The sequence below is a fragment of the Dermacentor silvarum genome, chromosome 8 (assembly GCF_013339745.2).
Source record: "Dermacentor silvarum isolate Dsil-2018 chromosome 8, BIME_Dsil_1.4, whole genome shotgun sequence".
Classification (NCBI taxonomy): Eukaryota; Metazoa; Arthropoda; class Arachnida; order Ixodida; family Ixodidae; genus Dermacentor; species Dermacentor silvarum.
In genome coordinates, this window is record NC_051161.1 from 145,865,476 (window position 1) to 145,937,564 (window position 72,089).

A 72,089-nucleotide genomic window follows, 5' to 3' on the forward strand; every position below is an offset into this window, starting at 1 on the left:
TTGTAGGGTAGCCTGGATAGGCGCCAACTGAAAGGTGATGTGTTGCTGCGGTTCTTGTGATACGTTCTTTCCACAAGCGATCATGGCCTCCTGTATCTCTTTTCGAATCTCCATTGTTACTATTTCATTGATTCATGCTTTCATAAGGGGCGGTAGGATGTTTTGAAATTGCCTGAGGTTTTGAGGTTTGATTGGCGGTGCCTTGTTCTTTGCACCTTTGTATGAGCTTGTCAATGAGGGCTTGCTGCTTTTCGAGTTCTGCTCGCAGATCTCGTTCGTTTTTTGTGCGTTGTTATACACGTGTGTTTCCTCCTGCAGCGTCTGCATAGTCACGTATGCAGACTTTTGTAGGTTGGGGGCACGGGCTCCACACGGTGATCGTGACCGGGGTATGACGTTTGCTTTTCCGTCTCTTGATTCGGAGTCACTTCTGGGTCTTCGTGTATTGGGCAGTGAGGTACTGCTTGATTCGGATAGTTCCGGGCGGTCGTGAGTATGAATTTCAGTTCCATCTGCACTGCTGCTCTTGCATCTTATTTTCGCATTGCAGTCTGATCTTGTACGGTGATGGATTTAGTTTGAGTTTATGTCGGCTCGGCATCCCCGCTGTCTCATGGGGTTGTTGGCAGATTTTACATCTATATTGGCAGTCAGGGTGCTCTGGTTGATTTTCATCCAGCATTTATAGCAGAAGTTGATAACGGTCTCCCGGCAGGCATCTTGGCGGTGCCCGGGTTTACCGCAGGTTCGACAGTGTCGCACGGATTTCCTGTATGGTTTGCAGCGGTATTCACAGCAATGATATATACGATGTTGTGTGGGACGTGCTTTCCATCGAAGTAGATAACTGCCGTTGAAGATCTTCCCAGCATGCGCACTGCGAAGTCCGCGTAGCTTGCGAATGAGCATAGCATTTGTAATAGTTCGTCGCTCGTGCCCGGTGGGATGTCGCAGATTGAGCCTTTGCTGATGCCCTCCGGTGTCCTGACATTTGCTTTACCTTCGTAAATAGAACCTCCAAGCTAGATATTGGTTATCTTGAAGAGCCTCATGTACGGTATGTTCTTGTTTGGTGAATTTGTAACTATTATGTTCTCGACATGTTGAACTTGGATCCGGATGTTGTCATAGAAGTCTATTTAGGACCACTTACTTGGAAAGTTGCAATACCGCCTTCGGTCTGGAAAATATCTGTGTGTCGTCCATTGGCAAAGGCGGAAATCTCGGTTTTCTATAAAGTTCCACGTTTTCCGGGGTAGGTATTGTTGCTCCGTCTTGCTGCGTACGTTGTTTGTCTGCTTCCACGGCTGTGGATTTTGTATGCGGCTGAGTCTTCTTTCCTCTCCTCTCGCACGTGTGCCATTTTTCTATGTTGTTTATTGTCTTCCCGCTGGTGTCGTCATACCTCCATTCCGCTTGCAGTTGTTGCTGCTCTTGTGGCGCCTCGAGGCGACTTGCATCTCGACGCGGTTGTTTTCCTGGGCCTCTATTTTGTAGCGATGCTTTATGCTTTATTCTATACTTGTCTTATCATCCACCACTCAAGGCCCGCTGATCCCGTTGACAACATGAGCGGAACAACGCTCTGACCACTAATCAAGCGCGAAAAGGCATTAGCATCGGAAAGGTATCGCAACAAAATACAGGCCCGGCTCAATTCTCGGGCTCTTTTAAACAAGGAATGCTTCTAGCTCCCGTTTTCGCCGACCTTCAAGTCACCTTCAGCCAAAAGCCAGAGCCGTGATCTGGGCACTAAAACGAGAACATTCGGGCATTGTTGCGAGAACAAAATGAAATCGTCGGGGCAACCAGTCAAAAGTTAAGAACATCCAGTCTCTGGCCCCCAACCCTAAGCTTGTACAGGAACGCATTAAAAACACTAGTTACTGCTCAAACAAGTGGCCAAAAAACATTGCTTCCGTTTTCTTCCTAAGGTTTGGTCACAATATAACGTAAGCGGTAGCTTCTGGTACGCTGAACATTTATTTGTCATTTCCAATAGCGACGTCAAAAGGCAGATACAGTGCATTATACACTTGATTGTCATCTTTTGGTGCGGAGACAAGGTTTCCTGCGTTCTTTTCAACGCCAGCACCCGCGCGGCGTGGACGGCTGTTCGGCCGAGACAAGACTTGCTACGAGGTTCTGTTCAAAACAGCTTCATTTCGGCCTAGTAAGCTTTCAGGCCTGCGTCCGGCACTAATCTACTTTGCCAGTAGCCCATTCACGCTTACATGTACTCTCGGTTATGGGAGAACTAGCATGTTTGCTTTGTCGGATGCGTCAGTCAGTGATAGTAAGCGATGGCGCCGAGTCGCCCTCAAAAAGAGCGAGTGGCGGCTCACGAGTGCTGGCGAGCCACGGGTCACGGATCACCCGCGTTCGGCCGGCCTCTCACCCCCTAAGGATTAGCTCCGTAAGCGTGGCGTGAAACCTTCAAACGGCAAAAAAATAATGGTATTTCCACGTACCTGCTCATAAACGTGGACTTACCATATGAGGCAAAACAAAACAAAAATGTATCACATTGGTTAAAAAATACTATCTTCAGCAAATGTCCGCGGAACCTGTCTGAATATGTTCATCCCATGTACGCGACAAATAGTATGTACTAGTTTACAAATATGTTTTGCATTATAAGTCGGCTGTGTGGAGGAAGACGACGCTGCTTGTTCGCTGGCCGCTTCGCTCCTGCGTGTTTCCGAAAAAGGTCAGGTCCTGCCTTTTCTGCTGCCTTGTCCTGGTTGGTAGGCCTCCCTGAGCGTCTCAGGCTTCTCGCCGTGCCTGCGGTTTGCGTGCGGAGCCTGTTATTTCTCTTCCGGCCGGTTTTGGTGGCTGACCTTCGGTCGGCTGCCTCGCTGATGGGTGATACCCACTAGCGGGGCATGGCTGACACCCCCGCTGTTCTGCCGCTGCCCGGGGATGGCTCCCCTTCTGCGGGGGCTTCGACGCGATCGGACGAGTCGGCCTTCTCGTCCGATGGTTTCCGCGTGTTAAGAGCCGTGGATCTGGCCTCCCGCGGCGCGGGACCACCTGCTGCCTCTGCCGATCAGGTTGTCGAACCGGGCCGTGCTGCTGCCCCTTCCCCCGTACGGAGTCAAGTCGACGCCACCTTGACTGCATTATTTCACCGTGCTGTGGATCTGCAAAAGCAGATCACGGACATCCTCTTCGATACCAACTGCAAGGTGACCAATCATCACCGGTCCCTGATTTTGGGCCATCTGCGTGCGCTGATCCAGGAGTGTGCTGACTTGCGGGCTGTGGCGGCGCGGCAGTGTGGCCGTGCTGATGAGCTGTGCGACCAGCTCGAGCGGACCCGGCCGACAGGCGCTGGGGTTTCCCCTGGTGTTGCTCCGACGACTTCGCCGCCTGCCTCGTACGCTGCGGTGGTCCGTGGTGGCGTGCCTGCGCGTGGGGCACCTGGTGCGGCGGGCCCGAGCCCTGGTACTGTCGTGCCTCCTGGCGGTGCTACCGACTCTGCTATCAGGCGAGATCATGCCCACATCATGTTCTTGACCCCACTCGTACCCACTTCCACCGCGGCGGACGATTTATCGGCTGCCATGAAAAACAATGTCGACCTTGTTAAGGAGCGCATAGGTGACATTAGCGTCCGCAAGACTCCGCGCGGCCTCACCATTCTCTCCGATGACAAAGAGTCTATGGACAGGCTTAGAGCCGCACTTGAATCCAACGTGGTGACCAACACCACTATGTCTATTCGGTTTGCGCAGAAACGCAAGCCTCATGTTAAGTTAACTGGCGTCGATCCCGACGTACCCGCGGTCAACCTCATCGCGCAGCTGAACGCCAGAAACCCCACTTTAACTGTCGACCCTTCCACGTGTTCTGTGCGTACGTCTTTCAAGGAGCGGTCTGGCAATTTCACTCACGTGCTCGAGGTTGAACCGCCGACGTTCCGGTCACTCATGGCCCGCGGTCGCGTTGCCGTGGGGTGGACGTCAGCTGCCGTGGTGGAGGATGTTCATGTCCCTACGTGCACCTTCTGTGCGACATATGGTCATCCCCGCAGCGCTTGCCCTGTGCGACAGCAGGCGGACAGGGCCGTGTGCATGCGCTGCGCGGGTGACCACCTCGCAACTCAATGTACGGTCCGTGTGGGTGGCGCAGCTGTGTGCTGCAATGAATGCCGCAATGCGGGCACTCACGGCGCGCACCCCACGGGCGACAAATCCTGCCCTATCCTGGTCGGCAGAGTTGCTCGTCTGCGAGCGCGAACCGACTATGGATGACGCTCCGAGCTTTTCAACGGGGGCGACGCGCGGCGGTCTCGGTGCGTTTGGGGCGGGGAGCCCGGTTCGCGGTTGCGCGGGCTGGCACGCTCTCTCGCCGTGGTCGAGCACGCACTCGGGACCGCCGCGCTTATCCCTTCACTTTGGCGAGCCGCGTTACCTTCTTCGCCTTTCACTTTATTCTTGCTTCACACGTTCTGCCTACATCTGGATCTCCTTATCGATGCCCCCTCCTTTTCGGGGTGTGGGTATATGCAGTACTACGAGCGGGCGGTCACGAGAGTGGGTCCCTGCTTTAGGCATTCTTTTCTGGCCTCGCCGGATAGCATTCCACCATGGCTAATGTTACAGGGATTAAATTTTTACAGGCCAATATGGACCACACTCGTGACGCGACGAAACTCCTTGTGGCGCATATGACACGCGGAGGCTTTGCTTCGCCTTCGTGTCTGACCCCTACACGTGCGCAGACAGGATCCCGAACGTGCCTCCCACTATTACCATCTTCCATGCGCCGGCGCGCCCACGGGTGATGTTGCTGGCTCGCGCTCCCGGGTTTGATTTCTTTCCCCTGTACCTCTCGCAGCTGGTGGTTGTCGTCAGTTGCGAGGGCCCGGGGCAATCTTTCATACTTGTAGCGACGTACGCTCCACCTCATCGCCCACTGGACCCGATTCTCGATGAACTAGCCCAGTGCTTCTCACGTTTCCCGTCGCGAGCTTTCATTCTTGCGGGTGATTTTAACGCGAAGCATCCACTTTGGGGTCCTGCTCCCAGTGATGCACGTGGGTTCAGCTTGTCCAGTTTGCCTGCGCTAACGAATTGCGAGTTCTTAATAGTCCCGACTCTCCTCCGACTTTTGATACACCCTACGCGAGCTCCTGGATAGACGTGTCGTTGGCGTCTATTTCATTGACGCGTGCGGGGTTTGCCTGGTCAGTGTCTGATTCCGACACCCTATCCGACCACAGGTACCTCGAATTTTCCTTCTCGGGCATGCCCGGTGTGAGGAAGAAACGTTTAACTAACTTCGCGCGTGCCCAGATCCTGGACTCGTTAGACCGCTCCGTGTGGTTTGACCGCGTCGTTGGGTGTCGGTTCTCTTCGTGCATGGCCCTTGAACTCGTCTTGGCGCAATTTTATCGCCTTTACGATGCCCTTCACACACGCAACCTACGCGCGGTCAAGCCGCATGCTACTTCAGGCAACGCCTGGTGGACGCCACAACTGGCCGCTGAGCGGTCGAGGGTGCGCGCTATGCGACGAAGGCTCCAACGGACGCGTGATCCTGACCTGCGCACTGTGTTCAGGGCACAATACGCTCGCACCTTTGCCTCTTATAAAAGAAATATTCGGCACGCCAAAGACACGTTTGACAGGTCCCTGTGCCAGGAGCTTACGACTCGCAACCTTTTCGGTGACCCTTTTAAGCTGGCGTTTGCCAAGCTGTCGCCACCGACGCATCTGCCTCCACTTTTTCAAACGGATGGCAATCTGACCTCTTCGGTTCTCAGCTCTGCCGCATTGCTCTTACGAGTGCATGTTGGTGCCGATGATCCTGCTGAGGACACCGAATTTCATCGTCGCGTGCGATGTGTCGTCGACGCTCCTTATCCTCGCACTGCTGACGATTTTCCCTTCACGCTCACGGAGGTGGAGCACGCTGTTTCTTTGGGCAACCCTCGCGCGGCGCCGGGGCTGGACGGGCTTACCGCCGCATTCATTAGGAACCTGTTCCGCCTTAAACCCCAATTTTTTATTCGTATCTTTAACGCTGCACTCACTTTGGGGCATTTTCCCTCCTGTTGGAAGGCGGGCAGGATTATCTTCATTACAAAACCTGGCCGTCCCCTTGACCAACCTTCGGCCTACCGCCCCATTGTGATGAACTCCCTATTTGGCAAAATTCTTGAACGTCTCCTCAATTCCCGGCTCTACTACTTTCTCTGCTCCCGCAATCTCATTCATCCCCGCCAATTTGGCTTCACTCATGCGCGGAGCGCCCCTCTAGCCCTGTATGCCTTGCGGCAACGCCTGTTTTCGCTTAAAACAGCGAAGACCCCGGCGGTGTTGATTTCACTGGACTTCACCGGCGCTTTCGACAGCGTTTGGCATGCCGCGGTGTTGTCCTTTTTGGGTAAGCACCACTGCCCCGCCAATCTCTACCATTTGCTTCGTTCCTTTCTGTCGGGCCGGAGGGTGGTTTATCGGTCCAGTGCAGGCGAGGTTTCGGCATGCCCTTCCATAGGCAGCCCACAGGGTTCGCCTATTAGTCCTCTCCTGTGGAACACTATCATCCACTCCCTCCTGGACCTCGACTTCCCTCCTGGCGTTCATGTTCAGGCGTACGCCGACGACACAATTATTTTACTATCTGGCACTTCGCGTCTGCAGCTGCAGGCATTAGCAGAATCTGTTCTCACCTTGATCTGTAATTGGGCCGCACAGAACAAGGTCAAAATTAGTTCTCAAAAATCATTTTTTGTTTTCTTCAATAATGGGCACATTGGAACGTCGAAACGACGTCCGTCTATTCGTTTGGACGGTGTCTTTCTTCAACACAAGGATCACATTAAACTGCTCGGCGTGGTCTTTGACGATCGGCTTAACTTCTTTGCCCATGTTGAGTACATTAAAACTAAAGCCGAGCTATTGGTATCCCGATTGCTAAATTTCTTCCGTCTGCACTACTCCCTTGCTCCCGCTACTATTCGGCGGTTGTATCGCCAGGTTCTGTTGCCTGCAGTTGCATATGCGTCGCCCGTCTGGTGGCCCCCTTTTCCGTCGGTCCACCTCGTTGCTCGGGTGAATTCCGTGCAACGATCGATCCTGGTCGCGATCACTGGTGCCTATCACACCACCCGTACGTCGGCCCTTCACATCCTGGCTAACTGTTCCCTCTTACCGTGGAGTTAGACCGCCTCGCTGCGGAGTTCTCCATTTTCACCCTGCGGCAAGTTACTCATTACGGCCCCACAACCATCTACCCGGCCCAGGTGAAATATCCTTGTCCTCAATGGACCGATCACCCGCGTGAGAGGTACCGCTTTCCATTCACGCGGTTAACACCTCCTCAGGCGGCGCAGCTGACTCGTGCGCGGGCGTATCACGTTTTTACGGATGGCTCCTTCTGCAATAATGCGGCCGGCGCCGCTTTTGTTGCGTTTGAGCCCACCGGTCGCCTGACTGCGGTTCGGAAGTTCAGCTTATTGGGGGCCTCTAGTGCGTATGCCGCTGAGGTGTGTGCCATGTCGGAGGCGCTCGCATACGCGGCGTCTGTGCGTGGCAGGGCTCCGGTGTACCTGTACACCGACTGCTTGTCCCTCCTCGCCTCGCTCTCCGGTCTCCATGCTACGGACGCGCGCGTGCGACACATGAAGCGTGCGCTGCATGCCTTGCACGCCGGTGGTCGCCGCATTCTTCTGTTTCATGTCCCGGGGCACCGGGGAGTGGCGGGTAATGAGCTTGCAGACTTGGCTGCGTCGTCTGCTCGTTCGACAGGGATGGTTCGGCCTTGTGCCGCTTCCTTTCGAACTATCCGCCACCGTTTTTTCACTATTGCCAAAAACCAGTGGCATGCCTATTGGTCTCGAGAGGGGGTCGATACGTCCCTTTATCGCTGGGTGCGTAGTGTGCACGCCGTCCCTCCTTGGTTCCCCCCGCACCGCCATCTCGCACGACTCATGACGGAACATGGGCATTTCCCTCATTATCTGCATCGGTTTAATCTGAGTTCCTCGAGTCTGTGCGTGTGTGCTCCACTACTTTACTGTGTGCCCGCGCACTGCGGACATTGCCGCTCAGTTGCGGACAGAGTGCAATATCCGTGACATTATCACGCCTGACGTTTTCCCGCGGTTGCTTCATCGTAAGCGATCGCGGGCGTTACTCCTACGCCTGACTCACACCATTACTTCACTCGTGCCGGCTGTTCCCCGTCTGTCTGCTCTACCTGACGCTTCTTAACTTTTACTCCTCTTTTACCTGCCCTTTTTTCATCCCCTTTTCGCCTCATATCCGCTTACATATCCCTCATGTTACTCTTGCATGCTCGGTTTCATGCCAGTTGCACAGTTTACGCCAACCATGGTGGGGTTCGCCCCGTGTCATCTGGCTTGCATGCATCATCCTCATATCGCTTGCCTTGTCCATCTCTTTCCTTGCTTTCCCATCCCCCTTCCTCTTTCCCTTTCCCAGTTTCTTGTAGCACTTAGCCTTGCGCAGGTCCCGGATGGACACGGTCTTCCTGCGTTCAAGTGGTGATACCATCCTGGTCCCACGAGTCGGCCCTACCACCTACACCTGCCAGCTGCTCAAGCCTTTGCCGTGCTTTTCATTTTCTCTTATGCAATAAACATGCAGAATCGTTGTGGATCACTGCCGAAGACCACCACATATTCTCCCTCTTTCCCCCCGGAGCGCATTACTGGGTTTTTCGGTTGTTCTACAGGGACTACCAGCCTTATTGTTTATCGCTGCTTCCGCTTCCGCTCGCTGCATTTGCCTCCGAAACATTTTTTTTCTTTAAGATTGGTTTTTTCTCGGAATTTGTCTTTGGGTTGTCAGCCTTGACGTCCCCTCCTTTTTTTTAAATTTCTGATTGGTTTAATGCCCGTTATACCTTTCGGTGGTGCGGGCTTTCCCCCACTTTCTTTTTGATTCTTTTTTCTGCGGGGGACAAACTAAGCCATGGACTGTGGCATAATATACGGCAAGCTATATGGAGGGAACGCCGTAGGCTCGGTCTGGTATCACTCACCAATATGGAGTCCTTGGATAGGTCGTTAAAGATTGCTACACTTAACGTCCGCGGGCTTAATGCCAAGAGGCGGCAAAATCAACTTTACCGCCTAGTAACGGAGCACGACCTCGATATTGTAGCCATTAAGGAGACCGAAGTGGAAGCAGAGGACCAGACTACAGTGTACTAGACTATTCTAGTACACTGTAACCAGACGGAGCGTATGGTGCGTCCTTTTGCGAGACGCTATGGAGTTTGTGTTGCCCGTGCGGTAGGCTTGTCTTCGGGGTGCATTTTGTTAATTCGGCAGAGCCTTGGTGCTGTAGTGCAGTCGGTGAATACCTGTGAGTCAGGCCGTTTCATTGTATGTGACTTTTCCCTGTTATCAGAAAATTGGCGTGTAATTTGTCTGTACGCACCAACTTAGGCTCAAGAGCGAAGGCAATTTTTTGAAGAAATTGAGCATACTTGAAGTGTGACCGCAGAATAATTTTAGCGGGAGATTTCGATTGTGTCTGTGCGGGTCGTGACAAAAACAGTAGGAAGAAACACAATGATGCGAGTACTGACGTTTTGAGAGATATGACCACCGAATTTCATCTAGAAGATGTGGGTGAATGTCTTTGCGGCGGAAAATCTGTCATTTTTACTCACTTTCAGCGTACGAGCCATGCTAGACTTGACAGAGTGTACGTGTCAGCTGAGTTTATTCCTTCGTGTCGGGATTACAGAGTCACACTTGTTGCGTTTAGTGATCATTGTTTGGTTTCTTTCTGTGTTGGAAGACGAAGAAGGAATAATAAAGTATTTTTGGGGATCTCTGGAAATTTAATGCAAGCTTGCTGAAAGATGACGAGTTCTGTAAGCAGTTTCTCGAGGCTATATATAAAATAACAACTCAAAACTTAGATAGCTGGGAACATAAATGGGAAGTTTGTAAGCAAACAATTAAATTAAAAGCACTTGAAAGGGCCAGTGTTTTGAGACACGCGGAAAAAGAAATTGAGTCCCGTCTTAGATGGAATCTGCAGCAATTATTGGAAGCGGAAAGTACACAACTCGGTTACTTCTCAGAAGACATAAAAAGCATAAAGCAAAAACTTGAGTTGATAGACCAAGAGCGATACAAGGGAGCATTGATTCGTGCCGGAGCTAAGTACTTGTGCACAGGTGAAATGCCAACAAAACGTGCCTTGGGAGTCGAAAGGAAATATGCTTCACAAAATGAAATAACAGAAATAGAACATAATAGGTCATTGCTTACCAACACGGAAAAAATAGCAAGTTCTTTTTTCGAATATTACAAATTACTGTTTTCTCGGTCTCAAGTCGACGCTGATCGATTAAAAAATGACTTCGTTTCATTGATGCCAACATTAGACGAAGAAACCAAGGAAATATTAGACGTACCCATAACAGTAGAGGAGGTTAAGGAGGCGATTTATCGTTTAAATAATGGCAAGTCACTGGGGCCGGATGGCTTAGGCGCTGCATTGTACAAGGCGTTTAAGGGGGTTATCGCACCAGTTTTGACTGAAGTATACAATGAGGCTTATGAGAAAAAACACCTTCCGCCGTCCTTTCTCTCAGCACACACGGTCTTAATATAAAAAAAACTGAAGACCCAATCAAAGTGCGTGATGTTACATCGTATAGACTAATTAGTCTGACAAACATAGATTATAATGTAATAATGAAAGTATTGGCTAACAGGTTGCAGACAGTAATGAAAGATTTAGTCAGTCCGCACCAAACGTGCGGAATAAAAGGAAGGACAATTATGACAAACATACACATAGCACGATCAATCCTTGAATGCTGTGACGCAATGCACCGCAGTGTCGCCATGCCGCAGGTTGACCTTGAGAAGGCATTCGACCGCGTGCCGCATGACTTGCTTCTATCTATACTTGATTATGTGAATGTAGGCAATGTGATCAGCGAAGGTGTGCGGATGGCTTACGCCGGATGTACAACAATGCTGATAATAAACAAATCAGTAGGAGAGCGCATACTGGTACGTCGCTCAGTAAGACAAGGGTGCCCGTTATCACCGCTTCTCTTTTGTATATATATTGAACCTTTTTGTCTAAGCGTAATTAAGAACGAAGCGATACGAGGATTCAACTTATATAAAGCCAAGGTCAGCTTTCTTACTTACGCTGATGACATTGCAGTTTTCTGTGTTGATCGTGAAAGTGTAATGCACACTGTCATTGGTGTAAAAAGATTTTGTCACGCAAGGGGTGGTGCTGTAAACTGGGACAAGTGCCTTGGGTTTTGGCATGGGGAATGGGACGTTGCTCCCAGGGTGTTTATGAACATTAAATGGCAAGAAACACCGACAAAATACTTAGGTGTGCCCTTGCAGTACTACTGTGACAGCGAGCCTTATTGGAAAAAACAAACAGAAGTGTTGCGTGGAAAAGCACAGAAATGGAAAGGCTGGGATAAGTCCATTTTCGCACGGGCCACGACTTGCAACATATTTCTCGTAAGCAAGCTATGGTATGTAATGCAGGTCTTACATTGCAGCAGGTTACGTGTTTTCTTGTTTTGTTTTGTTCTCTTTTTTTTTGTGCACGAGCTTTCCAACGTATTCAACAATTTCTTATGCGCCAACTGCTGCGCGAGCGTGGCACGCAAAAAGGTGAGCAACTGATGATTGCACAATTTCGCGATGATATCATCCCCCACAGACTGCCTTGGTCTAGAAAACACGAAGTCAAAGACCGAGTAAAGTGGCGCCAAGGTGTCTAGAGGCAGGGGTATTAGTCATTTTGAACATAAGTGAACATAAGCTCGTGACTTCAACCATTCAGTGCTCAGTGCGTTGCAGTGACGATCGCCAAACCCACAACTTCTTTTTCCAAGGAATATCCAAGATCTGTGAAGTAGCAGCCGTATTCGGAATATGTCAAGAGCAGTGAGGACGTGGTGCACGCGCACGTTCAACGATCGATGACGCGGTCAGATTTTGAACGGCCAGCAGTGAAGCGAGGCTCATATTTTTGCTACATTGTTTCTTATCAGCCATACTGCCACGATGTTGCCGAACTAAAAGTGGGCACACTCACTTTGCGTTAAGCTTTTGTGAGTGTTTAACAAAACGGACATTTGGACGGGTTGGTGTATATATAGCTACGGAGGGAAGAACTAAAGAAGCAATGGGACAGGCTCTGAACTGCTGCTTTCGAGAATTTATCGCAAATTTCTTTGCGAAGGTTAATGCGCGTGGATCAAATGCAGCCTTAAAAAATTCATTCGCATGTGCTAAAAAGAGAAACATCGTCATTTTACGTTATGGTCAGTTTACGCTTTATATGTACTACTCTATACTACACAAAGTTTCTGTTTGGAAAAAAATAGCGCACGCATTACGGGTTATGAGCGGCCAAATTTCAATGTGTTTTGGTTAATTGCAACCTGCGCAATACGAGTAAGTTGAATATTCAAGCGCTCCGGAGCGTTATGGTTGCCTTTTATGAGCGGCGCTAAATTAAACACGCCGCACCCTGACAACTACGAATGCCACCAAAGTCAACCTTAAAAGAAGGCCGGGGAAGGGTTCCTGTCAGCAATTTACTACATTTTTTTCGGAAAATGGTAGGATGAACACTACTATTTCTAATTTAGTTGTAGAAAGGCACGGAAATAGAAGGCGACCTTGGCTAGGCGTCCTGTTTTCCTGGATATTTTCAGACTGTTCTTCCTATTCCTTTTTAGGGTGCTCTTCCAGAAATTAGTGCGATTATCACGGCAAGCATGCCTCATTCGCTGTCACCTACATTAACGCGATAGCGTTAAGGGCCTCATGTCGCAGAAAATCGGGTGTTGGCGTCTGCCTTCCCGTGTCCGGTGCCGTAGTAGGTTGGCGTCTACTGAACGAAAAATATTCTACGTGGCACTAAATACGTCTTCTACCACTAAAGTTACTCGCACTTTCGACTTACATTCCTTACATAGTTATTCCTCGGAATTTTGAGAATGAACGCCATCAAACAATTGTCATGAAACAAAAAACACCGAGAGCGCATGCCTTTCATGTTAAATCTTAGATTGAAATATGAAATGTGCGAAACAATAACAAGATCGGCCCTTGCAAGAGGCCGCGTGTCTATCAGAAAGCTCGCCTTCGTGCTTAGCGCTCGCGGTCCAGCGTTTCCCGGTAAACATTACGGTGACATAAACGGCGTTTTTCGGGAAGCGTGCGAAGCCGACAGGGATGTTCGGATGCTATCGCGTCCCACTCCAAAAGGCGAATCTTAAACCTCTTCAAGATTTTTCGTGTTCTCAAGTTGCTTGAGAGCCTTAATGTTAAAAATACAGGCGTCGCAGGTGATAGTCCTCATTATGTGTCGCATTGATGCTCCGAAACAACGGCGCATTATCTTGTTCTCTTTTTTTTACTCTAAATTACTTTTAACTAGCTTATTGAACCGCTAGGGGACTGATCAATGCGGACGCGCTTCGCATGGGCTTCGGCATTTTCTGGCAATTTTCCAGATGCCTGCTTTTTGAACAGCGAAGCTGTTGAAGCCAGCCGTAATTTGTGCGTGTGCCACGAAGTTATCATTATCACCATTGGCTCGAGCGTCGTTGTCTTCCGCAGTTTAAGCCTGCCGTAATTTGGGCGTGTGGCACGAAACTGCCGCGCCGTAGCCGTAGCAAAGGAAGTTGTTGGTTTGGCGATCGTCACTGCAACGCACTGAGCACTGAATGGTTGAAGTCACGAGCTTATGTTCACTTATGTTCAAAATGACTAATACCCCTGCCTCTAGACACCTTGGCGCCACTTTACTCGGTCTTTGACTTCGTGTTTTCTAGACCAAGGCAGTCTGTGGGGGATGATATCATCGCGAAATTGTGCAATCATCAGTTGCTCACCTTTTTGCGTGCCACGCTCGGCGCAGCAGTTGGCGCATAAGAAATAGTTGAATACGTTGGAAAGCTCGTGCACAAAACAAAAAAAAAGAGAACAAAACAAAACAAGAAAACACGTTGCCGCACAGCTTGTTTTTGCTCCGCGTCGTAAGCGCACAAGCAGGAAAGTTAAACCGGCACGACGGTGTCGCTGGCACAAGAAGGATACACTTGACTAACGCGCCAGGGCGGTGCGGAGCATCGAACGTCCCCGCCGCTGTCGGTTACGCAACGGCGTTCTTCGAAGGTTGCTGCCGCGAAACCGCGTTCGCTCGTTTTAACTCACAAACTAGGCTGCGCTCTAATGGGCGCTGGCTCAAGGCCAGGTGTCGATAAGGTTTCCTGATAGACGTAGTCGTCTTTTTCTTTTTTCAGGGGAAGGAGGGTAGTGACGATGTGGACGGGGAAGGGGACAATGCCACCGCGGCCCATTTTCGCTGTAGCTTGTCTAGTGAAAAAGGTTACATTGCACATGAACATGCATTGCCTTGCGGTTTTTGTTTCAAGCGAGGCAGTGGAATGAGCGGTAGATTTCCATCTGATACGCGTTGCAATAAAGGATGAGAGTGGGAATGGAGAGCGATTACAGGTACTGCAAAATGTGATTGAGATTAAGTGTAAGAATAAAATTTCGCCATCTAATCCCCCTATTGTTTCTCAATGTACGTGTCAGCGCGCTCGCGTGGTCTCATCATGCACTTCAAGGCAAACAAAGAAAAAAATTAAACCGAACACTTCCCTTCGAATTTCTTTGTCTCCCGTTATTATTGTATTATAATTTGTTGTCCGTCCACGTGCACTGTGGCATCGATTACGAATGTTCATGTTGCAATTGTCTCGCAAGTAATTTATACCAAGCTAATATTGCAATATACTACAGCGATGCTGCATACCTCTAGCAGCCAAAGAAATTTTCGTGTCGTTGGTGTACGCAAAAAACGCTTACAAAATTGAATAGAGGCAGCATATCTCCTTTGAAATCAGGCACACAGCATACAGCTCAGCACACGTTTTCAAAAAAAAAAAAAAAAACCGGACAAGCATCAAAACCACATGATGGATGTTAAAGCGCATGTGAGCAATGCATGAGAACGCCCTCTGACGCATTCCGGTAAACGTTAGGTTTTCAGGGGTTGACGTCATTCAAAACCCCCGTGTGCAGTGCAAACCGTTTAATCTATGCTGATGACCTCTGCGAAAAATACGACGCACGTTCCTTCTCCCGTGCGTGTTTCCCGCTAAAGATTACGGTTGCGTAAGCTACTCCGACGATTGGAAAAGTACCCAACAGCACAGAAATCACGTAGTGACGTCACCACTGTCTAGCAACTCATTCAGTTCATTTCAGACTACCGTGGGTAGACCACGGAAAGTGAAGACGCCAGAAGAACAGCCTGAATATAATGTCGTTGTGAAGTAATAAAGGGTGTGGTTAAGTACATTTAACTTGTCTATGGTTTCACTCTTTGTAGAGCCACGTGTGTCAATTCAAGTGACGTCACAATGGGTAATCGTTGTGGGTGTCGTTTACAGCTTCGCTGTCCAACCACCTTCACAGCGTGGATTGGAGCCACATTTATCTTTATATCTGTAAACTGCATTTTGTGCATCTCAATATTAATCAAGCAGAGCATTATTAATATTAGCTAAATATTTTTGTGCAGGAGCACTTAGGCAGCCAAGACGCATAAATACCCGCGTTTTACATTATCTTTGTGAATGTTTCTTTCTCGATACTGAACGCTCTCTTAGGCAAAATGTTCCCTATATTTCTCAGTTTCTGAACACGTTAGGTGCTCCCGCCTCTCAGATGGCCGCCTTGTGAGCCCTTCAAGGTTTTGTATGTAATTTCGACTTATGGCTAAATACGTAAGGAGAGAGAAGACATGGCTTTATAGTTTAGCACGCGCTATGTGCTAGGCATAGTTGTTGATACGTGACAATTAGGAAAGAAAATGTAGCATTATATTTAAATGTTTCTGATATATTCGCAGCTAGGTCGCAGGCATTGATATTCTCTATTTTAAGTGATTACCTATCAGTGTTCAAGGGACACTAAAGAGAAACAGGAAGTTCAGCTGGAATAAAAGAGGGACCTTCAGGAATGCATGCAGTTTTTGTTGGGTGCAAAAATATGAGTTATTAGCGGAGAAATTCGTAAGCAAAGACCAAATATCTCTTCCTCAATTTCTCTCACCCCATATTTGGCGCTGAAGCAGTGTCGTCACAGATTTCATTGCTCTCGGCGAATCAGAATGCGCCATGATACGTCACCGCTTGCGTAAACGGCCGAGGCACTGGATGCATCATGGCTGCATGCATGGTCGCTGCGTTTGCGTTCGCCGCGATGGATATCGTTGCTGCAGCTGAACCTTGCAACGAAGAGCTCGCCAGGGAAGTAGGACTGCATTTCAGCGATATTCAGTGAAACGGAGCGCGGAAATGATCCTCCGTGTTCGAGCGGTAGGTGTTTCCGCGTGCGATGGCGGTGAGCCGCCGGCCGCGCCGGCGGAGAGCTTCGTTTTCGTCGACGGAAGGCGAAGCGTCCGGTCCGCCAGGCGACGATGTTCGCGACAGAGCAAGCGTAGAAAGTTGCGCACATAATCGGTATGGTTATTTCGTGGCTTTATTTAATTACATTCAGCACTCACCGAGCCGCCAGTTTGCTGCTGGAGGGGCACCGGAAGGGGGTTTGATGAAGGCCGCATTGAGGGAACAGCTGCTCGAGAAAGGACTGGCCTCTGGGGCACGCCAAGATACTTTTCGAGGGCAGGATTATACACATAATCCGAGGGCGAGAAATGCAGAGAGCACACCATCGGTTTCTCTGGCTCTTTTGCCGTTTTATCATCGGCAGAGCACTGGGCGAACGCCGGGGAGCCGGGGCTCACCGCGCGACACCACATGAAAGGACACAATCGAGTAAACACTGCCGCTGCTCCTGAGCAAGCACCTTGGGCCATTTATACAGCCCTCAACACTACACACACGAGGCATTTTCTGGCTGTTTCCAGCGAAGTCAACGTTTTTTGAGCCACGCAACACGCAACCAAACACCGTAGAGCGGAACAGGCGCGCGCGACGATGCATTGACCAAAAACGAAACTACGAAACTATCACGACCGGATGTATCACCATGCCATTTTTTCTTATTTATTTAATTTTGTGCTAAACTTGTACTTCCTCGCTTGAAACGGTTTAAAAAGTTGGCAAATGCTGTTTATGTACGTTTAAGGTGTATTTCATTTTGCTGTTTTATTAACAGCGATAAATCACTCGACCAATCGCGACCGGCCTGCATTTGTAATCTCCGACGTCAGAACATGTAGTGCGGGAAATTCGAAGGGGCGTCAGCACCTATCCTTCAGTTTTTCGCTATTTTCTCGCCTATTAAACATCTGTTTGCAGTAAGAATGGTATGGCTGTGATCGTGAAAGGATAATCTACCATTTAAGCTCAACTTCCGGTTTCTCTTTAGTGTCCCTTTCAGTTATTATCACCTGGACAAAAGTATTTATTTGCGGACTTCTCATTTCTTGGTCATCGGCTACTTACGATCACTTCACGTAATGTCGGTGCCGTACCTCTTCCCAGCAAATTCAAATGAAATGGCCAATTACTTCGGTTAATCTTCTTTATACATGTTTGCGCTTAGCCATTAACAAACACAGTTGCGTAGGTAAAGTTTCACAAGATCACTTCTCAAAAATGCACGTTTTGCAATGGTGTTTTATCGGCTCTGCTTTAAATTTAGGAGCGAATAAAAATATTTGAACTTAAGAAAGCATGTATAGTATGTTATTTGCTTAACCTACTTCTTAACATAACACAGTTGTTAAGATAGTTATTGCTTGATATAGTTCGCTCGAAAATAGAATATGCCGCCCTTATTTGTAACCCTAGTCAGTTATACCTAATTAACAAACTTGAGGACATCCAACATAAAGCAGCGCGCTTCATCACGGGAAGATATTCACGCTCCGATAGTGTGACAGCTATCGAAGCCTCATTGAATCTACCTACATTAAAAAAGCAAAAGCTCATCGCGCTACTCTCGCACTTTCACATATTATATTTCAGTGATTCGCCGTTTATACATTCGCACATCAGACCAGCCCATCTCATTTTTCCACGCTTGGATCACGCATATAAAATACCGCTCATGTTTGCGCGCACTAACTTGCTTCGTAGCTCACCGCTGTTTCTTGCAATTTATCATCGGAAGAAGCTGCCAAGCGATGGTGTAACTGTGCACAATCACGATTCATTTGTTATTGCATTGAAACGCCTATTTAACGTAGAGTTATAATTTAGCTATATTTTCCGATGCCTTGTTTCTATAATGTTTATAATGTCATGCCGCATTATTTCTACTATAATATATGTTGTATTCTGTAATATATTGCATTGTATTGTATCTTCATGTTCAATTGCACGCGATCTTCATGTGCTTTTTTTTATTTTTAGCTTGTGAACGTAGACCCAATGTATTAAAATCACCCCCCCCCCCCTCTTCTATGTAAGCCCGCAAAGGCCCTTAGGGTATATGAATAAATAAATAAAAGATTTTCCGTTGGAACGTTGGCTCTCACGTTGAGTCACAGGAACGTTTCTAGCAAGAAACGTAAATATTGCTCAGTTATTATTTTGTTATTCCATTTGTCTTTTTTAAATTCGTGCAAGCATGTCTTGTTCAATTTGATTTTTATACCATTGGCTTTTTCCCTTTTATAATCACTTTCTCCCTTCATAGTAACTGTTTTCACTAGTACAGCTTGGATGGTCAGCTGAGTACGTTTCCTGTACTTTTATGACTAAAGTAGCTTTACTACACCGGTTTTTCCTCAATAAATAGCAGAAAAAATTTTATGAACGAAGTTTGCCTTCAAGAGTGCAGCATTGCGTTCTCCAGGAATGCGCGCACTGCCTGTGAAAGATTGTCGTCCTTAAACTGTAGTGTATACAAATTCAAGTACTTTCGGCTTCATTCCGGCTTGCTACGCATGTACCAGAAAAATTCTATTTCATGCCTCAGTTGTGGTTACCCTGTTTTCTTTTATTCTAACCACGTGCTTCTCGACCTCACGCGTGGTGGTTCGCAGGCACTGGAGCGCTACGCTTCTCATCTCGGAGACCACGCCCCTGATTCTCAGCAGCGCCACAAGATGGCAGAGCGTGTCCAGAAAACATGCACTAGAGAGAATCCCGGTGGCCGCATGATGCGTTTCTCAGCGTTCGCATGAACCGGCGCAGCATGCATTTTGGAGGACACTGGCAGGCTTCGTAGCAGTGGCGCTAGATGCCGGCGAGTGTTCTTAGGGAAACGCGAAATAAGAATCCCACTGCAGTGCACGCCTCGTACGTGACTCGTTTCAGTGATGGCAAATACACTATGTCATTACATTGATTACATGCTAACGCATTACCGTCGGTGGCGTTCATGAGATGGGTTCACAGCCTCTTTTTTCACAAGTTTTATGCAATAAAGGCTCTCCGTGCTCAGCTGTGATGCGTGCTGAGATTGCCATGAGCAAATATCACGGATCTTTAATTTCTTTCTTTCGGTTCTTGGCTTTGCACTTCCTTTTATTCAACTTATCATGCCACTCAGGAATGCCAAAATGACAAATCTAAAACCACGAATTTATAAATATGTTATATTAGGCATTTCATTAATACGTGTCGAATATACGGCGAATGTATTTTAAAATTGCTTCCATACATCTTGGCATGTATATGAAGGCACTGGGCTGTGCATGTAATAAACATTGTTCCGTGAAATTTACTCATTTTTCGGAAAAAGTTCATTGTGTCTAATTTATAGCCATCATATTGCTTTGTTTTCTGTCAAGATATATAGTGCTTTAATAAAACGCCAAATAATCATGTGAATAAAATTATTCAAACTCGCTAGAGATAGGAGAGACAAACACATGGAGGCGTCGACTTTCAGAAACGCATATTTAATGGAACCGTCAGCAATATGTCATGCTATAATAAAGTATGGCTGTTCTGAATGGAAATGCCAAAGAAAGTTGAACGTCCCGAATGAGCTTCAGTGACTCGCGGTAGATGTTGATGGTGCTCGGCATATCCTTTTGCTCTACTTATTTTGCGTGTCTCGGTGCGAGCAGAGTGGTTAAATCATATCCTTGCAATACTATTCTGCTAAGCAAGTAAGTAGAATGCTATATATGCTAGCTGAATTTCCTCCCTTAGGGCTTTCACAGTCCTTTCGACAATTTATCCAAGTACTTCGAGCGCAGTTGTCTCCTCATGATCTTTCCGGTGTCCGTCTTGGGAATGTGGTCTACAAAGACAACCCCGCCGTGAAGGTGCTTGTGGCGCGCCGCTTGCTCTGCGTAAAAAGCCGAAACGAAAGGAGCCTCAGAGAAATTGTAAGGAAACTTTTCACAACGGCTGTCCTCTTTGCATGCGGAGGAATTTCCAAGAGATGTTCCGCATTTTTAAGAAATTCTTTAAGGATTTTCTAATGCTTTGCAGGGCTTCAAAAATTATGGTGCATCCTCCAGATGGATCAGTATCGTAAAATTTGTGTGACTTAAGTATTACATAGCAAATAACAATAGCTAAATTTAGGCTGAATGAACATGGCATTTTCACTATACGATTAAAGGACCTCAGATATTTTTTGAACATTAGAAGTAAACACGCGCATCGAATTCAGAATGCCGTCACGATCAACGATGCCAAACGCTGCAGCGTTAGGCGCCGCGGGAGCGCCACAAAATAAAAAAAAAATGCCGTCGTCCTCCCCTCGCCTTTCCGGTATCCCCAGCGGTCGTCATGACGTCAGCAGGAGGAATGAATCTGGTGATGTCAACGGCGGAAACGATGTCCATTGGTCGAACAAGAACCTACGACTTCCGGTTAGTCTGCTAGCAGGTACGCGCGCTTTCTGCTCTTCCTCGTCGTGTTGCTCGTTTGTGCGCAGTTGCGAGTCGGAAACTACAGCCCGCAACGCAAGTGCCAACACTGTCTCCATCGTTCTGCATTATAAAACACGCATTTTCGTACCATGTTACCCTCTGAGCGAACTTTCCGAGTAATCAGTTTTAGGTTTCTTGTAATATACCTCTTGAAGTTTGCAGGTCCTCAAATTTGTATATGCTACTGATATCCTCCTCTTAGTTCGCGACGTTACCAGTCTAAGCTTTGTACCAGTCTTCTTAGCTTACGTCAACACTTATATACACTTTCCTTCCTTCCTTTCTGGGGTTTTACGTACCAAAACCAGTTCTGATTATGAGGCACGCCGTAGTGGAGGGCTCCGGATTAATTTTGACCACCTGGGTTTCTTTAACGTGCAGTATACAACGCAAGCACACGGGTGTTTTTGCATTCCGCCTCCATCGAAATGCGACCGCCGCGGCCGGGATTTGATCCCGCGATCTCATGCTTAGCAGCGCAACGCCTTAGGTTACTAAGCCACCGCGGCGAGACTTATATACACTTTAAGCCAACCTATCGCATTGATATTTCTCTCGACTTCGCTCCCAAGAAGCCGGTGACAATGGTCGATGAACCCCTTGGTTTTTTTTTCCGCGTCGGCACGTTTACACGTCCAAACAAAAAAAAATCAGTTTTACAGCGGTAAAAATTTACTCCCCAATTTTACTCCTGCGTCCAGCCAGTGCATAAATTCAAAGAATCCTATGTCGTATATGGAAAGGGCTAGTTTCTGGGGTTTAAGGTTCTCCGCTTTGGTAGCTAATCGCCGAGCGCATTTGATATCGTCACCAGTAATTATGACTTTCGTTAATACTGGCAACCACAGTGGCACCGTGCGCATCGCCAGTTTATAAGCACCTTGCCCTTGTAGGTTATAGTTCACGGACACTGATTTACAGACAGAATGGAAACTTGAAGTGCTAGTAAAAATAACAGATGCCGGGAACTCCACTAGCAACGAGTATGTGTCCATGTCAAAAGTCGTAACTGTGTAGCGCCACACCATTCAGCAAGTACGTTTTTTCGAACAGTAAAGTTTGCTCTTTCACGACCTCTCATCCCGAAACAAAGTTGCCGTATGCTTCAAAACTCTTGCAGGTATGACAGGAGAAGTTGCAGGTGCTATTGTGCCAGCGTACTTTACCAAGTGTCTTGCCCGTACCAGCCATAGGCTGATAATCATTGATCTAGCAGAGCCATGACGTTTTGTTTCAGTTAACTTTGTTGCCGGTATGAAGTAGCAGTAACAATTGCTTTGCGGTGACGTGCGTATATTACGTAGTGTTATACTGCGGTGTTTTCCTTCTGTCAGGTATTATTTGTATTCGTTTGTGCCCCAGGCCACACGTGCAATTCAACTCGTAACATTGTTGTATACCCTTGCTGGATCCATATACTGATCAGCTGTATTTCTTTCACGCAAATACACCAACCTTCCAGCATATTTGACACTGATGTGTTTACGCTTTTCCGGGACTTCAAGTTTTTCACGCAGCCATAACATATATAGCTCATGTCCTCTGTGTTGTTGATAGAATACTAGTGCACTCTGAAGCTAACATTGCAAAGCGACCTGGGTAAGCTGAAGAACTTCTGGGCTCATTGTCAAATGAAAATATAGCAAGCAAGACCAAGCTCATGATATTTAGTATAGGAACTAATCTAGTTTCTTATGTATATACCATAGATTCAGCATATAGAGGCAGTCGATCCTTTTAGATATATTTCACTACATCTGACTACAAACCATTCATGGCATACGCATACAGACGATATCTTTATTAATACTTGTGAAATTTTGCATTCAGTCGGCGTTCCTTGTCTCGCACGAGCGAAGACAGTAAACTTCGTGCATATGCATCTAATATATGCATAAGAATGGCATATGCTTATTTTATATGCAGCCCATCTTCATTTCACCTCGTCAACAAATTCAAAGCCTTGCACAATATAGAAGTTCATTTCATTGAGAGACATTACTCCGCATGTACAAGTACTTAATTATTCAAAAGACGCCTTTACGTGCACACATTGGAATGTATACGTAAGATACGCTATCTTGCCTCTACTTACCTTCTTGTCGTGTACTTACTACTATCTTCCGTCTTATCCTTACGTTCTTGCATAAATTTTTCATCATTCTGATAACTACACGAGAGGAATAAAACGTACCCTACCTATTCGGCACGTAATGACCAGGATTTTAAAGTTCAACCTCCTTTTGTACGTACTGACCTCCTGAGATCTTACTTCCTGCATTTACCTATTAAGTGGTATAACCGCCTTCCACTCAACGTTTCCTGCGTTACCAGCATTCGGCAGTTTAGTGAAGAAATAACCAATGCTGAACAAAAAGGTAATGCAAATATGTACTCAAATTCAGTGGTAAATTTCCCATTGTTGGTGTACATTATTCGCGCATCCAGTTTGTTATGTGTACTCAGATTTCTTGTTTTCGTTTTCTACGCTCTTATATCATGTGTATATAACTTCTTCATAATACCAACTGCATGTAGCTATATATTATTTTCTACTGCAGCTGTTTTGTTTTCGTTATCTGTATCCTCCTCTCCCTCTGCGCTATAGAATGTCTATGAAGGCCTTTAAGTTAAATAACTGACATGAAATGGAAAAAGGACGTCTATTGTGAAAGAGTTAGGCGAATTGAGTGAAGTTTCGAGTGTAAGTCCCAGGCACCATATTGGAAAGTCACCTGAGCATTATACGGAGTATACGCTGCCATTGCAATATAAATATTTTCTGACCAGAAACAGTTTGTCGCCATCTGCACAATATAGGAGAATTTATTGTCACATAAGAAGTCAGTGTGCGCCCCGCGGTAGGAAAATTTGGTGCCTCTATCGTGACTCCGACAGCACGGTTTACCTCTTACAAGGCAGCCTTCATACTAAAGGAAAAGAGGAGGCACTATTAGTGTAGCAATTAAATAGGGGTTAGTACGGATGCCATCGCTGTGCAGCCTTTGTAGGGAGGCATCATCGCGGCTGATGTTTGTGGTGGGATTAAAACTTCCTACATGCGACCTAATGATTGTCCCTCGTGGTATCTTCGTGCGTGTCAAAACTACAAGTTCGTGACACTTTTGACAGGGTGGCTGTTACGCCCACATGTTGCATCACTGTTCGCTTAAGTTAACTTCTATGATGTGTTGAAAACATTGTCCAAAAATTAAAAGAGCGTCGCTTCACCTGCTCTCATCAAATCATATTCCATCGTCACAAATCTCAACACACCTGCGCCAATATAAGGGTTATCAAAACGACACGTCCATATTGATTCAAGCGACACACTTCGCACGTAACAACAGTGACGAACGGTAACACAGGACGGTAACTGTGAAAATGAAAAGTAAGCAATCATTAGACCAGCAATTAGCAACACTATTGACTTTAAGTGTGACTTCCTCACCAGCTACCAGCTGCTTGAGCTCTTCCGCTTCGACACGGCCTTCGGCCACAACGAAGGCCGTGGGTGCTTCACCCAGGTCCGGGTGGTCAATGCCTACTACAGCAGCTTCTGCCACCAGGGGGTGCTGCGAAAGCAGGGCCTCCAGCTCTGCCGGCGCGAGCTGCTGGTCCAAGCACTTGATCATGTCCTTCAGGCGCTCCACAACGTGCAACTTCCCGGTGTCGTCGCGATAGCCCGCGTCTCCTGCGATTGCGACACGCGTGATACAGAAGACTGTAAACTCCACATTGAGGTGATGTCAACGTTCCTTGTACAGAGCTTATGCCAAACTAAAAGAAAAAAACATGTGTGCCTGAAATAAAAAAAAAAATGTCGCAGCTAGCTCGAAAAGTGACGCATCAAATGCGATAGCAAATTAGTAGACAGGTATTTGGAGTAGGGATAGTAGTTTTATCGACTGCATAAACTAGGACACATTCGCTCACTAACTGAAGAAACAAGCGTGGTGTCAGCGTGCACAAGCAAACATGAATAGATCACACTGAATGACCGCAGACGACTGTCAAAACGTTGGCAGCAAGCGCAGCCGCCGCTGCGGGCGAAGGTTCGTGCGGTCTATTGCTTCAACGGAAACTGAGCGGCGAATGCACGGCGCATACAAAGGTCATAGCCGTGTGGAGATCGCTTTTAAGAGACGGTGCGGGTGACTGCCAGAGCGGGGCAAAGTACAAGCGCAGTTGTTGGCATAGTAGGAGCTGCCACCCCCCCCCCCCTCCCTCCCGCGCTGCCTTCCCGCTTTCTTGCTTTCGCGTGGGAGATAGAGTGGCCAGTTCCCCTTGCGCGCGGTGCAAGATAAGCATTTGGTGCCGCAGCACAGCGTCGACCCGCCTCCCTCCCTTCCATACCCCCACGGCCTTTCGCGCGACGGTCGCGTTTGCTTTCCGCCGTGCGTTCGCTCTCCGTGATAGCGCGCGTCCCCCGCGCGCTTTCACTAGCGCATACGGCGCGCGCCGACGATTTTACCACCCTTGGACTTTATACGGAACCTCACGACGACGGCAGAAATCCTTCCGCTTCGTTTGCCCTAAACTCGGGGTCGGTGGCTCTTCGCTGACGTTTGGCCAGCACATCGTGCTCCCGCAACTCGGGGTGCGCGGCTCTTCGTTGTCGTTTCGCCTGGGCTACGGAAGCCCTCACACTAGAATCGGCACGCTAGAATCGGACTACAATCTTCGCTTACCCACATTTTCTCGACAGGGGAAGGGCTGATCATTTTGTCTTTTTGGGTCGCACGTGTGACTAGGGGTAGTTCAAGGGCGCCTTACAGGTCCCCGAGCCAGCAGGGGTATGTGCCATTGAGCTTAGACCATTTCTGCACTATCACCAGGATAGATAGGCCCACATAACAGGGGTATGGGCCAAATAACTTGGACCCTTTCTGCACTATCACCAGGATCGGCACGCTTTTTAGCGTGACACCACCACCACCACCGACACTTGTGAGGCAATACAAGCTTCGCTTGAAACAATACAAGGCGAGATGAGGCGGGTGGCGTTCAACTTCCGCACAACCGACATAATTTCTGCTGTTTCTGTGCAAAAAAAGACATTGAATGTCACCTACGGCTGCCTTTAGATGGTGTTACTGGAAACAGGCACTCAAACGCACTCTTTCTCGAATATTGAACTAAACTGATAATGGAGTTCAAGCTCCATTTAGCAAATTGAGCCTACAGTGTATGTATTCTATGTAGAGGCACATCTAGCATAGAATCCTAATTTCGGCAGCCTGAACCTGCTTCTATACAATTTCGTTGTTTTAACAATGGAACAACAGTACAATTGTAAAATCTTGCAAAAAGAAAAACCCTAATCGCAAAGATACCTCTGAATGAGATCAATAATTTTATTCCACATATTTCGGCAGTTGTTAATTACTGGAAAGTTACCTGCTGACTGGAAGATAGCGAAGGTGGCGAGTCCACAAAAGTGGAAATAAAAATTCAACTGTAAATTCACCTTGAGTTGCATTTGTTGCAAAATGCTTGAGCACATCACAGCTTGTCATGTTTACACTCATCAAGAATCTAACAGTTTCTTTTTTCTAATCAGCATGGGTTCCGTAAGGGTTTTTCTTGCGAGACTCAAATCTTTGAATTTACTACTGACCTGGACTTCCACATGAACTCTAACGTACAAACAGATTGCATATTGTTTGACTTTGTTAAGGCCTTTGATCGTGTAGTTCATTGCCGGTTGTTTTTAAAGCTATCATCGCTAAGACTACATTCGCTTACGCTAACATGGCTCCGTAATTTTCTAACAAATTGGCAGCAATTTACTGCTGTAAACAATTGCTCTTCCTCACTTTGTTACGTTTCCTCTGGGGTACCGCATGGCAGCGTTCTAGGCCCCTTACTCTTTCTCATCTACATCAATGACTTGTCTGACAACATATCTTCTTGTATGCGCATATTTGCTGATGATAGTATTATTTACCGTCCAATTAACAAAATAGTGACCACCTCACCCTTCAACAGGACCTTGAACTTATTGGTGAGTGGTGTAAGACCTGGTTAATGACAATAATTGTTTCCAAATGCGAAGTAATCAAATTTAGTCGTAAACTTCATAATTCTAGCTACCGTTATAGAAGTGGTAACAACATTGTGGAACGTACTAAGCAGTACAAGTACCTAGGCACCTACCTAACCCCGAATTTTTCTTGGTCCGCAAATATCCCTTACATCTATGCTAATGCATCAAGGCCATTAGGTTATCTACGCCGTAGCCTGTATAATTCTCCCGCCAGTGTAAGTAAACAGGCTTATCTCGCTTTTGTTCGTCCTCAACTTCAGTTTGCCTCCTTAATTTGGTCCCCGTATCAACAATATCTGATCAACATGTTAGAAGCCATTCAGGACAGAGCCAGTCGATTGATTACGTATGAGTATAGATACCCGCCCAACACAACACAAATTAAACAAGACCTTTCACTTGAGCCATTAATTACTCGTCATGACATTGCTCTTTTATCACTATTCCACAAATTTATTCACACCAGTATGACGTCCTTTGTACACCTTAATCTCGCTCAGCGAACTTCACGCAGACTCCATAACAACTTTCGCTTAGCGTGCGTATACGCTGATACTGACTCATTTAACTTATCGGCTCTCCCACGAGCTATCCGTTTGTGGAATGACCTTCCGGATAACCTTGCATCAGAGCGAGATCGCCCAGAGTTTCTCGATAATCTTAAAAATTATGTATGCCCCAAAATCTCATGTTTCGAATTTGCCATTTCCGCCAGTGACCTTGCCTATAGTACTGTTGCCGATATATCAATTTTTTTTAATTGTTCTTTTTTTTCCTTCGTAGCACTGTTGCGGCTGAGTTTCAATTGCTTTTGTCTTTATTTATTCTTTATGCAGAAATATCCCCGCTTAGCCCGAAAGCGTTACATCAGGGGGATTACATACATGAAAAAAAAATACATCTTGATTCACACTGCACAACTGTCCACATGACAGGCGATTCCACTGAGCGATAGTTTTAACAAAAAAGCAATTGGCATACAGGCCCGTCCTAGCCCGGTATTCTCTAATTTTGCACTGGTGTTCAGTGCGTGCAGATATATAGTTTGGTGGTTTCATGTACATTTCCCTATCAATTCCACTTTTGTTACGACATATTTCATACAGGAGCTTTAGCCGCAGTTTCTTTCGGCGAGAGGATAGCGATTCCCAATTGAGCTCTTTTTTCATTGGTGTGCAACTGTACTTCCTCCCGTAACTACCCAAGACGAACGTGGCTGCTCTGTTTTGTGTTTTTTCAAGTTTATTTATGAGACATATCTGTGACGGGTCCCAAAGGGTACAAGCATATTCCAAAATAGGTCGTAGACAAGTTAGGTACGCCGTGCTACTAAGGTTAGAATTTGCACTTTTTAAATTTCTTTGAATGTAATTCAAAGTAACTGCCGCTTTGCCAACCACATAGTCCACATGTGCCCACCAAGAGCAGTCGCCCGACAGCATCACGCCCAAATATTTAGTCGTGAATTTCTTACTTAAAATATTATTCATAAGATAGTAGCTGGCATCGATTACATTTTTCTTCTTAGTAAATCGCACATGAACGCACACACCCACATTCAAATTCATTTTCCACTTGAACCACCATTCGCAAACACGTTCTAGGTCGGCCTGCAGTTTCAGTACATCATGTTCATTATCAATTTTTCTATACACAATCAGTCATCCGCGAAGAGCCGCACGTTAGAGTGAACACCCAAGTTAATGTCATTAATATATATATGAAAAAAAGTTGTCGCAGTTTCACCTGAAAGGCGAAGCATCAATTGCGATAGCAAATTTGTAGAGAGCTATACGGAGTAATGATAGTAGCTTTATCAGCTGTATAAACTTGGACATGCAGCAGCACCGGCAACACGCAGAACTGTTGTCGACGCCGTCGGCGTTTTGCCCGCGTTCGCACAAAATGCGTGTGGCGTTGGTGACAGTTGCCGGAGCCTCTGATATAAAAAAAAGTTGTCGCAGTTTCACCTGAAAGGCGAAGCATCAATTGCGATAGCAAACTTGTAGAGAGCTATACGGAGTAATGATATTAGCTTTATCAGCTGTATAAACTTGGACATGCAGCAGCATCGGCAACACGCAGAACTGTTGTCGACGCCATCGGCGTTTTGCCCGCGTTCGCTCAAAATTCGTGCGGCGTTGGTGACTGTTGCCGGAGCCTCTGATATAACAGGCATTGATGATAAGTGGTTCTTGAGGGAAAGGGAAAGGTTGGCGCTATCTTCTGCAGCCCTTGAGGGAGCACGGCTCAGCGCCAACAGGCATTGCGTGCCGCAGCTAAACGTCGCCTCCCTTCCCTCCCCCTCCCCCACGGCCTCTCGGTCGTCGGAAGAAGGCGCGTTTGCTCTACATACATGGTTGGCGCTGAGCCGTGCTCCCTCAAGGGCTGCAGAAGATAGCGCCAACCTTTCCCTTTCCCTCAAGAACCACTTATATATATATATACATACATGGTGATTGTGAAGGAGAACAGAGACGCCTACTTCTGCAGCCCTTAAGCGAGCACGGCGCAGAACGCGCGTTTGTTCTCCGCCGTGCGTTCACTCCCCGTGAAAGACGCGCCCCTCGTGCCCTTTCACTCGCACATACAGCGTTCGGCGCGCGGCGACGATTTCTTCTCCAAATGACGTCATACGGAACCTCACGGCGACGGCGACGGCGACGCCGACGGCAGAAATCTGCTTTTGAGTGTCCATATAATTGCTATCGCAATAATAGGCACTTGGTGCCGCAGCTAAACGTCGCCTCCCTTCTCTCCCCCTACCCCCCTCGGCCTTTCGCGCGTCGGAAGAAGGCGCGTTTGCTCTATATATATGGTGATTGTAAAGGAGGAAAGAGACGCCTACTTCTGCAGCCCTTAATGGAGCACGGCGCAGAACGCGCGTTTGTTCTCCGCCGTGCGTTCACTCCCCGTGAAAGCGCGCGTCCCTCGCGCCTTTTCACTCGCACACACAGCGTTCTGCGGCGCGCGGCGACGATTTCATCTCCATTGACGTCATACGGAACCTCACGGCGACGGCGACGGCAACGGCAACGGCGACGCCGACGGCAGAAATCTGCTTTGGAGTGTCCATATAATTGCTATCGCAATAAAAAGAAGAGGCCCCAGGAGAGATCCTTGCGGGACGCCTGATGTGACTTCAAGATAACCTGAATTAGTACCATTCAGGACAACACGTTGACGGCGATTTGACACATAGTTTTTTATCCAGCTAAAAACACAGGAATCTATATTTAACATTCGAAGTTTAGGAAGTAGTAAAGAATGGCAAACAGTACCATATGCTTTGCGGAAGTCTAGAAATATTCAGTCTATTTGCCCATCCAAATCAACTACAGAAGCTAGGTCATCATAAAATTCAATCATTTGGGTCGTACATGAAAACCCCTTGCGAAATCCGTGTTGTCTGTTTGTAAGCAATGCGTTCTCCATTAGATCTTTCATGATAGCCTTGTATATTATGTGTTCCATGATCTTGCACGAAATCGAAGTGAGTGATATAGGTCTATACTTAGTAACTTCTTTTTTAGAGCCTCCTTTGTGAATTGGGACTACATTTGCTATTTTCCAGTCCTGTGGCATCTGACCAGTAGTTAACGACGTTTCAAAAATTAAATAAAGGTAAAGCGAGACAGCGTGAGCACACTGTTTTAAAATTCTTGGAGAGATACCATCAGGACCAATAGCCTTACTTTCATCAAGGTGCTTTAGTAGAGATTCAATGCTGCTAACGCTAAGTTCGATTGGTTGCATAAGAGGAACGTTGCTATTTGATGATTGTGGGCTGCATGCACATTGAGAAAGAAAGACTGATTGGAAATATCTGTTTAGGCTTGTCGCTTTTTCTGCATCGTCAGAAGAGTGCGTTCATTGTAAATAATTTCATTTATTCTAACAGGATCGGACCCACATCCCTTCAAATACTGCCAGAACGGTTTAGGATTTGTTTTCATTTTGTCATTTAATCGTTTAAGATACTGTTCATTTGATTTTTTCGACAGGTTCTTGTATTGGCGAGTTAGTTCTTGTAGCCTTTTAAACTAAGCGTGTGATTTTTTTCTTTTATATAGCATTCGTGTAATTAGATTTAGGTGCACGTTAAAGAACCGCAGGTGGTCCAAATTTCCGGAGTCCCCCACTACGGCGTGCCTCATAATCAAAACTGGTTTTGGCACGTAAAACCCCATAATTTAATTTAATTTTCTTTTATATGTTTGAAACACATGCCTTCGTTTTTATCTGGCCTCAATACGCCAAAGGTGATCCATGGTTTTTTACGCTTTTGGAGCCTAGCCGATTCAATACTTGGTATGAACTTATCTGTAAGATCTAACATCTTTTTTCTAAATGTGCTCCACAAATATTCTACTTAATGTTCCTCCGCAAAGCAATCAAAAACAGGTAGAAAATGAAGAATTTTATCAGAAATTGATGCATAATCGCCCTTTTCAAAGAAGAAAACTCTTCTACTGACTCTTCTGTGCGCTGTACTTTCGTTTTACTCCCTGCAACCACAACCCGATGATCACTAATACCTGGAATGATATCAACATTACCAACTAAATTTCGCGAATTACAAAAAAAGAAGATCTAGGGTACTAATTATTCGAGTGGGTTCAAGGACATACTGAAAAAAGCCGAAACTATCAGCCAGGTTCTTCATTTCTAGATTGGTACGGTTAGCATTCATTATCTCGCATGTGCCGTTTTCTCACTTTAAGTCGGGCAAATTTAAATCACCCGTAAGCAATATTATTTGCCCAGATGCCTCCGAAACGATATCGTACAGCATTTCCAAAACACGGAAATCTGTACTTGGTGGTCGATAAAACGCTCCAGAGACAAAAGAAAGATTGTTAGTCAGTGCAACTGTGCACCAAACCGACTCGAACCAGTCATGACCGATGTTCAGCGTCGAAGACGAAAGGGACGAATGAACTAACAGAAAACCACCACCGCCATGACCCGGCCTGTAGTTGCCATAAGCAGTATAGTTGCAGGGGAACACCTCGCTATCAGTGATGGATGGCTGAAGCCAGGATTCAGTACCAAACACTATATCTGCCTTTAATGACTCCGCCAATCCAGCAAACTCATCTATCTTGTTGACTATACTACGGCAATTTACCACCGCAATAACTAAATCACGATGACCAAAGCAAATATGATTTGTATGTCACCGTTTTGACAGGGCAACAACTTCTTCCTTCTCATCATCCCATGTAAACGCTCTGCCAGTTACGATCAGCTTATCGGCCTTCAACTTAACCTGGTTTTTTTATCCGCCTTCTTTACTTTTCCGTATTCCCAAAGTTTCTTTCACACTGCTCGAGTTTCGAATGAAAAGTCCTGTTCTACACTGTAAGAGGAGCCCTTGAACTTGCTTGCATTTTTCAAAACGGCCATTTTTTCTTCATCGGATGAATAATTTACAATTATAGGTCTTTTCTTCTGTTCATAAAAGTGACCAACCCGATGTGCCCTCTGAACCGACTGCAGTTGGATTCCCAAATTAGTAGCGCAGATACCCTTAACCAAGCATTCCCACGGTTCGGACCGATCATTGCCATCTATCCCGTAAAACACGAGGTTCAATCTACGGCTTCTGTTTTCGAGGTCTGCATTTTTCTTTTGCAGAATTCTTACATGATGACTTAGATCCCTAATTACAGTTGCTTGTTCTTGTACTAGCTTCATAACATTTCCTATCTGGTCTTGGGTTTTGTCAAGCTTGCTGTCCATTTCAGCCATTTTGGTATCATGATTAGTTATCCTGGCATCAATGTTATCTAACTTATTCATGATAGTATCCTGTAGATTCTTCAAGAAATACATTTCGCCTTTATCAAAAGGCCCAGGGCTGACCTCAATGTCGCCGGAAAGTAGCAAGAGCAGAACGAGCCATAAAACGCGGTTCACAACGAAACGAAAACGGCTATCACATCTAGTGCAACGTACTCGCGCTGTACATGCAACACTCGGCGGCGTGGGAGGAGCCGGCAACGCCATTACTGCTTTAGAAGTTTCAATTAGGTGGAGAGCACTAACCTGCAGAAACAATAGTGGTTGTTTGTTGTTGCGTTGATGGTTTTTGTTTTTCCAAATTTGCCATTGTTACTCCCTTGCTTTTATAGTGTATCTAGTTATACTTTTTGATTAATTCGCATTTTTTGCACTAATCGATGCTGTACTTTGTTAAAGTGTTATTGGATTTTAATTTTTATGTATGTATATACTGTTCTGCCCCCCTTACTTTGTTAAAGTGTTATTGGATTTTAATTTTTATGTATGTATATACTGTTCTGCCCCCCTTAGAGAATGCCCCTCGGAAGGTACTCAAAATATGTGAGGTACTTATAAACAAATAAATAATGAAATGCTTTATGACCTGTTGTGTCATTGTTTCCATATCGTGCGTTAAATGAGCGCATTATCATCCTTCTTGAACCTCGGTATTTAAGGCATAATTACGTCGCTTGACGAATTTCCATGTATAGTCGTCCTCCGCGAGTAACATTGCCGTGAGTGCTCGCGGATTGGTTTCGAATGCAAAAGTGTAGTCTTACGAAGAAATAAAGGGATCGATTCGGTTATGTCACTGGTTGGCTACTTTCTGCCCACATAATGTATTACGTTTGCACATAATAATACATACTAATTAATCAACGTTCCTTTTTTATGAAATACTTCTTATTTCAAAGGCTGGCGCAGTGATGTGAAGGCCTTTGTTCGCTACGTTGTAGAGCACTGCGCCAACCCATCTTAATTGCTCAGATGTTCTATCTATTTTATGTCCGGCTTCCCTAACTGTTGAATTTTGTATGTTCTTTCGATGTGCTTCCTCAAATATACAATTCAAAAGAAATGGGTAAATCGCATACAACTTGCCAGATGTATTACTTATACACGAATGCCTTTCTTAGGAGTTTGTGAAAAACTTACTCGATGTATCAATTTCGGCAAATTTAATGAGTGTTTCACAAAAACCGCATCAGCATAAGCAAACGACATGGCAAGAACGTTTGTAATATGTTTCTTTGAGCTGCTGACGTATTCTCCCTAACTGGTTGCTTGAACTCTCGGATTTTCTCGCGCTTCAGCTACTTGTTATTTCTTAAAATGATCCGAGAGTGGAACTCGATTTCCAACGATAGCATTAACAGCCATTGCCTAGAGATTTTTCGTCTACTGTCCAGCAAATTATATTAACGATGTTTGAGTTGTCCATTAAACTGAACTGTGCGTGCCACTTAAAAGGTGTTCTTACAACATTTCATGTTGTGTCCTCTTCTATTTGTCGAATACTTACGATTGCACGTTTGTTTTGATTTTGAGCGTTAGTATTTCAATTCGCATCTTTACAGGACTTTACGTAATAAATTACAAGGGTGTAATTTATTACGCCTATAGGTCTGCCGGTGATGGGACGCACTTTGATGTGATGAGTCCTTCTATAGCCTCAGAAAGAAATACACGTCGGGTAATATTTAACGCGATTAGCATTATTTTCCTGCTTGCGGCACTTCGAGGCTGCGTGGCCTGCATGTCCCTATACAGCCTAATAGGCCGTCCCAATGACCCCAGTTGTCTATTCCCTTGGGCCACAAGGTATGTCGTCGAAGTCGCGATGCCATTGTGGTCGCTCTATCGTCCTCAATCTAGCTTCGTCATCCGACTCTCGTCGTGTCGTCGACCTCATACGATTATCGTCATCCATGGTCTTCATGCTGTCATCATCAGGATTTCATCGTTCCTTCGCAGTCATTTCAGAAACGCCATCCAATTCTCTTCATGTGTCGTCCTCAGACTGTCTTCGTCGTTTTATTGACGTCATTACTGCTTCGTCATTCCATCTTCGTCACTGCGTGATCATAGAGTTTCAAGCAGCCACGGTCATGACAGACCTTGGCGACCTAGCGCCATAAAATAGTGGGCCCAGCCCGGAGAAGGTGTATGTCGCATATAGTCGAAGCAATTAAAATTTCAGAATGACCGTTACAGATTCTAAACAAATGTGTCTTCAGCAATTCAGTTCATCGGGAGATGGTTTCTACGGAAAGAATATTGTGCAAATATTTCGCGATGCTCTAGGCTTTCACTTTAACTAATTACAAGCAGGTGTTAGTCCTTTCCTTTGTATGACGTTCGATGATATTATAAAGCAGATCACCTTTTGAAATTTGTAATAACCCACACGGAACTACTCATAATAGTTCTGTTTTTAATTTTTAGTTGATGTAACTTTATTATGCCCGTATCACTGTACTAAAATGATTATAGCTGACAGAGATAAAACAAAAACATCGCAACTGCCAAACACACAACGTGGTGTTCACCATCTCCAGTCGATACGATAATGCAGTGCAGTATTACGGGGATGGAAGGAAACTGTGGTGCTAACAAAGAAACAGCCAATATTGAGAACCTGCATCTATAAACAATGTCATATGCATAAATCATGGGATTCAAGCAATGATGAAAGCCTTTGAGCTGCGGCATTAATATTTCGCTTCCCTAGGCGCCACTCTATAAAAGTTCCACTGTTCCTACATTCTTGTGTAAAATAATTCAAATGCATCTTCGGAGTGGCCAGTCAATAAATGACCATATTAAGGCCGGTAAGGATAGTCTGCTAAGTAACCTTTCACGATCGAATTTCACAATTAAGCTTCTGCGGTGCAATACTAGTGATATCTTAGATTTGTAAACTCTCTGCGCATAGTAATCTAACCTGATCGAAACCACCCGTCTTCGTCCAGAACTTCCGCTGTAGCTTCCGGCTTTTTATGGTAGCCTCTCATGAGATGCGGGCCTCGAAAAGTGATTTCACCAACTTCGCCGGCTCCCAGTGGAAGGCCTGTTACGCGGTCCACAATCTGCGGTGCACGATAAATATGGCCAGTTATTAGCCACAAACAGACTGAAGAAAAAGGGTTTCATAAGACAGTTAACATTACTCATGTTGAACAGGATAGACATATGGTAAATGTAAATGGACGAAAATTAATAGGAAAGGTAAAAATAGATGATTAAAAAAGTTCATATGAATGAAGATGGTTTCCCAGATCCGCATACGCTGGCCAGCAGTGCTCTTATATATTAAGTAGGGTTGCCACCGTTATCTCACAGTAACCGTCGCTTGAAGCATGCGCAAGAACACCGACCCCGTCACCTCTCGGTTTCCATGCGTGGCCTGATAAAGAAGGGACAAAAAAAGCTCAAATGCTCAGTTTGTATCCGGCTATCATTTCTTGCATTTGCAACTGCCAAGTCGAGCTCCTTACGTTAAACACAAATCGCCACATGTAGGCCGCAGGAAGGATCAGTGAATGCTGTATATCGCTAGTTTGTCTCTGAACCTCCAAGCAATCACCTGCATAGTATTTAAACAGCGAACGCTACACAAAAACGTGTTCGCCATACAATACACTTTACGAGTTGTGGTTAGACGCCGAGAAAACGCCATTTTTATTATACGATTAAACATAAGCCCGTTTCACAGAAATCTGCTGGCTGCATGGCTGAAACCTAAAGAAGGCGGCCACCCCACATTTATATGTATACCACGTAGACACGTTTATTATACTGATCTGAGACATTGGTAAGTCTTCTCATACCTTGTACTGCACCGATGGTAGAGGGTGACCTGCGTCGGAAAGACCTATCGTGTTTGGCGCTGTCATACAGGCATAGCCGACGATTTCCGAGAGACCGTACCCGTTCCGTAGGCTCTTGGGCTGAAATACCTGGGCGGCAGGAATGCGCAAGTTGTAATTACTGCACATACACAGTAATAATTATGATCAAGCTTTTGCGAATAATAAAACGCGAAGGCTTGGCTTAATTTAAGTAATATGACAAAGAAGCGACTAGTACACAATGCGCACTCTCAGACCCCATTACCCTTACTGGCTCTTCTAACCAGTCTAGCTGATATCCTAGTTGACATAAAGGAGAAAATGTGGACCTGGTTAGGTAACGCAATGCGCAGAACAGAAGACAGATGGTCTATTGGAGAAGCAGGATGTGGACTAAAGGAACGGATACGCAGTAGAGCATGGCCGACAATTCGTAGCTGTGATTGATAGCAGGAAAGTTACTGCAAAGACGGGAGTCATATATCGCAAGGAAAGCATAACTGAAGAAGGTCGGCGGATGACTTTCTTATGTATCTGACGTGACATGGGCTAGTGATACTCATGACTTAAAAGGGGTCGAGAAACAATTTTTTAACAAATCATACAATGGCCTCACTATTAATGGACATCGTCTCACGAATCCCATCCACAAATATATTTCGAATCTTTCAAGTATAAGCCAAGTTATCACACAGATACCCGGCTTTCTCAGTCCTTTCTTCTCCGCTAGCGTGCTGGAAGATGCACAGCGGAGAAGCCAAGAGGGCAAAGGCTAATGCCAATGCAAAGCCAAAGCCAAAGCCCAAAAGTCTAATGTCGCGGCACCGCAAGGGCTCGTCGCGGCACCCTGTGGCGGTCGCGATAGGCTACGCTACGCAGCACACCGCTGCCATCGCAGAGGCTACGCACAGCCAGCGTGGCCTCCAAGATGGCAGATTTCATTCATGTAGCTTTATTAGTTTTAAACCGCGGCTTTGTAGCTTTAGTACCTTCCCGCAAGAAAGGGCAAAAGTAGAACCAGAATTCTAAATATTGCTTAATTTCAGTCGCATTATTAGGAAAGCTAATGAAGCTATACGAGTGAAATTTTGCGTCCTAAATGGAAATTCGTTGAACTCTTTTTTTCCTAAATGTAGCTTTCTTGAGCGTGCAGTTGCCGGGCTCTTTACAACAGAAGTTTGCGAAATTGACAATCTTCAAAAGCAAATTATCCAAAAAGTAAAAATTCGACATTATTTTCCTGCGTCTAGGAAAAGATAACTATCTCCTAAAGCTACAGAGCAAGCCGCAATGCAGTAAATGCGGTAGTTTCTTCTAAATATGATCACAACTGAGACACACTTCGCAAAATCCATGTATCTCATGCGTGTTCTTGACCATTTATTTCTCAATCACATTAATCAAATTCTTTCTAACGATATAGAGTTTGAATCTACAAGAAGTAGGCTTTTTTATGGTATATACGACAAATTTATAGCCTACGTAGAAGAGCCGCCACGGGTGCTCCAAATAAACTGAAAACGGGGGGGGGGGGGGGGGGGGGGGGCTCGTGCCGCCGTAGTGGGACGGCCAGCTGAAATAGTTTCCTGAGTTACGCATTTTAGACACAAAATCAGAAACATGTATTATTTATTGCGATTACTAGGAGCCAATAGCTCGACGAAGGGACCTTTTATTATTAAGTTATGCTAGCTAACGCACTTTGAAACCGAATGTGGATCACTTATGCTGGAGTAATGAAAAAGTACCTCATTACATTCGATAGTTCTGCGAAAAAATGATCGCCCCTCGATGACCACGTCAGGAAAGAGTACGCTGGCATTGCGTCGATCAGCAGGAGCAGAAATAAATATTCAGTGAAGAATGAAAATGGAGCCAAAGATGCCCTTTGGATGCATGTTTTATGAAAAAAACTAAATACGCGTTTTCTTGCTGCAATTAGCCTGCAATAAATTGTCAAGGGCGTGTGGTTATTATACATATCAAGGGTGCATTGAAGAATGTTTCTTCTCATAGAAGTCCCACCCCTGAGGTAATACCTCTTAAGTGGGGCATTTGAGTTGTAAATAAATAAATAAATAAATAAATAAATAAATAAATAAATAAATAAATAAATAAATGGTGAAAGAGCTTATTATTCTCAGTATTGCGCAAGTGCGTCAAGTAACGTCACCTGAGGTACAGTCCCCAAGGATGAGACGTATTGACGCTGAAAACAGGAGTATAAAAGTGATCGCATTGCAACTGCATGCGCTACACCCTGTATTCTTGCGAACGCCCAACTTTGCAAAAATTGTGGAAGTACTGCGCAACGGATAAAGTACGAGTGTCCCGGTCGCTCTACTTAATGGTGCACATACAAGGCATGTTTGACAAACACTGCCCGTCGTACCTTCAGTACCCTCTGGTACACTTCCTCGGCAGTTGACGTGCCACACATGAGTATCCGCTTTACGGTGGGCACGGCGCCTTCGTCCAGTTCGAATACAAGCTTGCGGAAAGCCGTTGGGAATGCTGCAAGGGATGTCACCTGGAAGGAGAGTTTTGGTGAAGCAGAAATATTTAATGAAGACGAAGCTTCCTGCGCGATATCTGCTGCATAAGTAGGGGAGTAAGGTATAAATCACCGTTTTTTTCAGCACTCAAATTTCAGTGTTGTAGCACTCGGCACTGCATATTGCTTGACATCAAGAGAGAGAGAGAGCAAGCGAGAGAGGAAAGGCAGGGAGGTTAACCAGAAGTCAGTTTCCGGTTTGCTACCCTACACTGGGTTGGGGGATAAAGGGGTTGGAGAGAGTGCAAAGAGAGAGAGAGAGAGTGAAAAAAAAAACTGAAAAAAAACACAGGCATTGGTAACAAAGGAGGCGTTCCAGTCACAGACGTTCACACAGGCCAGTGGACTTCAGGAACCGCACATTCGCAATAGCATTTCCCTGGTTCGGGTGCAGAAGTATACCTTATGCTTGCCAGTGCGTTTAAAAAGGTGTGCATTTAAAGCAACAATAAGGTGGTTCACATTTCACTGTTAATTTGTTACATAATACAAGCAGTGCTCTTTCTTTTGTTTTTGCTTCCCGCCGTTATGAATGGAAGATACTCTGTCCAGACGAAAGCAAAATAAATTCAATTAACGCCGTCTGTTGAAAAAGTAACCCTGCTGCTTTTCACTCTAATATCCTGTCTACGAAAATTCTTTAGCTCCGCATCTCCACATGATGCCGTCCATTACGAGATCTGGCCGATGTCGTCTCACTGATGGCTCGAAGCTGGGGACAAATTGAAATCAAGAGACATCAGCAATTTCGTTTATTAGAACTGAACTCATTTGCTGTGACAAAAGCGGGCTGTCATGGCGGACAACACCACACTTTAGCGAATAAATAATTTGCAATGCGAAAAACGGCGCTCTAGTGGAATGTGAAGCTAATGATTAGGTGGTAACTTCACCACCGAGGAGGAGCGATGTATTGACGTAAGAGAAACGCTGGACTGACAGGCACAAGAAATTCACTGTCGTAGTCAATCAGACAGTAAAAGTGGTACAGAACCTGAAGAGCGCGACGAGGACAGGCTAAAGCAAGCAATGGCGCCGAGAAACATTTTTTTTACCCTTAAAAAAAACTCGGGTTTTACGTACGAAAATTAGGATATCATTATCAGGCACACCGTAGTGGGGGACTCCAGATTAATTTCGACAACCTGCCGTTCTTTATAGTGCAAGCAACGCACGGTAAAAGGACGTTCTTGCATTTCGCCTGCATCGACATGCGGCTACCGCAGCCGCGGTTTCATTCCGCGCCCTAGGGCTTAGCAGCGCCACGCCTAAGCAACTGCGCCACCGCGGCAGGTTCTATCCACACTACGACTGCACTTTTAGTGGAAATGCATCACATAGGGAATAGTGCAAGGGCATGCGGTAGAAACAAATAAACACATAGCAAGTACTTGGACACTATAGTCCATTATTTTGAGATAGTCTTATGATGTGCAGGGTGTTTCATAAACACTTTTAGCAATATTTAAAAATAGCCGTTGTGAAATAAAAGGATAATTACGTCGGAGACGAAGGTGGTGCCGACAATGTGGTGATGGGTGATACGTGGTGATTAGTCACTAAATAACAACCATTCAATAATTAACTTTTATATGGCTCCTTGCTCCGCGTTGTCGCAGAGCCCTCGCTCTGTGATAAACGGCGTAAGCAGAAAGTCATTTCAAGGGGCGGTGCTTTGCGCTTGCTGTCGCCGGCCAATTTCGTTTTCGCGCACTCTGACAGCCGAAATTGATCGTACCACAGCTTCGCAGGTAATCGTAGTTTTTTACAGATGCAAAAGTTTATGTGGCTTGTACGCATAGCTTGGCTTCACTTTCCCAGTTACGAGGAACCCGCTGAAATTAGGAGTTCAGGAGGTAAATAATATACTTGTTAATTTGCGGCAAATTACCCTGTAACGCCCATCACCTCGCGGTCGCCACCGCTGACGGCATTTCGCCGCAGAAATCGCCCTGTTATTTCAAAACGGCTATTTGGAAAAATCACTTAACATCTTCGTAGAAATACCCTTATATCCATGCATTTTCACCTATCATACACGAAGCCTACAAAAAAGATAAATAATTCAAAGTGAATAAATCCAAGGGCTTATTGATCATGCTTCAGTTGAGAAACAGTTTATAATATTTATTATCGGACATCCAATGGACAATTAGGAGTAATTATCAAAGTATAAACGTATCATTCGTCAAGATGCATATTGGAAGTTGCAGAGAATAGCAAGAAAATCTCAGAATTAGATGTTTCCAGCAAAATGCACACGGCATGTTTATTTTCTTGGGCAAGAAAGGAATGTCCTGTGAAGAATTAAAAAAAAAATACCGTGTGACTGCGCACCCTCACACTCTGGATAGCAGCGTCATCGAACAGACTTAGTGTGAAAGCGAGCTCGTAATCTATTGCGGGGTCGAGCGGCAACGATAACAGCACTCGTGTTGTTTGCGGGACGTGCCAAGTGCTTCCGCCAATTATTGTGCATCAAGATCAAGGGAACGCACGGCCCGGAGCGGCGAGCCTCAGATGAACAATTTGCTTTCTCGTAAAGACTGTTTGATGGCACCGCTATCCTGTGTTCGCAGGTGCACAGCGACACAGCATTTTTCATATTTAGCAAACATTATCTCTTTGCCACAAAAGTTAAACCCGTGATATGCACGTCACTGGAAGTATACCCCATTTCAACCTTTCTTAAGATTTTCTTCGACTCACTAATTCACATTTGACAATCGGAAGAATTAACAAGTTAGATATTTACTTTTAATTATTTACTTGAAAGTCAGATACAAAAAAATTGCTGAAGATTTCTCAACGCGACTCCGAACAATATGCACTTGGTCGCATCAGCGTAGAACCACGTCTTTTTTTAAGTGAATTGTGCGTGATTGCTGGTATACCCTGCACACGTACATTACCGATTGATAAACGACAATGTTACTCAGCGCTATCACATTTCAAATGTGGCTCGTGGCTCCATCACTGGTAATAAAGAAAGAAGCAACGTGCAGGATCGAATGGATCAATCACGACGACGTCCAGTGCCGAAATTGGTGCAAAGGCTACCTGGTGTTTGTTGACAGTCTGGACGAACTCCTTTGCAGGTAGGCCACTCCGCGATGGCACCACCCGCGCACCAGAACACAGGGCGGACGCGGCAAGAATGAAACCCGCGGCATGAGTCACAGGGTTCCAGCCGAGGTACACATCTTCCTCGTAGAATATTTCCGCCTCCCTAGTCAAAGAGGTAAGGCAAACTGTTTTCAACACTGCAAATAGCGCAACTCAATACAGACATAACCAGAAGCACAGGGCACCGATTCACACGAGTGGACATCAACACTGTCCTCTTTTGAGCGTATTGATTATCTCTAGTCAAAGTGCACCAATCTATGTAAATTTAAAACTGGTGAAAATTGTGGTGGCTGCGTTATGGTTTAATAAACAAACGTTTTTAATTTGCTAGCTGCGGTAAAGGTAAATATTAGAGTCATGTCTTCTAGCTGCTGAAGTGTCTATTGCTACGTGTTACTAGGCTGCGTGATTCATACTTCATGCAGTGGAAAAGGCGCCGGAACTAGTAACGAACAAGACAAAAAAGGACGTCACTGTAAACCTGCTGCCGGAAAAGCGCAAGCTAATTGTTTAATTTTAGCATGTGAACTGTGTGAAGCTTGAGATCGGCATTTCCCTTCTATTTGGTCCCGTCGAACGGAAAGGCTGTAAAGAAAGGGCGAACAGACGGCAAGTTGGTTGTGGCCAATGGTTCTTGCATGACGAATGGAGCACAATGGGATAATTGGTGGTCAGCGGCGGATGCCTGTCACGTTGACGGCGCCGAGATGAGTCAGGTGCGCAGCTCATGACACTGCTCGATTATACTCGACACGGGAAGGGGCGATTAGAGCCGTCTGGCGCGGAGGAAAGACGGGGGGCGTATGACGAGGCGATTAGCATGAAATAGTGCACAAATCTGACGGCAAGAAAAGCGATAATCGGTGCTATATTGCCACCAGGTCACTAGGTGCGGCAAGCGCGAGGCTGCATTCCGGCAAGTAAAGACGAAGAAGAAGTTGTTTTTGGGTCTACCATCTCCTTCGCTAGTGTTCGTCTCTGCCAGTGTAGGACTTCTCGTCATAAAGGCCTTCTGTAGCACGTGACAATATTCAATGCGCACGCTGTGACAATTTTGACCGTCGCGGAAACCCCTTTCTGAGATCGTGGCCGATTGACCGTCGTGGGAACCCCTTCCAGAGCGAGTGTTTAGTCGCCAATTATACGCGAGCCTGAAGTCTCGCAGTGACGGCTTTCGGATAGCCCGCAGTTTCAACGCTATTAGTTTTTCATAACGTCGTACGCAGTTACGAGCGTACGACCGGGCGACACAGCATACGTCAATCACCCTGCAGCCTTAGTTCAGCAGTTTCTCATGCTTATTCGTTTTATTGCGATAGCAATTATATGGACACTCCAAGCGGATTTCTGCCGTCGGCGTCGTCATCGCCCTTATGTTCGGTATAAAGTCCAAGCGCGATAAAATTGTCGCCGCGCGCTGTATGCTGCAGTGCGTGTGAAAGCACTCGAGGGAGGCACGCTTTCACGAGGCGCGAACGCACGGCGGAGAGCAAACGCGACGTCTTTCGTTGCTCGAAAGGCCGTGGGGGATGTGAGGGAGGGGGGGGGGGGCGACTTGCGCTGCGGCACCAATTGCGTATCTTGCGTTGGGGCGCAAGGGGAACTGGAATCTCGAAGGCGAAAGGGGGAAAGTGGGAAGGCAGCGCGGGAGGGAGTGGGTGCGGCTTCTGCTGTGCGAGCAACCGCGTACTTGTGCTTCGCGCGGCGGCGGGCGGTAGCGCGCACCATATCTTGAATGCGATCTGCAACATGGCTCCAACGTATGCGCTGTGCTTTCGCGGCTCAGTTTCCGTTGAAGCGATAGACCGCACAAACTTTTGCTCACTGCTGCTTGCGCACTTGCTCACGCCAGCGTTTTGACAGCGGTTGTGCGCGGTCATCGAGTGTGATCTATTCATGTTTGCTTGTGTGTGCTGACACCATGCTTGTTAATTCAGTCAGTAATGGAATGTGTCCAAGTTTATACAGCCGATAAACGTATTCCCGCTGCCCCGAATAAGCGTTCTATCCTTGCTGCTTTTTACTAATTTGCTATCGCAATTGATGCTTCGCCTTTTAGGCAGAACTGTGACTTTTTTATTTGCGCCCACTGTGCTGGACCTAAGTGCGTTACCATGCGCAGTTTAAGTTTGCATTTCGTTTGTAACCCTCTCCCTCGTTGCGTTTTTTATGTTGTTTTTAGTGAGAGGAGGAAACACCTTAAACTGTTGTAAAGAAATATGTGCGTGGACGAATGCTTTAATAGCAGGCGGACCACCCACACGATGATCCTATAGTACAAGATTTGTGATTGGTGAGCCGGCGGACCATACTCAAAACCACTCGGTGGCTCCGTCAGATAGAAAACGTGTTCCCGCTGCCCCGACCAAGCGTTCTGGACTCAACTTGCGGTGCTATGCACCATCGGCTCTGCGTCGCCCTATGTGTGTCAGTTCCTACTTGCATTTCTATGTATATCTTGTAATAAGTTGTGAATACAAAGTGCCTTCAAGCTTCATCTGTGTCAGCTTCAAATCCATCGGAAGCCTCCAGTGAACCTATCGCCGCTGTTGTTAGTGGCAGTAATCTTCCCAAGCGGAGACCGCCTCTGGCGGTGTGTCTCGGACGCCCCAGTTGGGAAGCTATTGACACGCGTACCCTCGAGAGAGAGAGGGAGAGAAGAACCTGGAGTTAACTGTCACTTATAACTAACTTTATTCAGACCCCATGCTGAGTACTTTTTAAAGAAAAGTGCGAGTATGCGCAAGCACATTTGTTCACCGATAAGACATGAGATAGCAATAGACTATGAACTGTCAAAATCCACCCATATTTAAAAAAAAACCCAAGATGAATCGGTGTTGATTGCAGCGCTGAGCCACCGACGTATCACTGATAGCAATATCTTGCTTATTTCTGTTGTAATAAGCCACCATTATGTCACTGGCTAAGGCATCTTTTCTGTTGCAGATGATGCGGATATTAGAAAGACTTGACTCACAAGTGCAGGGACGACATTGCATAGGCAAGTGTGGAGAAGTATTGCTCGAAGTTGAAAGCTGGTGCTTTCTTGATCTGTCAATCCCGCAGCAACCTTGTTTGGTGTGTGAACGAGACACACAGCGTGATGTGTGTCACTTTTTTCTCTATATTTTGTCTCAGCGCTCGTCTTGCAGAATTTCAACTAATTTCAACTATGTTATAACAACGGGCCCAAGTTTTTACCCTACTGGAGTGTGCAAGTTGTTCTGATGCAAATTTGTTTGATCGGAGAACGGGAGCGTTTGAATTTGATCGGAGAACGGGGCTCTATTTGAATTTTATGTAATTTTTATAGATAATCTCTAGGTTTCCATCATTTGAATTTTTATGGACTGGTTAAGATACCCGCTGTGTCATGACGCAACGCTACATGTTAAAGAAGAAACATAGCTTCTTCGCAACGAATGCCGGACATGCATTTCGCGATAGGCAAAACACAGTCAGGTAGAAACCAACTGTCTGAAGACTACGGCATCATTTTCGGATATATCTATCCCTCATCATCATAACGGCGACTATAATTTAGAACACTCAGGACCACGTTTGCGATCCGATCGTAGTGTGAAAGATTGTAGAATAAAATTATCCGAAATCTTTAAATTTTCACTCTGGTTTTGTCCACGGAAAGCGCCCCGACACCTCCCCGAAGGAGTAATTCATTTCTGTGACAACGGCGAGCGCAGAATCAAATGAAAAGTAATCGAATTTGATGTCTATAAGTCTAAACTGATTTACGAAATAGATTATCACTGTGTTGATATCAAAGGCACTTTTTTAATTTTTGGTAATTCTACTTCTTTTCATCTAGGATCAGGTGACCTGGCGACAACTACCCTCGCCCAAGCGTTGGCTCCTAGGGACGCGTTTCTTGTTCATCCGTTGTTATTCAAATCAACAGCTTCGTTTGCCTCTCTTTTCACGTGTCCACTACATTACAGTATTTTAGGACTGTTTTGTTTGGCAAGTGCCACTTTATGTTAGAAACATATAACAAGATTGACAAACAACGGATGCTTTTAAATGAGGGGCACATTGCAAAACGGCCGTAATTCTATGAGCTCTATACATCAAGTGCACGAAGAGACAATGGTTATTGAATGGGTGTCACGCGACGGACGATATCATCAGAACCATATCTCTCGGTCAAACGGAGGGTCGGTGCTCTAGTTCTCACAATGGACTATTTCATGCTTTATGAACAAAGGCGACCACACCACATATGCTCAAACTCTGCTTGAAGAATTACAACTCTAAGGCTTACTTTATTGAGGCACGATTAGTTCCTACTTCCCGAAAATTGTGTCATTTTCGTGCTTGCTACCATGCTTGGATACAACAAATAAAACGTATATATTTCAAATTTCGCACCCCAGGTCTCCCGGGGGCGAGACGAGCGCGCTTCTTTGAAGCCATGGCTGCTCTATGGTTCTCGCTTACTAAGGGCTAAGGGTGTGCGTAGTGCGTGCCGGATTGCACACGTCACGTGGTCACAGAGATGCGCTCGTGGCACTGCTCGCGCGTTCGTCGTCGTTTCCTTCCACAGCTGGCTCCGATGCTGCTCATCATGCCGACGTTCCCATGCTGCCCTGCCTCTGCGAAGGCGCTAACGGCACTGGTCCACTACCCTGTAGGTGCGGTGAATTCGGTGCGTTCTGTCGTGTGATCCGATGGACAGTTGCCGCCATTCTCCATAAAGCTATCTTAATCGTAACAGCACGTCTACCCAAATGTGCAGTCAGGCTTTTGCTTTAACGCTTTACAAACGTGTAACAGTGGCTTCATTAAAAAATATATATATATATATCTGGCGCGCAAGCGTAGATCCCCCCGCCTGTCGCATCTGCAAGATTATATTTGTCGCCACGAAGGAAGTGAGCGCCGGAGGGAAAATGTGCCGGAGAAGAGAATCGCCGTGTTCCCGCCGTTTTCGTTTGTGCTTCGACGGCGCGGTGCTCGCTATGCATGTTCGCGTCGTCTCTTCTCTGCATGTGTAGCAATATGTGATTTCCCTGTGGCACATTAGGTGCTGCACCATCGAGATCAATGTAGCGACCATGTTCGCGCCCTTTCTATTTGTGCTTCGGCGCCGCGGTGCTTGGTGGGCATGTTCGCGGCTTCCATACGCTTGCGCGTAACCCGCGTTCACTATCTGTCACGCGCCAAATGTTCTTTTGATACTGTATTGAACTATAAGAAAGGGAACCGAGGGGCCCTCGGTTCCCTTTCTTATAGTTTCATTTCTTTTTAAAGAAATGATAAATAATGAAAACGAAAATGGATGAAAAAGACAACTGGCTGCAGGTGGGGAACGAACCCACGTCTTCGTAATTACGCGTGCGATGCTCTCACCATTGAGCTACCGCGGCGCCGTTTTCCCATCCACTTTCTGGGGTATTTATGTCTTACAACTAGAATTAACCCTGGGAGTGTTAGCCAGCGCCACCACTCACAAACCCGGGCGGCGGATGTGGAACATCCTTTCTGCCGCAGGCATCATGAGTACATGAGCTTTTAGTTTGAAGGCAACTGGTCAATAAACCCACATATGCTACCTGAAGGCATCAATGTTGCCGGATCAATGTTGCCTTGGTGTCACTGTTTGTTGGCTTCTTATGATTGGTCACTGTATGTTTTTTATCGTGCAAGCTATTAACATCTTGAATCGTATTGTAAGTTCGCTTCGTGTCATAATCTACATTGCCAATTTTCCTTTATACATCCATTTTAACACGTTTGTGAGCAACCCCTCTAGCGTCATACTATTTTTTATGTTTTGTTTCCCATGCTTATCTTAAACGTTTTTTCTCCACTGTGCGAAATATGAGCACTACATACCGGCAGATTTCTATGGACGCCATGTACGCGCTCATGCTGATCTCTACTCCCTTCGGAAGACCTGACGTTCCTGACGTGTAGGTGTAGACCAGCACGTGCGAGCGGGTGTCGTCGATCGATGGCTCGACGAAGCTTGTGGCGTCTTCGTTCTCGAAGTCGTCGATGCAGTGGAAGCCCTCGACTCTGTCCACACAGAACATGGCCTGCAGGAAAACACTTCTTAGAGGCCAAACACTTACAGTTGCTGACGAAAAAGACGCAATAAAAAGTCAAGAAACATGGCCCTAAGTTTGTCAGCAAATTTCTTTTTGCAATGTTTCAGCCTTTCCGAATTACCGGTCGTACCACCCCTGCACCCAGATAGGCCATGAGCAGGACAGTTGGTTAAGATTGAACTTGGGCTTTTACGTAATAGGCTTGTGTATACACTCCCACATTAAAAAAATGTGTTTACCCAGTCATCTTTTTTTTCTTGCGCGTTTTGTGTATGGCTGAAGTGCGGGTCTTGAAATTATTCCTTAAACATTAAACCAGAAATTCTCATTTAAACAAAATTATATTTACCAAGCCGTTCACAGTGACCTATACATTTTAGCAGATATTTGCTTGTGACGAGGTGCTGACAATTAGAACACCACTACATAAAGTTTATATGAGTCAATACCAACCTTGAATGGCCGTGACTTATGAATGCTCAAAACCTTATTACAATTCTGTTTTTCTGTGAGAATGAAGGTAGCGCCACTGTCTTCAACCTGGTAGAAAACTTCACCTGTAATCAAAATAAAATGCCACGTAATAAGGTATCTCACAAGGTAAAGACTTTCACTTTGACTGCATTCAAAATGGCAGCAATACTACAACGCCGAAATATTGCTTATATTTACGGCCATAGATACTGTAGGTATGGGCCATAAATATTATTACGACCAATAAAAAAACAATTCTATCGATGGCTTTCTTAGAAATTTTTGAAGGAATGCAAAGGGTAATCACGAGCAATGCCATGCACCATATAAAATAAAGAGAGCAGCTTAACTTTTGGTCAGATTGGCAGTTTATGTAACATTGGGGAGTCAAAAAATGACTTCCACAGAAGGTATCGTCAAAACTGATTTCCAGGACTGCAGTAGCGTCGCAAAAGTACCTTCAATCTTCTTGCTTTCTGAACACCGCTTTTTCGAATGCTCTGATCATTATTACACAATACTGTACTATAGTATAGTCGAAACACAGTGTGAAACACGTGAAGGATTAAGCATCAGTTCAATGTGCATAACTCGGCCAACATTCGTACAGAGTGAAGCGGATAGAACATAATATAGCATGAGAAAATCAGCGGATGTTTCCCAACTTGGCAACCATTCCTTCAAGAACTAAAAGAACCGAGAAAGAAAGAAACCAGGCGCTTGTGGCAAGGAATCAAAAGAATGACAGCCTGCACAAGAGGTTCATATTCGTTTTCACATTAGTGAACTCGCAGATTTCCCCCATAGTATGGACATCACTATGATTAATATTCGTGCCATCAAATTTGCATAATATTTTTGGCACCATCAAAGTTAGTGAGCACGTGTTTTCTATGTTTGAGTTTTCTTTCTCTCATTGATGTAAGCGAAAATTATGAATTATTCTATTTATTCGCGCTTATTGAGGCATCTCTTTTAAATTTCTGATGAGAATCCTGGGAAAATCTTGGAGGAATTATCTCTGCTTTACTTCCACTAAAAACATATTTAGGCTGCGATGTATATGTTGCGAATACTGCGAGTTGAAATAAAACGATAAAACATAAAATCACATAAAATTGGTGACATTTCTGGCGGTAAGACGGAGTTAAAGAAGTCGCGCGGCAGGACGTAGCGCATGGCAAACGACCAAGTGAGCTGGCGCGAGTGCCGAAACGAAAAGTGACCACTGTCTTCTCCATGACGTCATTATACATACACCCCTTGGGAAACGAAAACAATACTGGTTCTTATAAATCCTACTGTAGTAATTTATTAGAGCGCCCTGAGGTTGAACCATCATTTTCGAGACTTTCGAGGTCTACGTATGGGACCATAAATTAGGGTGAAAAATGGAAAGTAAGATTCTGGGCTGGCACACATGGACCACTTTCATCGGTCTAAGGATAAACCAGATTTTAATCATGTTAGACTGCGTGTTATGAATAATTTTAAGTTCATCCTTTTAAGTTTACCTTAATAATTATCGAAACACGCGATTGTCACCAGATTCGGAGGAGGACTTCTTACGTTCTGTGAGCCCTGGTCTCGTCAGGACAACCGCTGCTCCGGCACAGCAGAGTGCATAGATGGCTGCGATGGCCTCGGCTGAGTTGTTCATGTTGACGCAGACGCGGCTTCCGCATGATACTCCGTGACTCTGGAACCCACTGGCGTAGCGCTCCATGAGTCTGAGCATGTCGGCGAATGTGAGCCACTCGCCATTGCGTTCCTGTGGGCACGTTTAGCAAAACCATAGTCTTAAAAGAAAGGTCGTAAGCGGTTGTAAAACAAGTTATCGGAGAACGCAGCAAACATTGCTGTCTTTTGGAATTATTTTTTGACTTGAACTTCTGGAAAAACTCACGCGGCAACTATGTGCACGTAATTAAAGAAATCACTAATAAAAATGACGTCGTTGGAATTGTTTTAAACAAGACAATTTTCCTCATTAACTTCAACGACGCAAAACAGATGTTATCAGACGTCCCGGCGTTACGATATTACCCATATCACGTTTCCATGGTTGCACCATGCGCAATTATGCAAGTATTATTAGAATAATATGGCACTGTTAAGTTACAAAAAAACCTTTCTGCTGTATGGGTGTATGGCGCAAAACAATTTAAATTTGACGCTTCGTAGGCTGCATAATGAAGTGTCAACATTTGAGCTTATGAGCAAGTCATAAGGCAATGTAATGATTAGTGGCACGGACGTGCGTGGCGCTCAAAATTGTGCGAGAAGGTTATTGAGTTTGCGAACAGCAAAGAGCAGCAGCCAAAACCGTCGCTCCATATTAAGAGACATATTCTTCCTTGATTCAAGAAATAATTACACGCACGCTCCAATCGCTTCAGTCTTACATCGACATTGGCACGGAATAATTGAGGACGAAATGCTGCGCAGGAATAACGCGGCGTCAATGGCTGAACAGTGGTGAACGAAACAGTGGCGGTGAGCAAAAGTTGCGCCAGTTAGAGAAGACAGTTGAGCTAGTTGTTGCTTCTTACGGACTTGAGACATCATTAACTTGCGCGAAAATGACATCGGACGTCAGCGAGAAGCACAAAGCACAGTACGCTAGGACATAACACGCTAGGACAGAAGCACACAGGACAGAACACTGCCCTGTGTACTTCTTGCTGTCGTCCGATGTCTTTTTCGCGCTTGTTAATGATGTTATAAGTCTGTAAAAATTATACATTTGCATTTGATCTCATGCTCAACACGGCCATAGTATCTTGATTGCTGAGCCTCAGGGTAAGTGCCGGATCACAGAAGTGGACGGCTTGGAGAAGTAGGTCTAACTCAGTTAGGGGACGCAGTTTATTAAATGGTAGAACAAATCGCTACCATGTGGACCGTAAAGAGTCCCACTATTTTTTTTTTTTTTTTGCTGCTTACATGCTATGGTGTAACGTATGTGTCTCGATAAATTCTGGTGTGACATGAACTTGTCCTGCTACCATCAATGAATGGCACTCTTGTCTTTCTTGTGCAAATTAAACAGCGCCTTGCTACTGTGTCAGAGAAGACGGAATTTGTGTGAAGAGTTAACTTCATAATAAAGTGTCTAGCGCGATATACTGAAGTTGACCATTAAAGAATGTTTATTGTCTCACTCTAAGCGATAAAGCGAACTGCAACACGTACACATAGAAAAATTGAAGCTAGATAATAGATAGTGTCATTTTTCATTTTTATATGAAGAACTACAAGCTTTTGTGACTATTGGCGAACTTCACCACGTGCACCACATGTTGACCTGCTAATCGTGAAGAATATAGCCGGCCACGAAAATAAAATAACTAGGCATATTGTAAACAAGGCTGGTGTTCGGGAGCGGAAACGTATATTACTTTTAATTTTGCTGGTTGACGTCCAATTTCAAAAACTTACCAAGAGTTCACAATTGATGATATTATCGCTAAGTAGCTGATACATCCTAATTTGTTATCATCATAATTATGATTAGAGGCGCGGTTCTGCTCCTTCAATTCACGGTGACGTGAATTGAGAACGCTAATGAGAGAAAGTGGGGGAAAACAGTGGCAAGGCGACAAATGGAAACATTGAAAAGCAGCTGTTTTTGCGAGAAATCCTATTTAGCAGTCGATCTTGAGTTGTTTACTCTCAATTTCAACGGAAAAATTATTTCCCTTTTTAGTATTTTCAGTATACTGCTCACGGAGAAGTGAGAATGTTGAAGATATTCTTATCATTATCTTGAATAAGCTTGCTTCACATAAGCGGTTCACGCTCGAAACCAAATTTAATGACTTCAAAGCGGTTTCACTACGTCACGGAAGCCAACTGTTTGAAGCCAAATCGCGCTGCACAATTGATTATAAACACCAACGAAGTCAAAGCACGAACGCACACAAGACGATGCACAATCTAGCTGAGTGTTTCATATCAACTATGCGGCGTACCTGTCTTCCATGTTGAAGAACCAGCTAGCCTATACACAACCATTTACTGCGTCAGTATTCTCAAGATGTTGTCCATTCTTCTTGCTCCTTTTTTATTTCTTGAAGGAACTGTCATAATTAAACCAAGATAAACAAAATTGACTCGTGATGTGGCAAACCACCTAACAAGTGGATGCCGTTATACAAAAATTATAGCAAGGGTTTTGTAAATTATGCTTTTATCCAATACTATATTTCATACAATATATCGTACACATGGGCAAAAGTGGTAACTTTGCGCGAGAGTATCACGTGCCCTGGCGTTGGCGGAAGCGCGCAATGTTGCAACGTGAACGCTTGATACTTACCAATGCTGGGCGTTCAGCCCTTTCCAAGAAACATCTCCTGATGTACTGATAGAATGTCTTATCATCACGCAGCTTCAAAGGCGGGTAGGGTGAAAAAACGATGCCGTCCTTGATAGGTGCTCTGATATCGGGCACGCGAGTTCCCTCAGACCCCTGCGTTGATAAAGGCCATCAGGTTCCAACAAACGCGCAGAAAATGTATTTCACTGCTGCGAATTGTTTATCTTGACGGATAAGAACATCTGCCAAACAAAAGGATGGCGCAGTGACTTCGATAACAAGGTTTAGTTAGCATTGCACAAGAATTTATCGGGCGGTTTTCTACCTATACGCGGGTCCGACCAACTGTGCCGCGACATACGTGGACGCCCCAAAATTTCTAGTTACCTTAAATTGTTTAACACGCGTGTGTTGTCTGTAATACAGAGAAAGAGCAAAGACAGAAAATGCAGAGAGGTCAAGCAGACGAGCGTCCGGTTGGCTACTCTACACTGGTGGTAAGGGGAAGGGGGAGCAGAAAGAGGAAGAATCTGAGCACTGCGTGTCCAGGGAAGCACCGTGACACGAAAGTCCCAAAGCTGGCGATGTGCGTTGAAGACTTCTGGCAGGAAACAAGAGCCATTGGTCATTGCACGAATAGGAGGCCACGGGTGAGTCATGGGGCTTACTCGAGACTTGCAAGCACTGGATCGCACAGGCGCCACTACGCTGCCTGTAAACAGCCGCCCCAGTAAAATTACATCACTCTCAGCTTTGAGCACTAAACTTCTTATTTGCAAGCCAACGCGAGCCGGGCCTCTGGAAACCACGTATCCCTCTGCGCATGCGCTGTCCATAGCGGAAAATCATGAATGCCGGAATGCGCCTCGAGCGTCTGTATAACTGCTATCGCAAATAAAAATAACGACTTGCATGAAGCCACTCCATGACAACTCCATCCAGTCCGCTATAATATTTCCAGAAAGTTTGTGTTTGTGTTGCTTCCCACGTATTTCTGAGGACTGTACGAGTTCACTAGCGTTAAAAAGGCTTCAGAAGCACTCTTCACACAGACTATAAACGGATCAACAGTGGCCCAACAAGAGGTGTATTGTTAGCTAATGTTTTTACACGGGGCTTGTCTTTGTCCGGATACCAACAGTTTCACTTGGCAGGGTTTTTTGTAATCAGCTGTTGTCTGCAGTCGTTGGCTTGACAAAGATAAATATCTTGTCGAATGTTAGCTCCAGAGATATCCTTCATTCGAACACCGCTTGTGTACACTCTATAGAAGTACGTTAGGAGTGCAGTAAACAAAGGATATTATCGCTGCATTTCACTTGTACTTGGTCAAAAGAAAGCCTTAGGAGGCGGGAAAAAAATGCATAAGATTAAAGAGACTGAACTCACGCTGACACCTACGTAATACGAAGCACGCACGGTGTGTGTGTGTGTGTGTGTGTGTGTGTGTGTGTGTGTGTGTGTGTGTGTGTGTGTGTGTGTGTGTGTGTGTGTGTGTGTGTGTGTGTGTGTGTGTGTGTGTGTGTGTGTGTGTGCGCCTGTGGGTGGGCGTGCGTGCTTGCGTTTATGGGGGGGGGGGGGGGGGGCACTTACCCAGTGGCACTGGTTATGTGGAAGCAAGCTCAATGTGCGTCTCTAGTACCGGGAAGTTTAATAAACAAATACACAGGGTCAGAACCCAAGTACTTCAGGCAGGTTTGTGCGGTTTTTTCCAACTCGCGTCGGTATAACTCATACAAACGCGAGACGCTACGTCAATTACCACATGAGAACGTGCGCAATGTACAACTTCTTGAACTTCTGATGCTCTGCTGCGGAACGTACAACCAGATGAGAAAAAGAATTCGGAGCTCCGAGCCTGAAAATGTATTCTACCGTTCCTAACTTTCCAAAACAGCTCATGCCATTGGCGTAGGAAGGCTTATTCACCAGCTGTGTCGAGCTGTTCGTCTAGATACTTGCCTATTATCATCTTAATCTGCTCTATTGCCGAGAAAGCGGCGCGTTGGGGTTCTAATCGCACCTCCACCAAATAACAACGTGGCCACAATACAAAGAGAACGAGGGTGAATACTAAATGGGCAAAAATATTACGATCCCTTTGCCGTCCACCATGGGGTCGCATGTGGAAAAACGGTCTCAGGATGCGTCATATTGCTTCAGTGGCTATGGATTCAAAAAGTGTGTAATAAGCAGTCTTACGCCTGATACGACTCGAACATCGGTCATTATAGGCACTACCGCAAAACGTCCCAGGCGCTCTGGAGTGCAGAGCAACCCTCATCTTCGTAGCCAGTCGAATACGCCGGCTCATTTTGGTACGCGGCTCCTATTCCGCTGTGTCAATTTTCGCTTGTAGCTCTTCTTCGTATCTTATAGACTTATTAAGCTACTCACTAACAATGCCGAACTCCGGTGTGAACGTGATGATGCAACAGAGACCCCACTGATCTTTCAGCAAAGTTCAGCAAATTCATCGACCTAGTTTAGGCTGATGAAAATTCAATCATAATATCAACGTAATAATAAATTACATAAGACTGCATATTATGAAAATAAAAATCACCACGTTGTATACCTTACCTCGCATCTTAGTTATTACAGTTAGTGTGAACCTAGCTGCTGCAAAGACATTAGCTGCGACCGTGATATTCATTCGTTTGAAGTCAGAAGCAAAGCATTGTAACGCTTCAATCAAGTTAGAATGTCGGTCATTGTGCCATATCTCCAAACTGCCAAACTCATATTTCATAACTCACATCTGCGCAGAATTACATTCCAGCCTTGTCTCTGGAACAAGTTGCATTAGCCTTGATAACGTTATTTGGCTTGCGCCGGCTATATCACAGGTATCATCCACCACCATATCTCACGTAAAAGATAGGACGATGTGTGAAGATTACGCACAGAATGCGAAGGTGCTAAATACTGCACGTGAGCAGCACGTCACTCTCGCTCCCCAGGATCACAAATACCTGTTCAGTGAAATGATGCCAAGCATAACTACGGCGTTCTTTTATTTAGTTTCTCTATATATTATGTTCTAGATACCCGTTTTAAAATTTCTTACTAAGTTGTTGCGAATACTGATAAGCTCAATAGTGAGATCACGCGGGCGAAGGTGAATGCGCAGAAGATTGGGCTAATTTCGCTTCTAGCATATACGCCAATTTAGCAATCGATTTCATGTACGGAAACTTAGTGCACAGTATTTTTCTAAGCTGGCATTCACTTCACTTTTTTAGTTTTTATGTTTTACGCAGCTGCATTTCGTGAAAGTACATTGCATACCAGCCACTCATAATATGATTTCCTCCTTTGCTGCTTCACGATGGAAGTAGGCAGAGTGGCGATATGACCGACCCTCTACCCCTGTAGCCTGTCCTTTTGCTATCAGAGCCGCATGACTAAGGGAAACAAAGGAAAACACATACCGCCCACTTGCACATATCGGCGGTGCTTTGGTTAAACATTACTTTACGGCATTTCTGTCCCTTTTAAAAAGAGTTCTATTCAACATGAACGCTTTCTTGATGCATTCTAAGCAGTATAAGCGCAGCACGTCTATGTGCAACCATTTTAAGCTTGTGTTGTATCATCATACTTCATAGTTCTATGTAAAATGTGTCAAGCTGGTCAGTATAGCACAGCAGGCACAATTACGTACGTGCATCTCGCTAAGAAACATTCACGAGATAGTGTGATTACTAATAGAAATCATCATGTCAGCCTGCTTTCCAAACCACGAATAGAATATATGATAGGGCCCGTATTGAACCCTTATTGGACGGTAAGTAGTTAGGCAGAAACAAAACAAAAATGTTGCTAATAGATTGTATTTCAACTGCTTGAAAACACCATCTGGATGGGCATTAAACCGAACTCTTGACATTGTCATGCAGTACGCACTCATTCCTTTCTTCACACCTACGGCCTATTTTCCGCCCCACGATCCTTCTTCAGCTGCTCACTTCAATGTTCAAGTTTAGTTGTTGCAAATTACGGTTTTTAGTTCCGCTCCGGTTCTCATTTCGAACATTGTAGAGTCTATGGTTGCTTAACCTTCAATCTCCCCACTTTTCATGCGGTTTACAGCGCAGGGCAGAAATGTCTTTGGGCAATGTTTCTTGTAGCTGGCAGAGAAATAACACATATCGAAGCGTCTAAGCTAAATATCAGGCCAGATGTATCGCTTGTCCAAGCTAAAATAGGTCCGAAATAGGCACACTTTGGCGTGTAAACTTGATGGGTTTCCGGTGCGTGGTTCTGGCTTTATCTCGCTGAAAAAACGAAAATCTAACAGACATATCTTCTGTGCAAATGCTATATTGTCTTAAATTTTGCCATCATCTCGATCGAAATCACAATCTGCCAGTACTCCCGTTTTCTGAACACAAAATCGACCAGCCAAACGGAGAATTGTACGCAAACGTTCTAGCCCCGTTATCAAATTAGGCCATTATTATTCTAGGCGATGTCGTTTTGACAACGATTTCTACCTGGCACACCGTATGTAAGTTTGACGATTTTAATGCTGAGCCTATATACCTTTCTAAGCTCATAGGCTCAATATGTTTTGCCCTATGCGCTGCTGATCGCAACTGAATTGACAATTCAGGTGGTGACATAGAAGGCTGGGTGAGCGAGTCATTGTAAACCGAATGGCAAAAGACAAGTAAATTATGTACAAATGGCATACTTCTTCGCTACATTGGACAATTTCGTAAAAATTAAAATCTTCACTTTCACCACAGAAAAATCAGATTTCTTCCTTGAACTTTAAAACGTTCTTCATTTGCCATTATATTTAGATAACAGTTGAAGTAAGTTTAAGTAACACAATTAAGTAATTAAGTAACACGTATCTCGACGTCAGATGCAGCTGAGCGACGTGTGCCGAACATTTGAGAAACTTCGAAGTCTAAGAGAACGCATCGTAAAATCATTTATTAAATAATTTCCTTGCATGTAGTCTTTTTTTTAAATACTTTCACTTTGGTAGTTTTTCCTGATGGTTCCTAATGATGCATATCTTTAAGTAATTGTGGTAATTTCTCGAGAAATCTGCGTTCCTATTGTTTGTGAATTGGTTGCCGCGACATGTTCTGATGTTCTAGGCTCAGTAAACTTGCACGTTTACATTTTAAAATATATTATCCAGGCGAACAGCACAAATGCGACATCCCAGTGGACTACTACATCACGTACGCCACACTCTGGATGAATTTAAGATGTCCAGAAAAGTTTGTCAAATGGTACAATACAATTGCAACAACTTCAGCAAATTGAATAGTAAAGGAGAGAACGACCCAGACAAACATAGTAATACATTTACCACACAAAATAACTTCAAAGCCGAAGAAATATAATGTTTCATGATATAAATACACACAGTTATGCTACGCGAGCACACGGTGGAAATTGTAAGGACAAAAGAGGGGTGTTCTATACAATAAATACGAAAGAGAACACTGTCAAAATTCCTGGTTGATATTTAACACGCGCGAAAAATAGCACGTGAAAGACGTACACCAGTGCGAAATCGTAGTGAATGCTCAGAGTTGCATAACGTAACGCTTGCACTTGTGTTATTAAGAATAGCCTTAAGTGTAGCCTACTGAAAATTAGGTGCATTTACGCCTTCGTGCCTGGAAATAGAATTTGTGATGGCCACATACCATAGTTTTTGACTCAGTGAAGAATTGGGAAGAGAATCAGCGTGCTTCTTGCGGACGGGCGGATCTTGCTCCCAGCTGATGTCTGCACTAGCGGTGAGCTCCACAGTTTGGAGAAGGCAGGCAGTCTATAAGTGCTTTGTCCGCCTATAGTTATCAGCACGTATCTGCGTTACATAAAGCACTCTAAAGAGCAAGGAATCATCGTCCGGGATATCATTTGTGGTTGGGACCGCCTCTGAGATAGGGGGAGAGTAAACGTCGATGAAAGGTCGACAACCCCAGCGCCGCGCTCTGCGTCGCAACGGTTTTGAAGACGCGATATTAGCAGGCGTGCGTGTGAGAATACAGACTTGAAAGCTGCCATCCTGGATGCAAAGGCAATCGCGCTCTACGTAATGATTGACAGCCTGAGGTATCAATATCGGCTGTTCAGCGGAACATGTCCGCTCCTCGCTGGGTTGCTTTTCGAATAAAAAAAAAATAAATGTAGACCCAACGCATATCTTGGAATTTGTGTCAAAAGCTTCCATGCAGCCGTTTTCTAAACTTTAGACAGATGTTCATTTCCTACATGCCGTTTTGCAGCATAGAGATTACGCACCTCTCAGGAAAGACGGCAAGGCGTGAAGAACCCCTCCACGTGACCCGAGTGACCACGGTGTGCACGGTGTTCGGGATCGGCCTATTTTATTATTGCACTATCGTGAGGATTAGCCCACTTCGCGAGAAACCAATGAAAAAGACGTGCCAAAACCCACAAAATAAGCCTTCAAAATTAAATTCTGAGGTTACGTGCGAAAACCACAATATAAATATCAGGCACGCAGTAGTGGGTGGCTGCGGAAGAATTTTGACCAGCTTGGATTCTTGAAGGTGATCCACAGCAAGGCTCACGAGTATTTTTTTGCATTTCGCCCCCATCGCAACGCGGCCGCGGCAGCCTTGATCAAACCCGTCACCTCGACCTCAGCAGTACAACATCATGGCCACTGGGCTACCATGACGGGTAAAAAAAATGCGGAGAAGCTTCGATTTAATAAAGGAATTACGAGCTTGAAAGGCGGCTGTTGATTACCGAGGATATTTAGGCAGCGTTTGTTATTTCACTGTACAATTCCGCACAGAATACAATTGGCCGGCCACATTCACATCCGTAGTAATAGCACAGATGAACCATATTCACGATCATATTCTTTACATGATGTTGTCCTGTGCTGTCGGCATGGTTCCAGAGAGAGCTGTCGCATGAAAAATAAAGACGAAAACCTGGGCATTTAACGTCCCGGAACACCACTATGGGTTATGAGGGCCGCCGTGGAGTAGAGGCCTCCGGAATAATTTTTCTACCCCCTGTAAGGCTTCAAATCGCTCCCGCAGCATGGTGCACGAGAAGATTTGCATTACGGCCCAATTGGATTGCGGCCGTCAGGCCCAGTATTTATTTATTCATTTATTGCGTTACCTCACAGGCTCCCGAAGGAGTATTGCATGAGGGGAGGATACAGACAATTAGCAAAAAGAAAGGAGTACAAAGAAATTATACATTGTTAGAGGGTAAACATCAAAGAACAAATATCTAACAATATGAATAACGCGATAATGAAACAAAACGACTGCGCGTAGCAAAAAAGGAGTGCCAAGAAATTAAACAAATGGTAGCTGGTGAAGATGCAAGAACAAGTCTCCAGCAATGTTAACGCAATACAAAAAAACTAACAAAAAATATTCAACTTCGCTAAAGGTAATTACTTAGGCGCGCAGTAAGGTTAGTTTCGATGAATTATGGAAATAATATGCACAAGGGGCTTTGAAGGATACAGGGTGTAGAATGTCAACTATGTCGGTTGGTAGGTTATTCCAATGCTGAATGACACGTGGTAACGCGGATGAATTGAAAGCATTGGTTCGGCCAAAGATACGCTGGAAACAGATGATTATGCAGACGCCGAGATGTACGAGATGAACGAGTGAGCGGCAGGGTGGACGGGCGCGTGCTATGGGCTATATTGTGAGACAGACAAAGCAATGCTTTGGTTCTTCGTGATTCAAAAGCTGAGAGGGATAAAGATAACTTAATGCTAGTCACGCTCCAGTCGCGGTGATAATATCTTACAATAAAGCGGGCGGCGTGGTTTTGGACTGACTCGAGAGTCTCGATTAGGTACGCTTGATGAGGTGACCAGATAGGGGCGGCGAATTCCAGTAGTGGCCTTAGGAATGTCTGATAGGCTATTTGCCTGGCGAGGGCAGGAGCAACGCGCAGGAGCACGCACAACCCGTGGCCTTGTGCTTAGCAGCGCAACCTCATTGCCGCTGAGCCATCATGGCGGGTCGCTCTTCGAATAACACTATGCACTCGAATAATGAAAGAAAGGGGCCTTTAAACACGTTTGAAAGATAGTAAGGAACCATTACCAATATGTAGAATAGGTTTCTGTGAACATGTCTTTCTTCTGATTATGTTACCGCCTTTCCCACCTCACAACTTAACCGCGTGGTTCTTGGCGTGTTCTAAACCCACGCAGCCATACTGAAATTATACTTGCTGATCATAATGCTGACACTCTTTTCGACATTGAAAGTGTTCAATTACTAAACATTGCATTTTATCTGTCTTTACACATGAGGACTAAACATCCAGCGCTTTAAATTAGTATTCGCACCTACATGACCACGCCTCAAATAACTATTACCGAAGGAGAAATTTACTCATTATTATATAATCTTAAACTCTCTTCCGCGTCGGACCATCTCGGAAACCCGGTTACGATACTTAAAAATATCTCAGCTAGCCTCTCACCCATTCTGTGTGCCCTTTTCCCGCAATCATTATCATCCGATACAATTCCTCCCGACTGGTGGGTGACCAAATTCGGTCCCATTTCCAAGTCTCGTGCTCGCTCAATGATCGCCCCATCTCTTTAAGTGATGCAATCTGCAAACTACAGGAACACACTATTTACACTCAAGTCACCAACTACGTTGAGGGGCACTGTATCGTCTGTAAGCCACAGCACGATCTATCAAAAAGATCTTCATGCGACACTCAGCTCGCTGGTTTTGTACATGATTTATACCCGTGCCACACGGGTAAAGTAAAGTGCACTTTGAGCGAGTGCACTAAAGCGCGCTGAGTGTCACTTTGGCGGTGTGCTGCTACACGAGAAAGAAAAGTGTTCGTTCAAATTGATGACCATGGCGACCGGGAGTCAGACGGGAAAGCATATGTTTATAATATAAAAATGTGTGCACGAAAACAGTTTATTATTGTTAAAAACAACATTTACAATCCACCTTTATAAGCGCCGGCAACGACGGAAACTTGACCAGCAACAGTCAAAACGACTCGATTCGCCAAACAACTGCTTAGTCATTGTCGGGCGTGGTCGTGAACAGCCCGAGAGCAAGAGTAGTTTTTTTGTTGTTCTTGGTTTTTTTTTTTGCGGTGTAGCACATTTTGTTATCTTGTAACGTTAGCAATTTAAAACAATGTTATTAAAATTACTCCTGACTCTTCTTTCAATATCACTTTATGTATCTTCTAAGCATTGCTAACGAGGCTGCACACTTCGCCGCCGCGAAGTGAGTTCGCCGAACACACTCACCGGCGAGTGCACTCTGCAGTGAGTGTCACTAAGCGTTCCCGTGTGGCAGCCTGCGAATGACACTAGCCGCGAAGTGCACTCGCTCAAAGTGCACTTTACTTTGCCTGTGTGGCACGGGTATTACACTCGGCACTAGATTCTGCTTTTCAAGTTGAAGCTACCTTTCTCGATTATTTAAAAGCTTCCGATCGTGTTCCGAACGACTGGCTTATACTAAAACTAACGCAGCTTAACATACACCCTACTATCGTCTTGGGGATTAAAGATTTTTTTTTTGCACAGAACACAGTTCACAGCCGTTAATAACTTTCATTCTTCTTATGTGGACGTAACATCGGGTGTTCCTCAGGGTAGCGTTGTAGGCTGGTTTCTTTTTCCTATTTATATCAATGACCTGCCTAATTAATTGTGCGTCGTCCCGTATTAGACGTTTCGCCGATGATTGTGTAATATAGCGTAACATATCAAGCAATAGCGATCGTGAGCTCCACCAGTCCGACCTTAAAGTCAGTATTAATACTTGTACGACATGGTTAAGGGCACTGAATGAATCCCAAATAAAGTGCTCGTATCCCAACGTCATACTTTTTAAATAACGCCAAAATAGAACTTAGTACTACATATAAATACCTTGGAATTCACTTTCAATCAGATCTAACATGGCATATTATATTGATGTCACCCTTGCTATAACTAACCGTTCACTCGCCTTATCAAACATTCTTTAAAACATGCCCCTCCCCAGATACGTAAGCTCGATACGTTACAGTTATTCGTCCAGAAATTCAATACGCTTCCGCCATTTGGGATCCACATCCGACATTCATTACACATTACATCAAAGCCATGCAAAACCGTGCTTTGGGCTTTATTTCTTTAGAATACTCACGTCATTCTAGCACCACAGCACTCAAAGATCGCACTGTGTAAGAAAGCTTATCACATCGTCGCCTAGCAGCTCCCCTTTTGCTTTTTCATAAACTTTATCGTCATTCAATTTTCTCTGATTACTTCTTTCGGTCCCCTGCAGTCATGTTTCCTCGCCGTGGTCACCAGTGGAAAGATAACCGATATGTCACAAAACGAGAAACTTTTCTCAATAAAAAACCACATAGGCGATTAGTATCTTTATTTCGACTTTTGAGTCTGGCGCCGGTACTTTGAGGCAATGCTCAATGTTGGCCGTCATTATTTTTACGTAAATTCACAAAAATCAACCCAATAAATTTCCAACAATTTCTTTTTTCGGATATTTCAAAACGACGTCCTTTAGAGTAGTTTGAATTCAAGGTTACTTGACTTATTTCGTGTACCACAATACTTTGAGCTAGGAATTATGTGGAAATTGTCCAATTTTTCCAACAAGAGGACTTCATTACATTCAAAATTGACTGCTTTACATATTTTGTTGAGTGCAGCGTGCTCATTACCACAAGCCATAGACTTGTACACCTTATGCTCTATTCATTTTTTTTCAACCTTAACTGTCATTGATACAAAATAAAGCTGAACGCCCAACTATAATAATTTCTGCAATAGATTTTTGGGAATTTTTTAGTTCACTGTTTATTTTAATTGAAACATTTTATTCGAATCTCTAACAGAACGCATCATCATCATCAGCTTATATTTATGTCCACTGCAGGACGAAGGCCTCCCCCTGCGATTTCTAATTACCCCTGTCTTGCGCTAGTTGATTCCAACTTGCGCCTGCGAATTTCCTAACTTCATCACTCCACCTAGTTTTCCGCCATCCTCGACTGCGCTTCCCTTCTCTTGGTATCCATTCTGTAACAACTGTGGCCAGTTGTTTTTCCATCCGCTTTCATTTTCCTTTATTTATCGTTTCTACAATGCAAAACAAACTACAAATACTTTCCACTATGCTTTCCTTGCTGTCATTGTATGCCGGCTTCTTATGACTGTGACTAACCAAAATCGGGCCACTCTGTTTCCCTTCTTCTCGTTGTTTAAAGATGAAGGAGTTTACGCAACGGTGCATGATAGTTTTGCTTTCTCAAGTATCAGTAGTGGCGCTAAAAACGCAAACCTGCATTGGTATCTCGTACAGTTGGGTTACGGAGAAAGTTTTAAGCGAGGTTTGTGTATTTTATAGATAATTCTCCCTGGACACATTTAAGAAGTCACAATGTCTATAGGCGATAGGGATGGTCGATTAAATGGTTTAATCGATTAACGATTAATCGTTCATTGCTTTAGCGTATCATCGATTAATCGATTTCGATGCGGGGTTTTTCGTCGATTAATCGATTAATCGACTTTTTTTTTCGGGCGGTTTAAAAAGGCTGAAACACAGTTATATATTCACGTAAGTACCTATTTTAACGCTTGAAAGGTGGAACCAGGATCAGACATACAAGCGTATAAATTTTGATAAAAAGTAATGTTTAATTTGTTAGAGGTCAACTATAATTGCCACTAGTGACTAGTGAAGGAATAAGCAATATACAGAGTGTTCATATTGACACGTGTACTTGTTTATCTTTCCCCGGTGACCGCTTTTCACCGGCTAACAAATGTTAAGGTGGTGGTCCGGCACCACCAGCCCCCCGTTACGAGTAATTTTGGAGCAACCGTGGTGGCTCTTCTACTTAGGATATAAAGTTGTCGTATATGCCATAAAAAAGCCTAATTCTTGTAGATTCCAACTATTTATATTATAAAGAAATTTAATAATGTGATTTAGAAATAAATGTTCAAGATCAAGCATGATATACATGGTTTTTGCGAAATGTGTCTCAGTTGTGACCATATTTAGAAGAAACTACCGCATTTACTGCATTGCGGCTTGCTCTGTAGCTTTAGGACATATTTATCTATTTCCTAGACGCAGCAAAAAAATGCTGAATTTTTACTTTTTAGATAATTTGCTTTTGAAGATTGCCAAATATCGCAACTTCTGTTGTAAACAGCCCGGCCACTACATGCTCTAGAAAGCTAAATTTTGGACAATTAGAGTTCAAGGAATTTCCATGTAGGACGCTAAATTTCATTCATGTACCTGTATTAGTTTTACACCGCACCTTCTTAGCTTTAGTACCTTCCCGCAAAAATGGGCAAAAGTAGAACCAGAATTCTAAATATTGCTTAATTTCGGTCGCATTATTAGGAAAGCCAAGAAAGGTACATAAATGAAATTTTGCATCCTAATTGGAAATTGCTTGATCTCTAATTCGTCCAAAATTTAGCGTCCTTGAGCGTGTAGTTGCCGGGCTGTTTACAACAGAAGTTGCGATATTTTGGCAAACTTCAAAAGCAAATTATCCAAAAAGTAAAAATTTAACATTGTTTTGCTGCGTCTAGGAAATAAATATGTCCTAAAGCTACAGAGCAAGCCGCAATGCAGTGAATGCGGTAATTTCTTCTAAATATGGTCACAACTGAGACACAGTTCGCAAAAACCATGCATCTCATGCTTTTTCTTGAACATTTATTTCTAAATCACATTAATCAATTTCTTAATATTATCTATAGTTAGAATATACAAGAATTAAGCTTTTTTATGGTATATACCACAACTTTATATCCTAAGTAGAAGAGCCACCGTGGTTGCTCCAAAGGTACTCAAAACGGGGGGCTGGTGCTGCCGGACCGCCACCTTAAACGTTATCGCTCGGCGCAGGAAGCGCCTGCATGTAGTATCGGAATTTTCTCGAACGTTATCGATGCTTCTATCCGTTGTCAATTGTCACCGACGCTTATGTAATCTGATTGTATGAGCGACGCCAATTGTCTAGTACCTTCTGGAAGACACGCGGGTACCAGAGATTACTCTGGAACCTTCGATGACTCATGTATAAAAGCCGACGCGCTTCGCCGCTGATCAGATTTCGACGATCGCCGATTGTGTTCGCCGCTATCATTGTGCTTCGAGTGAAACTTGCTTTTGTGGGCACACGCTCGCCCAATAAAAAGTCCGTTTCGTCATTCACAGTTTTGCGACTGTTTTCTTCATCGTAACTACTACGTGACAACTACTACGGAATTTTTAAAAATCGCCTGTGGCAGGTAGCATAATTCTTATCGTTGAGCGGTGGACATTAGTAGCACGAGCAATCGAAAGACATATTCAACCAATCAACAAAAATTGACTAATGAACTTCTTGGTTAATTACTTTATGACACATATCGCAATTTACGAATTGTAGCCGGTGAGTTTGCAAGACGCATCTACTTGAAATGAATTTCCAGGATGACATCAGTTTCGAGATACTCTTTCTCAAAGTGTGGGACGAAATACATGGACGTTAGTTACTTTTGTGCTTCAATGCATTTTGGTAAAAAATTAAGTGGAACAACAATGCATTTTTACGGCGAGTATGATGGCGCATATCTCCAAACTGGTGTCATTCTGGAAATTCATTGCAAGTGGATACGCCTGACAAGATCACCGGCTACAATGCGTAAATTGTTATATGTGTCGTAAAGTAATTACCTAAGAAGTTAATCAGTGATTTTTTTTAATTAGTTGAATATGTGTTTCGATTTCTCGTGCGAATTTGCGCCTCATCGAATAACCCAGCTCAATGATAAAATTATGCTACCTGCCACAGGCGATTTCTAAAAATTCCGTATAACTTAAAAATGACCACCCTGTATGTTAAAAATGGCGCTTACAGAGGAGGGTGGGCATGGAGGAAGAAATAATTAGAAGAGAACATCGCAGCGCGACTGACATCAAGAAGTAATGGCGCAACACGTGATCACCACATCAGAGCGCGCGGTAGGTTTAATGCTGCCGGGTGCAGGGCAGCAGCGCAGCTGAACGGGTGCGCACTGATTTGAAACTGCTGCGAACCAAACATTATCGGCCAATACGTTGTCACTCAGGGTCACGTGTTGACCCTACTGCGAAGTAAAAAGCGAAGGAAATCGCTTGACGGTGAGTTCGCTTGCCAAGACTAGCTGCCTCACGTAATGCTCTCGCCTAGTTTATTTCTTCCTCCACGGGGGCGGCCTCTCTCCGGGCCCCAGGCAGCCTGTGTGACGTGCGCGTAAAGCGGGGAAGCGCTTGGCCAGCTCGACATGACTCGGGAAAACAGTCGACTGTCGCTCTCGGTCTTCGCAGCCGCGCGGTCGTTGCTCGTACTCCGCATTCTACAATACGATTTCAAAATTTTCACGCCACTTTAGTCACTGTCTGGAAAACGATTAATCGAACTGCTTTAATCGATTAAACCGATTAAATTAAAGGTACACATCGATGACGATTAATCGTTTTGCGGCATACTTTTAGTCGATTAATCGATTAATCGTTCATCGATATTACCATCCCTAATAGGCGAACAAAAAAAAAGAACTTCTGAATGCAACAGTAGCGAGTCTTCAGTCCTTGTAGAAGTTTTTGCGAAATGCTGGCATTTATAGGCTGCGGAATAAACACAAAGACGGCAGAATCACTGCCACGCTGAGTTGTGAAGCTTTCGCTTATGACTTTCCATTTTATACGTTAAATTGAACAGAAATATTTAATATGTTGGAATATAAAAACCCTGCAGCTCAAATGTTGGACAATAGTCTTTATAGTGTTACGAGAGGACGCTGAATATAATGGTGTCAGAAATTTGAGATTTAATTTAAGAAACAAATACACACTAGAAACTAACAATAACATCGAGTCTCGGTTATGATAATAAACAAAATAGAATACGATAATTAATAGATTCATTAATTGTTTCAACACAGGGAGCAATTGAAGCTAACCAGATAGCAGAATCGCGTAGTTCCTACTAATATAGACTGTTACTGCACTGGTGTGGTTTCGTTTGATGTTAAGATATAAATGCCGAGACACAAAGGATTCACATTCAGAAAAAGAGCAGTTCCAATCACCGTAGTTGATTCGTGGCCCTTCGTAGTTTAGATATGAATTTTGCAAGCGATAGTTTTCTGGATGTCACTTTAATGCCCCATGAGCTGTCCCTAATAGGAAGTTCTACCACGGGGCCAACTTGAATTTCCCTAATCAAATACATGAAAGCGCATAAATGCTATTATTCGGCAACCGCTCGCAATTTCACTGAAACTGTTGCATTTATGGAATAAAGAAGACTGCAGACTTCGGTTTAGAGCTTTGAAGTTATAAGAACATTTGCAGGAAATTATCAAGTTTCCAATGAAATTGAAGCACTATTTACAAATTCATTTCTCTGCAGTGAAATTAGATATCTCCACTTTTGTAAACTATGTAAACTACATCTATTAGAGCACCCATAGCGTACAAATATGAAACGTAAATATACAGTTTACGTGAAATTGTTACAATGCTTACTAGGGCTTAGGAAAAGATCTTACGCACAAACTACGGTAGTCATAAAGAGATGCAGTTAGGAAAGTGTGACATTACGTTTTATTTTGGGGGTTTCGGCAATTTTGAAGTTTATTTTTCGTTTTGTACATAACGTGGTAATATTTTAAGAATATTTGTAAGACAATTGAAAGCCAAACTGAAAATCTACTTCTACTGTAGGTAGATCTTACGTTTGTATTTAATGCAGAAAAAGTCATAAAAATCTTTGCTTTGGATATCGGTAAAAACAATTTCTCCTTTCCAACATGTTTACATATGACATCCTGAGGCAAACGGTTCCTCTTAACTGGGTTATCTGCCCGTTCTTTAAATTACAGCTAACAGATGCAGAATGCACACTTCGTACTCACGCGCAACAGGCCAAACAGCAAGACCTCTTACGCTACGCTGAAAAGTTATACGTTCCGAAACCACCAGTACAGTGACACAAAACTGCCATTACCTTTAACTTGCGCGAGCCTTCCCGGTCATAGAGTTTGAGACTAGAGGCGTGTCCAGTATTCCTGACATTTGCCATTCGATGCGATACCAAACTACTTGCCCTATTTTATACAGCCGTTCGCCATATCACAGGATGTGGAAACAAAAGAGGGTTAGAAGCAATGCTTTTTTTCCGCAATGGCGGGGGAATTCCGAGTATGCACATTCATCGAGGAAGTTTTTTATCTGCGGCGCCATTGCACCGAGCCTCGGACTTTCCTCTTTCACAGATCTCTTATGAAGCGTCATTCAGAGTAATCTGGAATTTCCGATACCATTACTGAATCTCGAGGAAATCAAAAGAAATAAAAGGTGACACTGGTAGGAAACCTCCCAAAATTCTCTTTTATGCATCTAATACGAGCGCTTCAAATGAAGGGAATGTGCTTTCAATTGGGACCGTTGAGTTCCAGGGATACATGCATGTACCTTCTGCATTACGCCTTCAAAAAAAACAGAAATTCTGGCATAATCCATCTCACGATGACCGCCGCCGATGTTAACGCAATTAGCCATCAAGAAATGTAGCGACACACCCCCCTGCCCCACTTCACATGATCGGCTAAGTTTCTGCGAGCTAATGTTTGTTTTTCTTTTTTTTTCGAGACTCGGGCAAACCGTCCATGGGCACCTCCCATGGATTTCCGAATTGCCGTCGATTTACGAGGCGACGCGTGCACATCACGGGCGCGTCGCTAGATGACATCTAGAGGGAAGCGACAGACAGGAGCTCGGCAGCAGTACGCGGCTCATTGAGTAATTACACTAGCCGAATGAAGGTGCGCCGCGCCATCACGCCACCGCCGCGCTATTGCCGCCACCACAGCTACACTCCAGAAAAATGCCGGGGAAAACGGGATTAACTGGGCTGTTGGTCCTAAAAAGGGCGCTTTCGTCCCTTAAAGGACTAACTGCAGGAGTGTGCGTGTCGTGTGCAAATTTTGCGGAGTAGGTGCTTGGTCCCTGGTCGAAAAGAGAGCAACGGCAGGACGAACGGCAACAGTTACTTCCCATGCACTTCGCTGTTTTCGCCCGTGTCGTGGAGTGGTACGCGGAAAACGGTGTTGTCTATAAATCGTGAATAATTTGAAGTTCATGCACTGTCCATTAAACTACATGCAAAGCAGCACTTTGTCTCTTCGCTAGCAAAATGCGTGAAACTTAAAATTTGGAGTTGGAAGAACCATGGAAGGCATGTGGAATCCATACGTGAACTATACACATTAAACGCGCAAGTCATTGATGGACTGCCATAAGATCTTGGTCAATAGTACCTAAGTTCGTTTCGTTCTAAGGAGAATACATACTTAAGTAAAACGACACATAGCTCAAACGGGGCACGCTAAGTGACAGATAAGTTCGCCTTCTGTGTCGTCTGTGTGCCTCGTATATGCGCTCACTACACGTACGTACATCGTGTAATGTCTCATTGCATAATCGCGCAACTTTGTTTTTGCAATCGCGTGGTTGCAAATACACGCCGCGTTAGACTCTCCCCGCATAGCATACACAAAATGCTGAGTCTCTTGCATTTCCGCACCTGCCTTTCGATGCTTGTCTCAGTAACCTGCCACGTCAAGCGAGCGGCCGTGGTGTAGTGGGTAGAGTACCTGACTTGTGAGCGCGAGGACGTGAGTTCGAATAGTAGGCTTCGGGGTGCTTTTTTTTTCTTTCTTTGTCATATAAATAGTTTATTTATCAGCGTATAAATGCCTAATTTCGGTAATTCCATCTTTTCGGAGCATCAGAAAAAATCACCGTTACTTCCTTGAGGAGCATCGGAAAAGAGCAACTGTTAGTCATTGATGGAGTAACCGCATGGGGAGCAACAGTTCATCCCCTCACAGTTACTCCCCAAAAGAACGAATGGTTGTGACAGGTCAGTTACTCCCCAAAAGGACTAACCTCCATACCCCATTTGGTCCTTTTTTTTTCTTAGAGTGTAGTATGACGTCATGCTCCCCCGAATCGTCGCGCTACCGCCGCACACCTTTCCAGTACTACCACAGCCTTTCCAGTACTGGCACAGATGACGTACACGAGTATAGGCCCACCTAAAACCTAGTTTAAACCTCGACATAGCCAAGTTCAACCTAGCTACAACCAAGAGATGTGATCAATTGGCCAGCTTCGCTGTGCTTTGAGCTTTGTGCTGCCTAGTGAAAGCTTTCGCGTTCTTTTTTTTTTCTCAGCCAAGCGCACTCGACGTCTGTGGAGACTCTTTAACCCTCCGTTCGTGAGCCATGCATATGCCGTCGATAGCGGGATAGACAACGGCACCGATGACGGGAATGCACCATGAGCTTCCGTTTAATTGCTATGACAATAATAAACTGTATTGACCGCCATATTGGCCTGCTAACTTTTGATTCTCTTATAAATTTCGTGCACTCGACAACCTCCTTCAGAGCTTGAGCGGGAAACATATGAAAAGAGAGTTGAAAACGCAAGCCCATGTCACTTGTGTCCGATAAACAAAGGCATGTGACCGGCCACGACCACACAAGCTTTTGTTGGCCGACCTCTCGGATAAGCCATTTGAAGTCATACATGTCGACTTCGCCGAGCAGAAAGGAAAACTGCACGACTGCGCAAAACTCAGTCATTTTCAATTGTAGTAACTTGGCGTACCGAAACTATGGGGCAGCGCGCTGACCATAAATACGGAATAAGTGTCACAGCTCGCCTTGACAGAAAATATATTCTCAATTGAAGGCTGTAATAAAGGAAAAACTCATATCCCTAGCGCAAGCATTCAGAAGTGGGCAATCAGCCATGGCGTCACACTTCGGAGTTGCGCTCCTTATCACCAGCAGGCAAATGGGCTGGCATAGCGCGTCATATATACGCAATTTAAACAATTCAAATCCGTATACATAATTTTTA

At 44.9% G+C, this 72,089-nt stretch overlaps 1 protein-coding gene across 1 annotated transcript; it reads right to left on the reverse strand.

Annotated features, from left to right (window-relative positions):
• Window positions 1-19,864: 19,864 nt before the first annotated feature.
• LOC119461749 (uncharacterized) lies at window positions 19,865-58,915 on the reverse strand. The gene is made up of 11 exons (XM_037723122.2): window positions 58,788-58,915; window positions 53,110-53,262; window positions 50,358-50,559; window positions 48,768-48,871; window positions 48,100-48,302; window positions 42,175-42,343; window positions 38,953-39,090; window positions 36,540-36,668; window positions 35,654-35,798; window positions 24,322-24,564; window positions 19,865-20,278 (listed from the first exon to the last, which is right to left on the reverse strand). Exons 1-11 carry the CDS (start codon window positions 58,788-58,790, stop codon window positions 20,145-20,147), a joined length of 1,623 nt encoding a protein of 540 aa, XP_037579050.2. The 5' UTR covers window positions 58,791-58,915; the 3' UTR covers window positions 19,865-20,144.
• Between the last annotated feature and the right edge of the window lie 13,174 nt (window positions 58,916-72,089).

What these genes read in the sequence shown, in the direction of transcription:
- LOC119461749 (XM_037723122.2), bottom strand. An exon ending in AGACGGGTGGTTTCGATCAG is followed by an intron (nt 24,565 to 35,653) that starts GTTAGATTACTA and finishes TCGCAATCGCAG; the next exon opens with GAGACGCGGGCTATCGCGAC. An exon ending in GCTCAAGCAGCTGGTAGCTG is followed by an intron (nt 20,279 to 24,321) that starts GTGAGGAAGTCA and finishes CTTTTTACGCAG; the next exon opens with AGCAAGCGGCGCGCCACAAG.